The 72,089-nt window shown below is 33.6% G+C and overlaps 6 protein-coding genes across 7 annotated transcripts; 5 read left to right on the top strand and 1 right to left on the bottom strand.

Moving 5' to 3' along the window:
• Window positions 1-8,624: 8,624 nt before the first annotated feature.
• LOC111912888 (phosphomannomutase) lies at window positions 8,625-12,567 on the top strand. Its single transcript, XM_052765297.1, has 12 exons — window positions 8,625-8,907; window positions 9,847-9,938; window positions 10,106-10,150; window positions 10,249-10,315; window positions 10,632-10,708; window positions 10,866-10,901; window positions 11,317-11,372; window positions 11,456-11,555; window positions 11,647-11,742; window positions 11,849-11,938; window positions 12,045-12,096; window positions 12,335-12,567. Exons 2-12 carry the CDS (start codon window positions 9,864-9,866, stop codon window positions 12,388-12,390), a joined length of 750 nt encoding a protein of 249 aa, XP_052621257.1. The 5' UTR covers window positions 8,625-8,907; window positions 9,847-9,863; the 3' UTR covers window positions 12,391-12,567.
• Window positions 12,568-25,822: 13,255 nt separating this feature from the next.
• Window positions 25,823-30,917, top strand: LOC111912889 (uncharacterized). The gene is made up of 14 exons (XM_023908625.3): window positions 25,823-25,986; window positions 26,554-26,613; window positions 26,756-26,957; window positions 27,195-27,269; window positions 27,350-27,451; window positions 27,553-27,584; window positions 27,685-27,798; window positions 27,907-28,021; window positions 28,109-28,299; window positions 28,699-28,815; window positions 29,024-29,104; window positions 29,414-29,655; window positions 29,812-29,851; window positions 30,271-30,917. Exons 1-14 carry the CDS (start codon window positions 25,966-25,968, stop codon window positions 30,823-30,825), a joined length of 1,947 nt encoding a protein of 648 aa, XP_023764393.1. The 5' UTR covers window positions 25,823-25,965; the 3' UTR covers window positions 30,826-30,917.
• Window positions 30,918-31,626: 709 nt separating this feature from the next.
• On the top strand, window positions 31,627-34,285 carry LOC111912825 (LIM domain-containing protein PLIM2b). The gene is made up of 5 exons (XM_052765398.1): window positions 31,627-31,865; window positions 32,562-32,661; window positions 32,870-32,892; window positions 32,981-33,073; window positions 33,712-34,285. The coding sequence occupies exons 1-5, from the start codon at window positions 31,731-31,733 to the stop codon at window positions 34,036-34,038; spliced, it is 678 nt and encodes a 225-aa protein (XP_052621358.1). The 5' UTR covers window positions 31,627-31,730; the 3' UTR covers window positions 34,039-34,285.
• Window positions 34,286-36,988: 2,703 nt separating this feature from the next.
• LOC111912890 (K(+) efflux antiporter 2, chloroplastic) lies at window positions 36,989-46,300 on the top strand. 2 transcript variants are annotated; one of them, XM_023908627.2, is made up of 21 exons: window positions 36,990-37,246; window positions 38,632-40,164; window positions 40,326-40,530; window positions 40,606-40,696; window positions 41,028-41,164; window positions 41,263-41,322; window positions 41,457-41,576; window positions 41,670-41,738; window positions 42,043-42,108; window positions 42,202-42,291; window positions 42,355-42,459; window positions 43,485-43,613; window positions 43,712-43,921; window positions 44,252-44,401; window positions 44,499-44,552; window positions 44,632-44,690; window positions 45,227-45,293; window positions 45,382-45,558; window positions 45,663-45,719; window positions 45,804-45,878; window positions 45,963-46,300. In XM_023908627.2, exons 2-21 carry the CDS (start codon window positions 38,702-38,704, stop codon window positions 46,092-46,094), a joined length of 3,516 nt encoding a protein of 1,171 aa, XP_023764395.1. In that variant the 5' UTR covers window positions 36,990-37,246; window positions 38,632-38,701; the 3' UTR covers window positions 46,095-46,300. The 2 variants fall into 2 exon arrangements, with proteins under 2 accessions (XP_023764394.1, XP_023764395.1); XM_023908626.2 differs by having other exon boundaries at window positions 36,989-37,246; window positions 40,326-40,696.
• Window positions 46,301-47,869: 1,569 nt separating this feature from the next.
• Window positions 47,870-49,563, bottom strand: LOC111912891 (pentatricopeptide repeat-containing protein At5g43790). The gene has a single exon (XM_023908628.2). It carries the CDS (start codon window positions 49,431-49,433, stop codon window positions 48,015-48,017), a length of 1,419 nt encoding a protein of 472 aa, XP_023764396.1. The 5' UTR covers window positions 49,434-49,563; the 3' UTR covers window positions 47,870-48,014.
• Window positions 49,564-65,671: 16,108 nt separating this feature from the next.
• LOC111912892 (bifunctional protein FolD 4, chloroplastic) lies at window positions 65,672-68,216 on the top strand. Its single transcript, XM_023908629.3, has 5 exons — window positions 65,672-66,050; window positions 66,375-66,703; window positions 66,774-67,010; window positions 67,199-67,366; window positions 67,917-68,216. The coding sequence occupies exons 1-5, from the start codon at window positions 65,834-65,836 to the stop codon at window positions 68,085-68,087; spliced, it is 1,122 nt and encodes a 373-aa protein (XP_023764397.1). The 5' UTR covers window positions 65,672-65,833; the 3' UTR covers window positions 68,088-68,216.
• The last annotated feature ends 3,873 nt before the right edge of the window (window positions 68,217-72,089 follow it).

Genomic DNA, 72,089 nt, shown 5'->3' with positions numbered 1-72,089 from the left:
AATAGTCCCTGGTTACTGGTTGAAAGAGACCGAAGAGGTAGATAGTACCCATGTATGCCTAACATTATGATTATGATATGTTATTATGTGGTAGTGGTAGGGGGTGAAATAGTCCCCATAATCGGTTGAGATAAACCGAAGGGTAGGTCGTGCACCCAGATATGCCTGACAGGGGTAGGTCGGACACCCCGGTATGTCTGACAGGGGTAGGTTGGGCACCCCGGTATGCCTACAGGGGTAGGTTGAGCACCTTGATATGCTCAGCAGGGTAGGTCGGACACTCAGATATGTCTGGCAGTATGTTTATTGTATGGTATGTGGTATGATAGGGGAACTCACTAAGTTTTGTGCTTATGATTTTCAATTTTTGTTTCAGGTCCTTCTTCTTTGAAGGAAAATGAGCCGACATGATGGTAGCGCATCACACACACGATTTCCGCACATGAGATTCTTGGAATTTGTACTCTCACATTATTTTTCTATGATATGTTTTTGAGATAGTTAGCTTATGATTTTCCATGATATGAGATAACATTGATGACATTTTCAATAATCCGTTTTATAATTTTTTAATTTAAAATAAAATTTGTGATCATAAATTTTGAGATGTTGCATAAAATTTAAAAGTCATCTCGGATAGTATTGACAAAGAAATTGAAAATTTAACTAATGATAATAGTTATAGTTATATTATTATTGGGATAATTGTTTGATAAAATCGAATTTAAACAATAGTAAAGGAAATGTTTTGATCAACAACATGAATCTAAAGACAATTTTTTACTTTATCTTTTGTTACAACGAAAATGAAGAAATTGTTTACATGTTTTTATGAATGTATTTTAAGCAAATATTTTATTGCATGTTTTTCTTTAAAAAAAATCATATTATTATATAGTATATAGGTTTGATATGGACCTTAGTTGGGAAGAAATATAAGTTTGTGGTAATTACGAATTACAATACAAACACGAGGTATTATTGCGACTTTTAGTATTTGACATCAGGGGTGGAGCTACTATGTAGCCCGAACTACCCCTCAAAATTTCCCGTCAAATATAAATTTAGTGATTTTTTTAGACAATCCATCATAAAGTCTAATAATTGTAAATTTAGTGTAAACTCGTCGGTTTAGTGATAATTTTGTAACGGAAACTTCCTTTGGAAATGAATTTGTTTTCTAGTAGTGCAACCCCTACAAAATTTGGACAACCCCTGATTTTTCTTTCTGGATCCGCTACTGTTTGACATGAAAAATCTTTGGACCAGCACAAATTTTTACTATGTAGCCCAGACTATCCCTCAAATTTTCCCGTCAAATATAAATTTAGTGATTTTTTTCGACAATCCATCACAAAGTCTAATAATTGTAAATTTAGTGTAAACTCGTCGGTTTAGTGACGATTTTGTGACGGAAACTTCCTTTGGAAACAATTTTTTTTTCTAGTAGTGCAGCCCCTAAAAAATTTGGGCAACCCCTGATTTCTCTTTCTGGATCTGCTACTATTTAACATGAATTTTTTTTGAACCAGTGTTGATCCAAACAAGTGATATAGTTCGATAACAAGTTCCAACATCTTAGGAACCGTCGGTTCCAATTTCAACTGGATTATAGATAGAAAATAACCAAAAAATATAGGTAAAATAGTAAATTTCAAAATATTTAAACATATAATTATTTTCCTACGCAACAGACAAGTATTCGCCTAGTTTGATATAATGCGAGAACAACGGGGTTAGACTAAACTTGAAGTCTTAAATACTATTTTTTTGGCAATGACAAATTTAGACTATCTAGTCTAGTTCTAGACTTGTGGTATCTCGTTCTTTCCATGCTCTAAGCAATTAAATATTACAAAAATTTCAAGACATTTAGACTTACAAACCTATTTCTACTTGGTATAAATTTAAGGATTTTTATAAATACGTGGGATTTCATAAACCCTTCCACTAGGTGATGATTCATAATTATTTGAATCAAAGATTTCATTTTTGTTTGAAAAATACAAAAATACCATTCTTATAAGGAGATGTCAACATTTAAATAATTTATATAATTTATATGTAAACAAATAAATTCATGTCTATATGTTGCGGTTAAAAACAAGATAAATGGTACTCAATAGCTTGAAATTTACTTTTATAAGTGGAAAGACTTCCCTGGAACAAAAGAAGTAGAAAATAGTGTTGCGCGTCGTCGAACGCGACACATCCAGGAAGAACAAGCGATGCGTTGAAGAACAAGTGATGCGTTGAAGAGTTCTAACATGTAGATTGGTCTTTGAGAAAGCGACACCAGAAGCTATATGTGACACATTTTAGGTTGGTTATTGAAACTATAAACAGAGCCTTATTTTTTACCTAAAAAACGTCACTCGGGAGCAACCGCTCCTAGGCACTTTATAAGGGGGTTCGAAATCGTCTTCACCATTCACTTCCTCTAACAAACCCGACCCGAACTGCTAGTCCACCGTGACTACCGATGTTGCTTTATGTGTTTGAGATGAAAAGGAAGGGGAAACTAGTTTCAGCTGAAGGGAAGAGCGGGATCTAGCCCACAAGATCGCATTCATCAGAACCACTGGATCTAAAATCTTTCTTTGTATCGCTTTTCTTTACTATATAATGGTGTGTGGTGTTCGCCGACGTGGGTGATGATTTTCCGGCGACGGCCGGGGGGAGGATGGTTCTGATTTTGATGGGTTGTGGGTAACGACGGGGACATTTTTTGTTACGGATGGGAATATTGGGGATGAAGATGATATCTTGGGGTGATTATGTTAGGGGTGATGCGAAAAGTCTAGGCGTGGGGTTATTTGATTTTGGTTTGGGGTTAGGTTTTTAATAAATGGATTTAAAATTTTTATTTATGGACTAAACACGAATATTAACTCAAATTATAAGGACCATTTTATCCATTAATCAATAAAATGTCATGTGTCACTTGTTGATTGGATCCTGAATGTGTAAGCCTAATATGCATTTTCTAAAGTTTCTTGAGAACCAAACGAAGACCGTTAGATCAAAATAATTTAAGGTTAGGATGCTTTGTGGTATTTTTGTAAATACCTAGTTAAAAAAAAACACACGGGGGCATATTTTTGAAATTAGTTAGGGGCATTTTTTAGATAACATAATTGATGAGTTTTATAGGTTACAAATATTTTGTGGCGGAAAACTTAACTTTAAGTTCACATGCAACCTATTGGATCTAAGTTTTCTTTATTGATTGCAACAAACAATTGAACATCAAGAACCCTAAGAATACTCTACTATTTTCGAAATTCACAAATGGATTAGGGTTTACATATATTTTGATTATTGTTGTAAATAATCAATAAAATCCTTCTTGAACAAGCTCTAGAAAGCAAGCACTAGAAATCTCGTGCCTCTGATGGATCACACCCAAAACCCTAGAAACCTTAGAATGAAGAGGAGAGAGAGGTAGGAGAAGGAAATTTAATCCCTAATACTCTTAGGAATATCATGAACGAAAATTGATGGACTTGTGGTCCTATTTATAATTTATGTGTAACGCCCAGTTCTTGGTACGTATTTGTTTTGATTAAAGGTTCTTTTTGGAAGAGCTACTCGGCGAGTTGTAGCCCTAACTCGTTGAGTAGATGTCGAGATGGGTGCGGGCTTTAAGTGATCTACTCGGCGAGTCCACGCCTGGACTCGACGAGTAGGCCAATCAGGAGGAGACCCAAATCCTTAGGGTTTGCACCCTATTTAAATGTCCTTATAGCCCCATCTCAGCCTCTATCTTCCTCAGAGCGTTCCTTGTCGAAACCCTAGCCTCCATTTGTAAGTTTGAGTGATTTGTTGCCTTGTGAAGGATTTTTGGGGCACATTGGAGCTTAGAAGGAGAAAAGAAGAGTTTGAAGAGTGCAAGAGAGGGAGTAGATCCGAAATCTATTTTGGGAAAAGCTTCCATTTAGGTAGTAAAGTCTCTACCTTAATCTTTAGTTCATTAGATCCAATTTTGTCCCAATTTGGTGGTTTTCAAGCCCTAAAACACCAAAATCCGTGTGTTTGTGCTTAATAATCCGAAAGGACTTCAGATCTAGACTTTATGGACATGTTAGAAGCATAAAGTTGCTGTGGTTGAAGTGATTGAGGACCCCCATGGAGTGCATGACCTCTTAAAGAGCTTGGAATTGCATTTTGAGCTTATAGGGCCATGCATGCACGTAAAGTTTGCAACTTTACGTGTTAAACATGCCCTAGGATCTTAGATCTGTGGTTTTGAAGAGTTTCATGTCTCAGATTTGGCTCATATGGGAAATGGGTCAAGGGACTCGGCGAGTCCCAAGGTGGAACTCGGCGAGTTCTATGAATATGGCCTTAGACTTGACGAGTTGGATGAACAACTCGGCGAGTCCTATGAAGATTACCTGGTACTCGATGAGTTGTTCTTCAAACTCGGCGAGTTGTATGAACTGTATTGTGTACGAAGGTTTAAGTGTCAGAAGTCCAACCCTTCGTGTTTGCACGTTGGATTAGCAATCTAATGTGTTCCGATAGTCCCAGAAACCCCAGATCCTCATGAAGGATGTTCGGATAAGGATCTAGAAGCAAGTGGGAAGTCTGCTCGCATGGACTCGGCGAGTTGTTCATGGACTCGGCGAGTCGGATCACGAGTCGGTCCCATCGTCCCGAGTAGTGAGTTAAGGACGATTCAGTGAGTAGGAGGAAGGGGGCTTGTAGAGTGAAACCGGGTTAGTGGAGAAGGGCTCGGCGAGTCGGTGCCATGACTCGGCGAGTCCAGTCAACTGGAAGTTGACCTCGACTAAGGAGTTGACCTGGGTCGAAGGGAGGGTCAGTCATCTGACCTAAGGGTGTGAATGAGAGGCTAACCTATGTTTATGATTTATAGTCGGAGGATTTCTGATTCAGCAGTCAGGCGCTTAGCAAGCAGACTTCCGCAGTTACTTTTGAGGTGAGTTACCTTCCAGTAGCGGTGGGTGTACGGCCACAATGCCAGCCCACCAGTAGGAGTTGTATGTAGATAACTGTCTCTGTGATATTCATCTAGGGATTACTGCTACCTGTGTTATGTTTATGTGCTAGTATGATATGATGCTATGTGCTAGTGACAGTAGGGGGGAGATAGTCCCCCGTATCCGGTCGAGAGGACCGAAGGGGAGGCCAGCACCCAGGTATGCTAGGCAGTATCCGGTCGAGAGGACCGAAGGGGAGGCCAGCACCCAGATATACTAGGCAACATCCGGTCGAGAGGACCAAAGGGGTAGGTTGGGCACCCAGATATGCCTGACAATACATGTATGATATGTGGTTATATGGTATGTGGTACAATGGGGGAACTCACTAAGCTTTGTGCTTACATTTTTCAGTTGTTGTTTTAGGTACCTCTTCAGCTAGGGGAAAGGAGCCGGCGCGGTAGCAGCATATCACACACACTCTTGTTTTCCGCACTATGGATTTTCTGGGATGTACTCTAAAATATACTATGTTATTACCGGTTTTCAAACATGGAGTATTATTATGAAGGTTTTGTAATGATGTTTTTATGAATTAATCTAACTTAAAAATGAAATTTTCTGCCGGTATTTTTGGGATGTTACATTATGTAACTTGCAAGAAAAGCAGAATCTGAATTGATTAAATAATAGATTTAATCCTAATTCAAATCATTTCCTTTTATGCAACCAAGAGGCTTTCATAAACCCTAGAAAGACTCCCAGTTTCGTTCACCCCTTGGACGATTCTAGAATTGCTTATTTTGTTCAAATATTAAACCATTACAATTCACCTATTGCACTTTTAATTAATTCCAATTAATCCCAAATTAATTCCAGATTAAATTCTAATTGATTTCTTATTAATTTATTAACCATATAAATTAACAAATCAATTATTTAACTATGGATCCCATGTTAATTTATTGATCACATGACAAGTTAAGATATCAATTATCTATTCCCAATTAACATATTAACAAAACATTTCTCTCTTTCCAAATATCATTTCTAGATATTTCTGGTTATGAGGGCAACCCAAAAGAACTTTGCTTTTTAATTCAAGTATATACCAATTTAGTTATTGACTTGGACACCTAATCCAACAGTATTCCACTTAGATAAGTCTATAACTACAATTGCAAGTATAACTTCTAAATCAAACATCAAATGGTGCTTACCAAAGCAACTCCAGACTTTGATATGATCAAATATAGGTCCTAAGATAAGTGATCAAAGATTCCTTTGTTCTTCAATATATCGTATGTACATGAGACATGGACTAGAATCAATCTCATAGTCCAAGATTCTATTTCTCGATTTCTTGATTTATGACTACTGAATTCAGACTACTAACTGAACACATCAATTCAGTCTGGGCTCGGGCAAGCACTTCAGATGTTGACAACAAATCATATAGGGGCCCAAAGATATTGCTTTCCCGTTATGGCAAATGGAACAAATGAATTTCGACTCATATGTTTGTATCTTTTATTCACCAAATCATGCATGACACTACATTTTATAACATCACATTACTGATGCGTTTACATAACACTAATGCACAACCGACTTGTAAATTACAACTTATGTATCTCCATTTCAAGAATATAAGATATTATCGTTTCATAATTACTCATGATAAAATCCATGAAGTAATTCTCTGAGCGTGAGTTTATCCAGTACTCAAAATCTCCATTTTCTAAGTACTCATGAATATTGTAGCAACCATTGCAATGTCTAATCTTCATAGACAATCTACAGTTCAATTCATGACAACCTTAATTCACTACTTACTTCCAAAATCATAAGCGACTGTGGAATTTCGAATAATCAAATCATTTAGGAAGTAAAACATGCAAAGTGAAACACAATAATAAACTAATTGACTATGGTCTCAAACATATTGAACATAAATAAATCTATATTATTTAATCTCCATAATAATTACGACTTTCTTCATTGTATAATGTTTCGAGTAATCAACTAACCACTTGAATTAAACATCAGTCATGTCATGTTATGAACATTCATATTATGCCTCTCTATGGTCATTCTTTTGTGAGCATATCAATTCAATATTATTCCAATGATGCTCATTTCACAATTCTAAATTCTTATCATTATCCAAGATGTGATGGAATTTCAACTTAACATCCACTAATCTCGTGTGATATCAAGATTCCAAAGTCTCAAAGACTCGATCTTTACATAATACCCCATTGGAACTTTGCCCAACAAAGTCGCAACCACGCCCCACCATGCCCCCACCCCCAATGACACATGTCCTCTTGTTATTAGCTAGATTTTTTTCCACTATTTTTATTTTTTTAAAAAAAAAATCTGAAAAAATCAAAGTTTTTAAAATTTAATTCTCTACAAAATGAGCATAATCATAAAAATTTGAAAACAAATTATTTTTTATTTTTTTATGATTATAAAAAAACCTAGAAAAAAATTCTCAAAAAAATATAAAAAATTAAGGAATACTTCTACCCACTATACTAATGACTTTGTAATAATAAATTTTAAAAAATAAGGTGTCTTCGATACCAAAATCGATTTTAAAAAATTAAAAGTTTTTTAAAAAAATATTGAACATATTATGATTAAAATATAGATGATTCAAAATATTTATGATTCAAAAATATTATGATTTAGTATGTTTATGATCCTTAATTTGTTATGATCTAAAAATATTTTGATTCAAATATTTTATGATCCTTAATTATTAAATATTTTATGATTCAAAATTATATTATTAAAAAAAAATATAATTATCCAAATGTTGTATTGAAAAAAACTTTATTTAATTCAATATATAAAGATCCAAAATCTTATGATTCATAAATGATATGATCAAAATTACTATGATTCAAAATGATATTATGCAAAATTTTATGTTTCAGAATGATATAATCCAAATTAATATGATCCAAAAATATATGATATATAATATCGTTATGATTTGAAACTTTTTATAATGGTTAAACAATACAAACTCGAAGCGATATTTAATTCAAAAAATAAAAAGAATAAAATTGAAAAAAAGAAAAAGAGAAACGAAAAATTGAAAAACTAAGTATATATTGATAATTTTTTAAAAAAACAAAAAATAATTAAAAAATGAAAAAATAAAAATGAGAAAATAAAAAAAAAACTTAAAAACCGAATATACTATTACCTAAGAAACTTTAAAAAAAAATTCAAAAAAAAAAAAAGAAAAAGAAAAGAAAAATTAATTTAAATGACGTTCGTCGCACATGAATGTTCACTCGAGACCGTATTACGTTCCATGGATTGTGTCGTTTGCAAACGCGTCACGACGAAATAATTAGGTTTGACGTTTGTTACCTTGACGAAATGATTAATGATGAATAGTTCTTACGATTCCTACCAATTTTTAGGTTTACCGGATCTGGACCATAGGATAATAAATGTAAATATTATTATTTTTATTATTTTTCAGCAAACTGTTTACGTCATGATCTTTTATGTTTTATAAGAAATTGACATGTGAAATTAACAAAAAGCAATGTTGGGCTGATTTATCTGCAAATATTAAAAAACGATTTTTTTTTAAAAGCAAATGGGTTATTAATTATGGAGTAGAAGAATGGAAGAATTGGCAGGTGGTTAACTCACCCTCACCAAAAAAAGCGCGTCGCATACTTAAAAACAGCACCCTAATTCTTTTTAAAGTCAATAAACACAGACTCGCTTCAACAATCGAATAGAGATTAATCTGTGGATCACTCTACACCTTTGAGTGCTACTTCACCAATCTCTCCTAACTTTTCCCCTCTTCATATCCCCCAAACCCCCCACGCAGATTAATATCCAGCATTGCATTTGGGTTGGGAGATTTGAAGCACGACAGCAGGATACATATTCATCTTCAATTCAATTCAATTCAATTTGTGCGGTAAGCTTATGTTTTGAACTATTTTCTGGCATTGATCTAGTATTTGGTACACATGATTAGGGTTTTACCATTAATCTTATCAACTAAGTTCCGATCCTGTATATATGTATCTGTTTATGTTTGTGAAATCAGGGACAAGTTTCTAGCATTTTGAACAGATCATGGAAGTTGGAGTAAAATTTTGAATCGTTTGGGCTCTTGCGAACAATTTGATTGTGCTATAGATCTATTGATACCTAATGGTTTTGGGGGTTATGAATCGAAATGTGAGCTACCAAATTTGAATCACTAACTATGTTTCATAAGAAACTTATCTAATCCATATAAGTAGTAAAAGTGAGAGATCTCTATCATTAATTAGGTAAGGAATTTGAAAATTCTAGTAAAGTTATGTAGTTTAGGGCTTTTGTTCGTCTTCTCGATTGATTTGATTGTGGATTCATGGTGTAGATCTCTATAAAACACCTAAGCTCGGGCTAGTACGAATTGAAATGTCAAGATCTAGATGAGATTGGGCTTGCATTCATATGGGCTCATGAATGAAAATCAAATGTCCTATAGGCTATAGGGAAACTTGTATCATTTGGTTTGCTGATCCAAAGATAGATATAGAAGTATAGATAAGTTAACTTCTTTTTGTAGATACCATACCACTGGTATTAAATTTAAAACCATCAATGTTGACAGATGGCTTTCGGTGGTTTTGTATTCTTGTGTCACTTTTATCGGTTGTGCTTGTATTATATATATTGAATTGGATCTAAAAACATAGCACCATAGAGGCAAAATTCAGAAGGTTTGATACAACTCATGATTGTTGCATTGCATACTCTTTGATTTTATTGATATTACAGATCTTGATAATCTGTGTACATTACATTATATATGGTTGTTGTTGTCTTCATTTTATTGTATTTCTTTTATGATGTTTGGTGGCAGTAAGAGATAGACAGAGGATGGCTTTGACTTTGAGAAAACCTGGTTTGATTGCTTTGTTTGATGTTGATGGCACTCTTACTGCTGCACGCAAGGTACACCTTACTATTTCTTACTATCTTAACTGCATTTAAAGACTCTAATAAGTTTTCTTTTCCTTATGGAGATTGTTACTTTGTTGAAATTAGTTTAGATTATAGAATTGGTGTTTCATTTTGGTTTTACTTGCAATTAGTTTACAGTTTTTGCTTCAAAATTGCAGGGGATTACTCCAAATATGTTGAAATTCATGCAGGATTTGCGCAAGGTACAGGAGTTTTATTGTTTGATTGATATGTTCTTTCTCTTTCGGCACATTATTTCAATGTCTTGAGTTTTTTTTTTTTTTTTTTTTCCTGCGTACAGGTTGTTACTGTTGGGATTGTTGGAGGATCTGACCTCGTTAAGATATCAGAACAGCTAGGGTCAACAGGTCAACTACAATATCTTTCTGTGTATATATATATATATATATATATATATATATATATATATATATATATATATATATATATTCCCACATTCCATATAGGCAGCTTATAAAAATATGGGTATTTGGTGGATAGATTAAAGAGGCTCTTAGATTCGAGTTCTTTATAAAAATGTTTGATACGATGTTTATTCAACAATTCCTTCTTTATTATGAAAAAATCCGTTTACTCTTTTGATGGCTACTTTTAGTAACATATATTTTTTATAAATTTTTTTGTTACGTATGAATTAACAATGTAGCTCCAATGTGTATACAGTAATTAATGACTATGATTATGTGTTTGCTGAGAATGGGCTTGTGGCCTACAAGGAAGGAAAGCTACTTGGAAAACAGGTAGTATTATATTCAATCTTCAGAATTTCAGTTGAAATATTATACAAATTACATTATTTAGACACAAGCTGAGTAGCTTTGGTGCACCGAGGTTCTCCTTATGTGCCTTTTTGTAATTTAATTGATCAATTTTCCCTGATGTGTTATCTCTTTACAGAGCTTGAAGACTCATCTAGGGGATGACAATATCAAGGTAAAAAGATTTTTTTTTATGGATCCACGAAGTGTTTTTAGCAATTTAGGGGGTGTTTGGATTATTGCCTTTGAAAAATAAAAATTAGATAATTAGATGTTCAGTTAATCAGTTCATCAGTTGATTGAAGCTATAACATGAGGTGAATAATTTTACATTTTTTTCTTCATAATTTAGTGTTCTTATGAAAACTGCTTACTTACCTCTCCAAATACGATATTTTGACCTTAAATAATTAAAAAAAAAAAACACTTTTACCAGTGTAATCAGTATTTGGGATGATGGAACCGAGAAAGGAATGGAATTGTTCATTCCATTAGAATGAAAAAAAAACTGTTTGTTTTATTTACAATTCATATAGAGTTTTTATATAGTAATAACTAAGCATACATTACATGGTATGAATATGATGCAGGAGTTTGTCAATTTTACCCTTCATTACATTGCTGATTTAGATATCCCGATAAAGAGGTGAGAGTTAAAACCTAAATTCTTTCAACAATTTATCATTTTTTTAATAGCATCTTTATAGAATTAGAGCTTCTTAATTTTAGGGGAACTTTTATTGAGTTTCGAAGTGGGATGATCAATGTTTCACCAATCGGCCGAAACTGCAGTCAAGAAGAACGTGATGAATTTGAGAAGTATGATAAGGTACACAATCTTCTTGTTAGTTATTCCTTTCCAACAATAATCTATATTTCCCTAATAGGCTTTTGATAATAAATTAAATATTGTATTTTAGGTTCATAATATACGTGAAAAAATGGTGGAAATTCTTCGAGAGAAGTTTGCTCATCTTAACTTAACCTTTTCAATTGGTGGCCAAATTAGCTTTGATGTAAGTAGATTCTTACACATGAAAACATTATTTATTATTTCTTTATTTAATATTTTTGTTTGTTTGTTTGTTTTTTTTTTTTTTTCGGAAAATGCTTTTGATATAGGCTTTCCCTCAAGGTTGGGACAAAACTTATTGCTTGAAATACTTGGATGAATTTGAAGAGATTCACTTCTTTGGAGATAAGACTTACAAGGTACTTCTAAAATTAAAAAAAAAAAAAAAAAATCTCTGTTTTTTTTTTTTGGTGTTTTAGAATACTATATATTTCAAGTATAATCTTCATTAACTTTTTTGATTAGGGGGGAAATGATCATGAGATTTATGAATCTGCACGAACTCTTGGTCACACAGGTTAGCTTCATTTACAATTTTTAATATATCAAATAAAATATGATTTTCACACCATGAAAGTTGCATACAGTTTAAAGAAAGTGTTTAACTAGTGAAATATCTAAAACACCCCTTAGTTTTTCAAACTTAAAGATTCTTGTGAGGTGAACTCAAATGATACAATTAATTTATTTCTACTACCAATGATGGGCAAATAAGTAATTCAACTTATCAACCCTTTGTTCTTTGCTTTTTTCAGTTTCGAGCCCTGATGATACCGTGAAACAATGTACTAGCCTATTTCTCAACAACTAAGTTTGAGTGAAGGGGACAAACATGTAATTTTGGTTTTTGTGAAACTGTTTTAGGAAGCCAAGTCCTAATATGTTGTAATCTTTTTGCTTCATAGAGATCGTCTACATTTTATATATTTGGTTTTCGTAATTATATATGAAATTTAAAATATGATGAATGCATTTGGTATTAAAGAGATGTTTGGTTTGCATAATATTTTTGAATATTCACAAGTAAAACTCCAAATGTGTCGTCTCTTGTAGATTTTGAAGTTTAAAATTCAAGTGTCATTATTTAATGACGATATAAAATATGATTTTGATTAGGGATAATGTCACTGTAGCACATGGAACTTTTAACATTTGGCTAATTTGGCCCTTAAAGTTTTTTTTTGGTACATTAGACCATTAAACTCGTAACTGACCTTTTAATTACACCATTTTAGAAGGTTTCCCGGTTACAATGCTTATGTGGCATGCTAATGTGTCCAATAAGCTTACGTGGTCCAGTTGTCGATACAGGCTTATTAATTGAAACCCTCATTCGGACCTCCTTTCAATCTTTACTTACCCTTCTCTGAAAAGTCAAAGACTTCTCCCTCCCCGACTATTTCCATCCTGAAGAAGAATGTCTTCGAGCTCATCGACGTCAAGGAATCAGCTACAAGTCACTCATGTTCAGTCGCAAGAAGGGGTAAAGGTTTGTGATTGTGTCGTTCCAGCTAAAGAACGAACCTGTTGGAAAATAACAAACCCTGGGAGGCGATTCTGGAATTGTCAAAACAGTATTGTAGGTCCCGATTCTCTTGATTTTGATAAGTTAGTATTTTATGGTTTGATGTGTTGTTTCTATCTGTAAAAACGACAATGGTGTATTTGTATTTTGTTTCATCTGTTAAAAACCCTAATTTTATTTCCTTCTTGACGATCACTGTGAATAAAATCCATTTCGTTGGTACATTAAAGGTAGTTGATTTGTGATTGTCAGTCAAACCCTAATTTTATTGTCTTTTTATAGACTAGGTTGAGGAAATGTAGCTTCTTTGAATGGAAAGATGAAGAACAGGCAAACGGGTACTACAAAAACCTGCTATATTCTCTGAAGCAGAAACTGGATGCCAAAGATGAAATGTCTGAGATGAACAATTTGAGGAGAAAGATTGCTGAAGTGGAGTTTCTGCTGTCACAGGAGCAGTATAAGGTGGCAAAGAGTGAGAAAGAAGTTCATGATGCAATGAAGGCAATAGGCAGGTACAGGATGATAGTTGCCCTGTTGGTTGGTTGCTTGGCCCTATGTGTTTTGAAGTTAGGGGGTCAATGTAGTTAGTTTGGTTGGTTAGGTTAAGCTTTTGTTTTTTTGGGATCCCTTGTATTTTTTGTAAAGGCAGACTAGAAAGTCAGTTCCATAAGGGCATTTTGTATGTATTGAAGCTGGTTTTAGTTATAAGTTGGGGTTATCAACCTTAATGTGTTGATGTTGTAAGGTGGTAAGTCCCTAATGAAAGGGCATATGATAAGTAATGTAAAAAAAATATTCAAAGTCCCAATTGTAGGGCATTTTGTATAATCAGATGATGTTTATCAAACATATGCATGGTCTATATTCCTAACAAATATATTTAATTAGGAAGTGGTCCATGTGGAAGTACACTATGTGTATGGGGACCATTTTAATAATGAAAAAATGGGACCTGTGAAGCCATTAAAAAACCAAATCCGGGGCCATATAAAACATCCCCATGCATGCACATTATTCCAATTTTTTCCATGCATAAATATTCAAAGTCAAATGTTATGATTTTACTTAAAATGGTAACATACTTTCATACTTCATGTCATACATAAATAAATGACCAACATATCCTTTTCTTGCATACATAAATAAATGACCAACATACCCTTTTCTATCATACATAATTAAATGACCAAATTACCCTTTTCTTACATACATAAATGAATGACCAAATTACCCTTTTCTGTCATACATACTTAAATGACCAAATCACCCTTTTTCTTGCATACATAAATGAATTACCTACATACCCTTATCTGTCATCAATAAATAAATGACCAAATTACCCTTTTCTGTCATAAATACGGAATGACCAAATTACCCTTTTCTTGCATACATAAATGAATTACCTACATACCCTTATTTGTCATCAATAAATAAATGACCAAATTACCCTTTTCTGTCATAAATACTTAAATGACCAGATTACCCTTTTTCTTTCATACATACTTAAATGACCAAAATACCCTTTAATGTCACACATACTTAAATATAAATTACCAACATCCTATTACATAAACTTTAAATATAAATTAAAATCATCCTATTACATAAAATTAAAATCCAATTTATCATCATCCCATTACATAAACTTTAAACACAAATTACAATAAACACTAATCAATTACAAGAGCTTTTCCCTTCGAATTTCCTGGATCATCAACACCACCAATTGTTTTGCCTAATTTCAGCTTCAGTATTCTCTCTGACTTTCTTCTCCTTATCCTCTTCAAAATATCTGAAATTGGCCTAACACAAACCTGCTGAACTTGGTTAACAGGAGCAACCTCCTGAACATTACCATTATCCACTTGGGCATTAGGATTAACCTCATCAACCTCCTGAACATTTACATTATCAACTTGGATAACAGGATCAACCTCCTCAGCCTCCTCATCTTGAACAACTTGCTCAACCACAACAGCTTCCTCAACCACACCAGCTTCCTCACCCATAACACCCTCATCACCTTCATAACTTCTAGATGGAGTGAATTGCACATATTGAATAAAATCCCCTGCACTACTAGATTCAACATCAGTAGGAGCAACTTGCATATCATTTTGAGTAGTATCCATCTCAATTGGAGTCATTTCAACCTCTTCATGTTGCTGTGGTTCACTTGTACTACCCTACATGGCATGATATAATTATGTTAGTAACAAATTATATCTAATTAATCTTATATTTTAAATTGTTTTACGTGTCCTGCATTTTGGTTCACACATACTTTTTGTTTCTTTTGTTTCTTCACATTTAACTTTTGGGGCCTTCTCTGTGGACAAGTGGCCTTGTTGTGACCTATCTCCTTGCAAATACTACATCTGATTTTCTTTCCAGCCTTAGACACCCTGTGTGTTCCTGTATTCTCTATAGTGGATTTCTTCCTCTTAGTAGTTGGCCTACCAGACATCCTTCTATTAATAGGAGGCAATGGTGGAGTATAGTTTGTCTCTGGCCACATGTCACTGCTATTCATGGGAGCAATTCTGTAATTGTATGCCTTTCTAAATGTGGTTATGCTAAACATGTTGTCTACATAGGCTTCTACATCCCTATTAAGAAAGGATATGCTAGCTACAGAATGAGCACATCCATATCCATTCAATTGCCACAACCTACATGAGCATGTTTTTCTTTCTAAGTCCACCTCATATGCATCTATTGCTCCCCTTACCTCAAACTGGTTTAATCCACTTGGTAGTACCTGATAATGCCTTTGAGCTTTTTTAAGCAAATTCACCTTATCCCTTATCTCTGGACAAATATGATTTCCCCATTGTTGTCCCTTTAATTTCATGTTGTAGATTCTGTCCATCATGTATAATCTTATCTCCTCTAACATGGTTATTATGGGCTTCTTCATAGCATCTACTATTACAACATTAAAAATTTCTGAGAACCCATTTTCAACTGCATCACAACACCTTCCAGTTTGAAAAAAAGCTCTAGACCATGTTTTAGGATCTTTCTCCATGAGATATTGATGGGCTTCTGGGTTCAATGTCTCAATTTCTTTCATCACAACTTTAAAAGCATGCTCAGTTGTGGCTTTAGATGCTCTCCAAAACACGGTATGATATATGGCACCAGTAAATCTCTTCTGCAAATTCTGGCAAATATGTCTAGCACACTGCCTGTGCTCTACATATGGCAGCAACTCTTTAACAGCCTCTATCAAACCCTGTATTAGTAAAAAAGTTAAATTCAGATAGTCTAAAATTAACATAAATGCATTACTATGTAAAATACTAACCTTATGTTGGTCTGACATTAAACTTAAACCATTGCCTAAATTCAAGTGTAGATCATCAATGAGAAGCTCTAGAAACCACTTCCAATTCTGCTTGTTCTCCACATTAACCACTGCCCAAGCAATAGGATATATCTTGTCATTTGCATCCCTCCCAATAGCACAAAGCAATTCTCCCTTACAAACACCTTTAAGAAAACATCCATCTAGACCAATTACCCTTCTACACCCTTCAATCCAACCTTGTTTAACTCCTTGAAAACAACAATAGAACTTGCTAAAATATTTCTTTCCATCTGGCCCATCCTCCATATCTAGTTTCACAGTTGACCCAGGATTTGTCCTTAAAATCTCATGACCATATGACCATAGCTTACCATAATGTTCAACAAGGTTTCCTTCAACAAGTTTCAGTGCATACTTCTTTGCTCTTCTACATTGCCCCATACTAACTTGGATACCAAACTTGGCCATTACCTTTAACCTAAGCTTCCTTACACTTATTTTCTGACTTTCTACAATCTCTTTGGTATAGTGACTCCCAATCCATGCATATGTCACCAATGATCCAAACTTGAAGTTCCTAGCACAATTATGATCAGCTTTTAGTGACTTGATTTGGAAACTCTCTTCATCACTCATCCAGGAAGCCCATAATCTAAATGTGCAAGCACCTTTGCTACACCTCACCAAAAGTCTTGTCCTATCATTTTTTTCAAAACACAATTGATATCCATTAGCTACAGCATAGTTACACAACATTGATTTTACTTGCCCTGGACCCTTAAATCTCATCCCTAGAATTGGTTTTTGTTTTTTCCAGTGTAATAGCTCATTAAATATGGAATGAGCTTGTATGTTAACTTCAACTTCTCTCCCATTGTCATCATCTACAATGTTGTTTGCATCCTCATCATCAACACATAACTTACTTAAGAAAGGATCATTTGATGTCCTATTCATATGCACTACATCCTCATTAAATTCAAAGGCAACATTTCTAAGTTCATCTATGTTGTCTTCATTTTCACCATCAATACAAGACTCATGTTCATCATCATCATTATCTTCATCATCATGCCACCCATCAACACCAACCCCAATATGATCCACATAAACCGAAATTACACCATCTGTTCCATAAGCATCAAAAATAAAAGCAGAATATTCCACATCATCTGAAATGGGATTAAGCCCTTCCATGAAGGACATGTCTGGTTCACAGTAGTAAAACTTTTTACACTCTTCATGCATGAAACGTTCGCAGAAGGTCACAAACTCAGAATAATTCATAGAAGAAAAGTCAACATCATTGAAGATGGTTCTAACACCACCAGTGTAAGAGAAAGGATTTCGATTAAATACCCCTTGGTAGTTGAGTTCCACCATCGCAAACAATCCATTAGGTTCTGATTGTGCCATTGCTGCGAGTTCTTTGTTTCTTTCAGCTCGATCACAGGAATGCTTCACAAACCCTAAATCAGTTTCTTTTACAGCTCAATAATGAAGAAGAAGACTAGTGAAGTTCGATAGCTGAAGACGAAAGGCTTTAAGCGTCGTATTTCATTAATTGACGTGACATATCTCACGTGGCATCGGATGAGACAAAAAATATATATTAATTGACAAAATGGCATCGTATAACCGGGAAACCTTCTAAAAGCTGCTAAAATGGTGTAATTAAAAGGTCAGTTACGAGTTTAATGGTCTAATGTACCAAAAAAAGGACCAAATTAGCCAAATGTTAAAAGTTCCATGTGCTACAGTGACATTATCCCTTTTGATTATTCAATGTTTCAGATAATCGATATATGATATTGTAACAAAAGCACATAGTATTACATTTCATTTTCACTTGCTATTTAGGATTTAAGGTGACAAATATATCAAGTCCATCATGTTCATCTGTTATATGATCTTGTAAAAACACATAGTTTTTTGATCTATTGATTTTATATACCAATTTTGTTAAATCAAACTCTATATGCAAGAATAAATAATTTATCAAATCCATCATATTCGTTGGAAGTTTTTTTTACACATTTTGACATACTGTATTAAATTTGAGAGCGGGTTTTTGTTTCACTAATTAAATAAAAATTAATAATTAGAGTTGGAAAAAGATTTTTAGATTTGCAAAAATACATCATGAACATATTATGACCATTTGTTCATTAAGTGAAAAATATAGAAAATGAAATTTATTTTCGTAACACTGGGATTTACTTTTTTTTAACGACAATTATATTAAATGAAACGACAATGGGAAGCTTGCAAAGTATGTTAAACTGTATTTTTATTAAACAAGACGTAAACTCGTGTGTTGCGCAAGAATGCATTTAAGCGGTTTAAATAATTATGGGAAAAAATAAAAATATGTTGAAATTTATGTTTTTAGTCATGTTTTGGTCATTAACCGAATTATCAAATAACATAAAAATCTATCAATTTATATTTTGATACTATCTAATATAGTTCATATCTTATAAACTTTACTTTTACTTTTATAATATCCAATCTATATTATAAGATTTTGTATAACATTAATATAATCTACTTTTCTTACGTCCGATAATACTTTTTGGATAAAATAAGAAATAAGTTGTTTTGAATGAGCTATTAATAAACAATATTGAACAAATAAACTTTCTATTACACTATTTATATTACACCAAAACATCCAATGTTTCATATATGAACTTTCAAATATTAAACATTGAAATTAAGAATGAAGTCATACAAAATATATCATTATACATAAATGTCATCAAGTGTTTTAAAAAAATCCATTTAGTAAATATGATATTTAATTTTAATTACATATTTTGCAAGGCGTACATTTGACTTTATGTTGGTGCGCCGAGAATCCTCTTCCTTAATTTGTACCTAAAAAATTAAGATGGATGGTAATATAAAATAAATATTACTAAGCATTAATATAAATAACTAAAAAGGATATGTGGATCTCCTACCACCGGATAAAAACAATATACATCTCTAGTGGTATCGATTCCTATGTGAAATTGAAGTAGTCATTCTATGTACACCTTATTTTCTAACTACATAAACAAATATGAATAACCAAACATAAAAATGTTATGTAGGAAAAATATTTTAGTTAACTAAAAAATTAAATAGTATAAGTTTAAGAGTTAGGAGTTTCAAAACATTAATATTTTTATTAATCAATCAATTAAGTAAAACATGTTGAAATTTTTACAATTATTATTAAAAAGGCATTTGAAATATTAGATTATAAATGAATTTTGGTTGAAGTATTTTGACATCTATTATAATATATATATATATATATATATATATATATATATATATATATATATATATATATATATATATATATATATATATAGAGAGAGAGAGAGAGAGAGAGATGCAAAGTATAACACATGTATGAGTTTTTATTAATTATCTTTGTGAAACGGTACAATTACAATACAAAAAAAACATATTTAATATATTTAATTAAATATTTTCGACATCACCATATATAAGATATGATCAATATATTAACAATTAAACCACAATATACAACGTCTGTATTACAATAGTCCAAAAACAAAGAAAATATAAAAACGAATTAGTAGCAAACTTACAAATTAAAAGCTCTAATATAATAACATATATCTCCAGAAATGGTCATAAGACCTCAACCCAACACAAAAACCTTTAAGTTTGTTTTCTTTCTGAAATTTGTATATAATTTGTATGCATGTCTTCCCAAAAGATTGGTCTTTTTATAGTAAACTTTTCACTAAATGTTAATTAAACATAATATAAGTTATAAAGATTTTGATTGTTAAATTATAATTAAAAAAACTTTTGAGTTGCATTAGTTAAAAAAAAAAGGGGTTTCAAATGAATGTGGTTTGAGGAAGTTAAAAAAGGGGGTTTCAAATGCATGAGATTCAAGAAAAAATGCTAGCTTTATAAGTATGTATGATAAATGGCTAAACATATATTAGTTGATATTTAATATTATTACCTTTTTATTATTATATGTACAAAAATATTGTAATTCAACTTTTAAAAAGAGAAAAAACTATGTGAAATCGAAGTCTATTCTAACAAATAAATTTTTTTTTTGCCACATGTTATAATTTCATTTATTTTGTCACGTATCATTTTGTGATTATTTTAAATTAATTTTTTTACATGTTATTTTATTATTTTTTTTTCATTTTATTAAATTCTATATAACATTTAAATGTAATAAATATAATAATAAATGACTACCAATTTAATTAATGCAACATTCCTTTTATTTTTAAAATTTCTAAATTAAAGCCAATTATTTATTTTGTTTGTTTATTAAATTAAAAAAAAAATGAGCATTTCAATTTCAATAATTTAATATTTTTCCTACTTTTGTTATAAATTCAAATTTTCAAAATGTTTAGACCTTTATATTTAATTTTTTTAAATAAATCCGTATAATATATGGGTCTTACAGCTAGTTTATATATAAAAATAACATGTTTTTCTTATTATTTTTTACATGACCACTTTCATTTTTTCCTATTACAGAATACTGCACTTTAATGCAATATAGTTCAAATGCAAAGCAAGTTTAATTACTACAACTTGGTATACTTTTTAATTATGTCCAAATAACATAAAATTTTAAAAATATAATGTTATAATTGACTAGATGTTTTAGAAATATAATGTTTTAATAAAAAAAAGTAAAAGTGCAATATACAAATAAATGAAAGTAGATTGCTAATTTTTGCATTTAGCCAAAAAAAAAAAATTAAATATGATTAAATTCCATAAAAACTATTATAATTTGTTTTTTTAACCATCATTTTTTGTTTATGTATTAATCTCTAAGAATTTGCTTTTTTATTCACAGTAAAGTGTTTTTTAACAATGAATTGTAAAAAAAACCATTGAAAAACTGTTATTCTTATAGAAATTAAAGTTTTATACAGTAATTTTTAAAGAAAAAAAATCAATATGTAACTATTTAAATAAGAAAATATTTAATATTTAAGACTATCTGCATAGCATCTTGCAAATGCATTGCAAATAAAATTTTAAAGCCACCTCAATACTTATCTTTGGGTAAATTACACCAATCGTCCCTCGTGCATATGCCAGAAAGCATGTTTAGTCCCTATTTTCAAAAATTAACTCGGGCCGTCCCTAATGTCATAAAAAGTTGCATGTTTCGTCCCTAGTGTCATAAAAAGACTATTTTACCCTTATATTTTTCTTTTTTCATTTAGTTATTATGTATTTCTTATTAACCTATTAAAAATTATATAATAAATTGTTTTGGCCCACCCATTTTAGAATATCAGTGGACCATCTTTTTCGTATATTTAAAACCTACACCAAACCACCGCCCACCACTTATTACCGCCGCTCCACCGGAATACCAGTTGACCATCTTTTTCGTATATATAGACTCGAACAACCCTCTATCTCCACTTACCATCCTCACTTCACTGGAAACAACCAACATGTTAAATGACTTGACACGATCTACACAGTTGATGATGATGATGGTGTAGATCTAAAGCAACATCGTAGATTGAGATGGTGGCATGGATCTGAGACGATAAAGGTTTTCAAGTGAATAGGTGGCGATGAAGGCTCTAGGGTTTCACGATCCACACCCTTTAAAACCTTCCTCTGAGACACATATGCAAGAATATTGTATGAAGATCTTCTCTAGATGTTATTCTAGAAGTCATGTCAAGGGTTTTGTTAGTCGAGGCACCAAATTCGTTTTTCCAGCGGCAAGGATGTCACCAGATTTAATTTTCCAGCGACAAAGACTCACCGCATCTGTTTCTGTTCATCTGGGTTCCCACCACCACCACCATCATTTTCAATCACCATCGTCATCAAGGTACGTACCGCCACCACACCACCATCAGCAGTTTCACTGATGCCCTTCTTCTTTCTCCGCCTATCTTCTTCTTGTCCCACTCTCTGCGTATCGATGGTAGATTTGATTTCCAGGTAGGATTTATGGGTTTGATTTCGGATTAGATTATGGGTTTGGAAATCAGAACTATTTGGGTTTCAGGTTGAATCTTCGTTTGATTTTGATTTCTAATTGATTTCCAAATTCTAAAACCATTTGGTACATGTTTCAGATTTGGGAACTACTTGTGAAATGAAAATTGGGGTAGTCTGAGAAGAGCAGATCGGGAGAGGAGGATAACGGGTGTGTGGGGGGTGGGATGGGGTGGGGTGAGGGGTGTTGGGAGAGGGGTCCATTTACTTTTTAATTTTTAAATAAGAATAAAAATTATCATATTAATTGAAAAATAAATACATAAGGGCATTATGGTCATTTTAAATATGGAACGGACTAAAACTGCAACAAATTCTTCTTTGAGGGATGAACCGTGCAAATTTAAAACAAACATGGGAACACGCTTTCTAGCATGTGCACGAGGGACGATTGGTGTAATTTTTACCCCTTATCTTTCAATCGTTGAAAGCCTTTCAAACAAACCAAGTCGGACCAATTTTGTTTTCATGGCATGACTTTTCTTTATTTTCTTTTTATGTTTAGTATAATAATATACATTATATCATAATATTAAATTCATTAAATTTAATAAATTTTAAAACGATACACTTTTATGTTGAACTATTGGGTTTTTGTCATAAAAGCCCCCAATTTTACACAAAAAAATCGGTTATACCCAAAGTCGTTTTTTTTGCCACAGATGCCTCAAATACCGGATAATTGGTTCGATTTTTCCCTTTAACTTGATTTTACCTTCTATGGCCGGTAGCCCACCTGGTCTTTTTCTCAAACCCTCTCTGCCTCCACCACCATCTTCAATTTTCCCTTCACCACCATCAGCTTCTCCGATCGACGGGATCCAAAGTAACAAGAAAAAAATTGCAGCTCTCTCACTCTCCAAAATCGATTGAAGGTTCTTCTTCCTCTTCTGATTTCGCAGCTTTCTCACTCTCTTCTCTTGCTTTGTATTATCGATCCCCATTCACCTGGTAAGACCTCCGCCTCCAAGCATCGTATGCGATACAGAGGAACACACACATTGATTTGGACCTGCAAATTAATTCATCAATGAAGAAGAGAACCTGTGTTCTTAATTCATCAAGATTATCAAACACAATGGTGCTAGAATTGAGATTAGTCCCTATGATTCACAGGTCCCTTTTCTCTTGCTTTGTATTATCGATCCACACTCACCAAGATTCATAGCTTCCTTCTCCTTTTTTTCCCTCAAATTGCATATAAGAATTGAGTTTCACCCCTTAGGTCGATTAACAGGTTAAATGTTTCTTTATTGCTTTTTGTGTGTGCACTCTTCTCAGAAAGAAACTGACTTCAAAATTGAAGTATCAATCCCCTTCTTTTTCTCTTAATCGATGGCGGACTAAGGTGATGGTAATGTTGTTTATATGGGTTAATATTTTTTTAGATTTTTATGTTGCAATTTTTGTTTTTGGTGTTCAGATGTGCTCATCAGTGCTAAATGGTGTTTGTGTAGGTGTTATCTGTTGGTTCTGAAAAGGTGAAAAGGGATGATGGTCGATCCAGATGGGATTTCTCACATCTGGGTTCTTCATCACCAAACACCCACCTTCACCATCACCATTGTTGTTCTTTCTATTAATAACTTGCAACTAGTTAAAAAGAAAGGGATGGGCTGATTTTGTAATCCATCGTCTTTCATGACACCTGCTTAACTAGAAATCGGAAATTGGTATGTAGATCAATGATTTGTTTCCGATCAGAAGATGGGAGTGAGAGAGAGAGAAAGGATATCGATTTTGATGATCGATGTGGTGGGGATGGTGGATGATGGACGATAGTGGTGGTGGTTTGTGTGTGGCTGATGGTGGTGTTGGTAGCAAAGGGCGGTGGTGGTGGAAAAGTGTGGTGCTGGAGGTGATAAGTAAATATAAGGGCTTTTATGACAAATATGACTGGCCCCAGAATGTAAAATCAAGGTAAATGACAAAATCGAACCAATTATCCGGTATTTGAGGCATCTGTGGTAGGGGTGAGCAAAAACCAAACCGACTAAAAAAAACCGATGAAACCGCAATAAACCGCAACCGAAATACCGAAACCGATGCAAAAACCAATGGTGCTGATTTCGATTTTACAAAAACCGAAGGTCAACGGTGCGGTGCGGTTTTTATCCAAAAACCGGTCCACAAAAACCGAACCGAACCGTTGATATATATATATATATATATATATATATATATATATATATATATATATATATATATATATATATATATATATATATATATATATATATATATATTGACTTTGGGTCTTTGATTTTGACGTTACTTTGATACTTTCTTTAAACCCAAAATTTAATCCATAGACAATTAGGCATATTATTCCACATATTGAAAAAGGAAGACTCAAAAAGAAAATCATTTATTTCCAGGTTATATATACATGATAATTAAATAATATAAATTAACAACTAAAATCCATACCTCTAGCTTTGAAATGCAAAATTATGTATTCTTAATATTACTATACATTAACTTGCTTCACTTGATTTATATTCTTAATAAATTGTATTTTATAATCACCTTAAACACATAGGAACGCATGTTTCTTTGGCTTTGAGCATTTCTTTTTCATTTAAAAGAACGTATCGTGAGGTTATGTATGTTTGTATGTACTTTTGTTTTGGGCTAAAATGAACGGTTTCAAAAATGAAAAAAAAAAAACATCATACAAGCTTAAATGCACATGGTTTTTAGTTTTTAAGGTTTCAAAAATACTACACCATTAAACATAAAAAAACTGCACTAAAGGCTAGACACGGTTTAAAACCGAAACCGTACCGATACAAACCGAAACCGCATTTAAAAACCGCAAAACCGAACCATTGAAAAACCGCACCCAACGGTTTTAAGAATACAAAAACCGCACCATGTGGTTTGCGGTTCGGTTTTCCCCTAAAACCGCACCAAACCGCACCATGCTCACCCCTAATCTGTGGCAAAAAAAAACGACTTTGGTCATAACCGGTTTTTTTGTGTAAAATTGGGGGCTTTTATGACAAAAACCATTGAACTATTAGCTTATTTTAAATTTTTCATTAAAATATTTATAACTAATTTTTATATTATAAAATGAAATAAAACAAGTTAATGACATAGATGTGACGTATTAAAATGTATACAAAATATTTCATAATAAATTGACATTATTTGTTTGTGAAATAACACATTAATTTTTTTCTTTCTAAATTAATATATTTACAATATTTTGTTGAATATATATTAATTATAATTATATATTATATATAATTAATATATTGTTAAAATGTTAATATTTAAGATGTACGTAGAACGGGTTATTGGAATTTGGCCTAAAAATCGTTTTTTAGCAATAAATTTAGGGGGTGAAAATTTTCATGTAATTTTTGTTCATTTTCATTAAGAGACTATAAATAGTGTTCTTGTTAGAGTGTTGATGATAGTCTTGATTCTGCTTGATCATCGGTCGGAGACTGTGAAGTAGAAAGCAGAATCTCACTGCATACCAACCGAAATCTATGGGCGACGATTATAAACCAGTAACTATTCTCCTTGATTTTATTTTAATCAGCCTCCTTCTTCTCGAATCCCTCGGTTTTTCCATTTGTTCCACTTTTATCATGATTTATGCATTAATCAGTGATTACAGTTTCCAGAATGGATTCCAGTTCTTTATGTTTAGTACTATGTAGATTTCGGAAAATTTAGATGAATCCATGTATGTGTGTAGTTATCTATATATGTTTTGATTGTACAATCCTATATGCACGTCTCGGTTTAGATTGTAATTAACGAATGGAAGCTAGTTAGGGTTTGTGATTCTCTGTGGAAGCGTTTGTATGTATGTCATCTGAATTTTTGCAGAACTGAACAAAATCCGATCAACTAAGAGCAATTTTGTTTGTAAACAGTTGCTATAGATTCCATGACTTGCAATCTATGTAAATTTAGATATCATTACCTATAATACTCAATTGATTACTTCTTTAAATAATCAGTACCTCGTATACCATGATCTAATACAGCTGAAATATCTATAATCACTTTCAAAACGAATTTACCTCCTTTTAAGTAATACAAGTGACAAGTCCACTTGGATATTGCAGTTGTCTGAGGAATACATCAATATTGGTGAGCCAGAGACTCATAACTGTGTGATCAAGCTGGTTAGTAGACTTCATAAACCCTTTCCTTGTTCTTGTATTTATTTTTGTTGGTGATTTAGGTAAAATGTCATCTTAATTATAATTTGTTTGAATAAGCTCATATGAACCAGTGGATAAACTCTATGATATTATTGTACTGCAGAGAGTAAGCCCTAAGAAGCATAGGGACAAAGTTTTTGTTGGGTGTGGTGCTGGTTTTGGTGGTGATAGACCATTGGCAGCTCTTAAATTACTTCAAAAAGTTAAACATCTCAACTATCTTGTCCTTGAATGTTTAGCAGAACGGACCCTCGCTGACCGCTACCAAGCGGTGAAGTCAGGCGGTGATGGTTATGACCCTCACAGTAAGTTTTCACATAGAGGGGGGCATTTACGTCTTTTTCATAGAAGAAAGGTCAAGAGTGAGTCTGTGTCCCACCTTTTCGGGTGGGACAAAAGTCAAAAAGTTGAACTTGTGTCAGCTGACATCGGTCTGAGTCCCAGTCCAATGCATGTCAAACACAGTACAACCTGTTATGTTCTGTTTTGTTCTGTCTTGTATTGCATAACAAATGGGGACTTATTGATCTGTGTATATGCAGTTTCAGAGTGGATGGAGTTGCTTCTTCCATTGGCTGTTGAGAGAGGAGTCTGCATTATTACCAACATGGGTGCAAGTAAGCAACATATTCTTAACATCTTTTTATGCAGGGTCCTCACATTTTCGCTTGTTTAAATGTATTATTTTTTTTGGAAGCAAATGCATTGGGTGCTCAGGAAAAGGTTTTGGAAATTGCAAGCAGAATGGGAATCAGGGTTACTGTGGGTGTAGCTCACCAATTTGATGTTGCCAAAGCAGGTATCAATCATGTTATTCTGATAACTAAATTTGTGAAGTCGACCTCATTTTTAGCTGTGTCAAACTTTGACCTTGTGTTTTGGTTTTCCATACATATCCAGGTCTTGGTGCTAATCTGAGAAATTTGAATGATGTAAGCATGTGCTTTTCTGTATTTCCATAACTGTTTAGTAGCTAAATTGATAAAATGGTATCAGCATATTAAATTTTAGCAATGATTTCCTCATTTTTAGGGTGTAAGCATATATCTAGGAGCAGCTCCAATTGTGGAGTGTCTTGAGAAGTACAATCCCAATGTTGTCATCACTTCCCGTGTTGCTGATGCTGCCTTATTTCTAGCTCCAATGGTATAAAATCATCTTTTCTTCCATTTCTATATATAAAAATAAAATCCCTATCTAGAAACTTCCAACAAAGTGTAAAATCATTGATCTTTAATCTTTATTGGTTACAAGGTTTATGAACTAGGTTGGAACTGGGATGAATACATGTTATTAGCCCAGGGCTCTTTAGCTGGACACCTTCTAGAATGTGGGTGTCAACTCACTGGAGGATACTTTATGCACCCAGGTGATATAATTATTATAGTAATAAATACAAGTTTGACTTTTTTGGTCATGGTCAAACCTATTATATAATATTCCGATCCGAATGCAGGAGACAAATATAGAGACATGCCTCTTGAGAAGCTTCTAGATTTGTCCCTTCCTTTTGCTGAAATTAGTTATGAAGGTAAAGTGTGTGTAGCAAAGGCAGAAGGGAGTGGTGGGGTGTTAAATTTCAGTACTTGTGCTCAACAGCTTCTTTATGAGATTGGGGATCCAAGTGCTTATATTACCCCGGATGTGGTGAGTCACTCAGTGCTTAAAATTCATAATTACAATTTTGGTCCCTCAGTAGAGCAGTTGATTTTTGCAATTTTTGTCCCAAAAACTTATCTCTTGCAGCTTCGGTTTTTGTTCCTGTTCCAAGAAAATGACTGTATATTTCATATTTAGGACCAAATTTGTAAAAATCGGCTATACTCAGGGACCAGAAATAGTCATTTTACTCGGATCAATGATAAAAAAAAAAACGTTACAAGAGCTTCAAATAAGGAAAAAAGTTGCAAGTGAAAACTTTTTAGGATCAGAATTTCAAAAATAAAAAAACTATACTCAAGAGACCAAAAATGTGAATTAATCTATATTCAAAGATATTAAAATTGGTTTTACACTATTTTAAAGTATGATTTTTTTTTTAATCAGGTGATAGATTTTCGAGACGTTTCATTCCAGCCATTGTCAACCAATACAATTGGTTGTGATGGAGCAAAACCTGGTGCAATATCTGCACCTGATAATCTTTTAGCATTAGGTTCAAAGGTATTACTATTTATTTCACGATGTAAATTTAGTTTCATGTTGAAAATTTAGGTGCTGTTTGTTTTGGAAGTGGTTAAATGTCTTTTTCCAAGTTTGCGGAAGAAGACGTGCACTTGCAAAACGTCTACCCGCCAGAAGGGAAAAGTGCTCAAAAAGTACTTTTATAGAAAAACAAACGAGGCTTAATCTTTTATTTGTTCTAATGAAGGACTGTGGATGGAAAGGATGGGGAGAGATATCGTATGGTGGATATAAATGTATTGAACGAGCTAAGGCTGCTGAATTTTTGGTAACAATCCTGTATTTATTATTAGAGTAAATTACACTTTTGATCCTTGAGTATAGCTGCTCTTTGCAATTTTCGTCCCAACAAGTTTTCTCTTGCAAATTTGGTCCTCATTTGAGGTCTTGTAATGCATTTGGTCCCTCTTCCAAGTTAAATGACTATTTTTGGTCCTTGAGTATAGCTTATTTTTGTAATTTTGATCAACATAGCAAGAGAAAAAAAAATTGAGACCAAAATTGCAAAAATTCAGATATACTCAGGGACCAGAAATGTAATTTAATCTAAGCATGTGTTATCATTTTGATTTGATAGGTAAGATCATGGATGGAAGAAGTACATCCTGGTAGTAGTAAGTGTATAATGTCTTATATAATCGGAGTTGACAGCCTAAAGGCAAAGGCAATTAGGCTTGAAAATATTCCAAGGGCTCTTGATTGTGAAGACATACGATTGAGAATGGATGGGTTATTTGATGAAGAGAAACATGCCATTCAATTCACCAAAGACTTCATAGCTTTGTACACAAATGGGCCCGCAGGTGGCGGTGGAATTAGGTCTGTCTGGATAAAATAAATGATTTTTATATAAAAATAAAATATACACACTTGGGGAAATAAAAGGAAAGAAATAAACGAGGTCAAATTTATAAGAAGTTAGGACTTATTAATACCCTCTTTGCTTAGCTTACAATCTTGTATTTTGAAATGCAGCACCGGACACAAGAAAGAGATCATTCTTGAGAAAGGATTGGTATGTAACAGCTTGTTCATATCTAACAACAAGTTGTCACAATATTTTATTTGAAGTGATCTAAATTTTGGTTCCTGAGTATAGCTGATTTTTGCAAATTTTGGTCCTTGTTACAAGTAAAATGACTACATATTTGGGACAAAATTTGCAAAAATCAGTTAAACTCAGGTTCTACTTGGAATAGGGACTAAAAACGTAAAAGGAAACTCAAATGAGGACCAAAATCACAAAAAAAGGTTATACTTAGGGACCTAAAATGTAATTTTCTATTTATTCCAGAGTAAGTTATATTTTTGGTCCCGTTTTTTCATTTTTGATCCCAAAATTTTTTTTTCTTCCAATTTTGGTCTTTATTTGAGATATTTTTCATTTTTGTACTCATGGACCAAAAATGTAATTTACCCTTTATTTATTTTCAGGTTGGGCGAGAACATATCTATTGGAAAATCTCCGCAAAGCAAAACCAACCCACAAACTCAAAGAAACGAATCGCCATAATCTCTGAAGAAACGCCTTCGAATAATCTAAACAAGTTGGTATCAATATCATCTCCTTGGACCGGGACCCACCTCTCCCCGGCCCCGTCAAACCAAAAGGTCCGTTTGTATGACGTGGCACATAGTAGAGCCGGAGACAAAGGTAACGATATAAACTTTTCCATCATCCCACATTTCGCAGCGGATATTGAGCGTCTGAAAAACATCATAACGCCAGACTGGGTCAAAACAGTCATCTCACCTCTTACAAAGCAGACCACTGATTTGACCCGGTCAGATGATGACATGGAACTGAGAGACAAATGGGTGGATGAAAATGTTAAGGTGGAGGTCTATGAAGTACGAGGTGTGCATTCGTTGAATGTTGTTGTGAGGAATATTCTAGATGGTGGTGTTAATTGTTCAAGGAGAATTGATAGGCATGGTAAAACTATATCGGATCTTATATTGTGTCAAGAAGTTGTTGTGCCACCTTGATTCGACAATGATGTATGCATGTAACTGTAAAATTATCAACATTTATTTTTCATGAGTTTGAGAATATGTATGGAAGTACATTATTTTATATATATCTAAATATTTTATAAAACTCATCTTATATTAATCAAAATCAAAATCATGATACCCAAAACATAATACCAAAAATATAATTTATTTTGTGGCTTAGTTAAATAAAAAAATTGATATACAATAATACAAAACAAATATATACAATTTTAAATAATATTTAAATAAGAATGACATACTCAATTTGATTTAACAGCTGAGTGATCATTAAAAAACATCTTTTATTCAGCCTCAATGTGACGATGACTTTAAGTGAGAGGGGTAGGGATGTTAATTAGACGATTAGAACGAAGGGATTTGGTGGACAATCACTTTAACAAAATATAATTATGTTCAAGAATACAATTTTGTGATCATTTTGGTTTAATACGATAGATATTAGAAGGAAAAAAAAAACTCAAATTGTTAATTAGCATAAAGATATATCGCATATACCTTTTACTAATAATATTATTTAAAAACAATAAAAGCTAGCCATCCTTTCTTATTGCATCAAAATGGAATATTATCCGTGTTTTTCTCAAAATTATGAAAACGTCCAATCACGTGTTAGTGTTTTATGAATTCGATTAGAGTTTAACCCTTGTACCGTTGTAAAAAAATAAAAACAAAACGAATTTTGTGTGATTTATATTAGTTTTTTGTCTATTCAAAAGGAAAAGAGTATTCAATTATTTGACATGGATATTTAAGTGTTTGGTAACCCATTTTTGTTGGGTTGCTTTCTTCTTAATTGTTAAGGTTTTTGATCATTCATTTCGAAAGCAAACCGAAGAAGAAAACACAGAAAAGAGAGAGAGAGAGAAGAATCAAAAATGTCGTTCACAGGAACTTTAGACAAATGCAAAGCTTGTGACAAGACTGTCTATTTTGTTGATTTATTGAATGTAGATGGAATGACATATCATAAATCATGTTTCAAATGTACCCATTGCAAAGGAACGCTTGTGGTTTGTGTCTTTCCATCCTTTAATTTCTTCTTAATTTTGTTGTCGAATATTCGGATGACTAGTTTTATAATGATTTACAATGCATATGGCCCGTTTTAACCTTCATGGAGAATCAATGATTATATATCTCATTATGCTGACACGAGATTGATATAGCTCGTATATATTCATTGTCATTGAGTAACACGTTTTTATATTGATTTCACATGCGCAATTCATTTCCACTATCCCTTTAGGAATAACATTTTGTAATGTTAATACGTAATGCGGGTGTTCATATTTTATTAGTATCTAGCTAGTCTTTATGATGAAATTTATTGTCTTTCAAAAAATACAGATTGTGGATGCTTGTTTTTATCACTTTTTACCGTTATCATCGAAGAGTTATTATTAGTGCGCTTGTCTTGAAATCAGTAGAGTTTGAAATCTATGAAAAGACCAAGTTTATAAATTATTATAACTTATTGGAAGGATGAAGACTGTTTTTCATAAAAAAAGAAAAAAAAACATATCTTTGGTAGAGAGTTATTAGCTCGTTTATTTTCATTATTTGATTTGTGTACCCTATGTTGTATGCTTGCATGAAATGTGTTTTCATGCAAAAAAGGTCATGTATAGTAGAAAGTTATTATGAAATTATAATAAAAAACATTAATTTTGTATTAATTAATGAATTAATATAACTTGTTTTGGCAGATGAGCAACTACTCCTCCATGGACGGAGTCCTCTATTGCAGGACTCATTTTGAACAACTTTTCAAGGAATCGGGAAATTTTAGCAAGAATTTTCAAACGTGTAAGGTTTTTTCAATATATCTATTTACAAGAATTTTCAACGATCTAAGAAAATAGCATGATAAAACCATAAGACCGAACATCTCATAATATAAAATCCATAAAAGAGATTGTTTGTTCTATATTGTTATTAATTAGCGACACAAAAACATTTTAAAAAGTCACATTTAATTTAGTTTGAGTTTCTGATGTTGCTTCAATTTTTGCAGCAAAAGCGGAAAAAGATTCACAGGTATATATGTTTAAATATTTTATGGGTACATGAGTTTCTTGTCCTTTTATATATTGTTTTTCAAATAACATTTACTGTTGTGATGCAGCCAAAGGCACCACCAAGTAAAGTTTCATCTATGTTCTCTGGAACTATAGACAAATGTAGAGCTTGTAACAAAACCGTTTATCCTCTGGAAAAGGTTTGGACATTATTAGTTGTTACTATTAGTTATGAATTTAACATAAGGAATATATATAGTTACTTTTATTTATGCATTAAAAGTTGCATCAGAGATCAATATTGCTTTACATCATAGGAAAAAACAACCACTATATAACTTGAAAGCTGTATACAACTTTTATTTGCTAGGGATGATCGAACAATACCATCATATATACTATATTGATTTGTATCTTATGCATTAAAAGTTGTACATCCGACGACTTTTGTGTAAAGAATATTTACGTCGCATTGGATTTAACTATATTTTAATGTTGGATAAACTACGTACACAACATAGGCCATTTGTAAGAAAACATATACCTGTATATATATGTACGTATATAACATTGGAGTTTTAGAATTGAAGCATAGGAGAAGTATATATATATATATATATATATATATATATATATATATATATATATATATATATATATATATATATATATATATATATATATATATATATATATATATATATATATATATATATATCCAAGTTAAACATAATCATGTTATAATGACTTGTATTTTAAGCATGAAAAATTTGTGCCTTATTCATCACAAACATTTTAGTATATAATAACTTGTACATGTACTTCATGCATGCAAAAGGTGACCATGGAAGGAGAACCATACCACAAGTTATGCTTCAAATGTGCTCATGGAGGTTGTCCTCTTACACATGCATCATATGCTGCCCTTGATGGTGTCTTATATTGTAAGCACCATTTTGCTCAACTTTTCATGGAAAAGGGAAACTACTCTCATGTCCTTCAAGCCGCAAACCAAAAACATACTGCTTCCTCATCCGAAGAGCAACCACCAGTAGAAGAAGGTGAACACACCGATGATACCCAATCTGAACCACCACCGGAGGCTGAAGAAGAAAAAGAAGAAGAAAAAGAAAAAGAAAAAGAAAAGGAAGAAGAAGAATCCTAAACAATACATCAATCATACAACCATACACAACCACGTTTTTGGCTAATTTTTGTCATATTGATTGTATATTTAAGAAAAATGTTTCACATTAATTCCTATAGAGGAAATACCAAAAACCCAGAAATTATTTCTTATTTTGTGATTTATTTGATTGTCAAATCTATATTGAGTGTCAATGTATGTATGTTTATACAAACGAATGTGTAAATGTTTTGGAGTTCATGAATTTATGACTTATTTTTAAGAATTCACGTGAATTGGAGCAAAATGTGTAAATGTTTTTACAGTTCTTGATCTTACACATGCATATGAACGTTCTTAAGTGCCTTTAAACATTCAAATAAGTCCCTTTAATTTTTTCATACGAATTCTTTTAAATATGCAAACAAATTTCTCCAAACCTCTAGCTAATTGTTTTCAAACTTTGAAATGCATGTGAACTTATATGTCCATCTCTCCCTTTTTTTTTCGTACATGTTGGACAACCAACTGTAATTGTTGCCAAAACTTACTTCAAAATAATAAAAATGGGTATAATGGATTAATGGGCTAATTCGAAGCATACCCAAAATGGTATAACTATACATTAACACAAACCCCATATTTTTATGGAAAGGAATGGTTCGAACATTTAATCTGGACTTATACTCATGAAAACCCCCAATTTTTATCGGAAGGAATGATCTAACATTTAAAATTGACTTAAACTCATGAAACAGAGACGATGGGATCTATATGGTGATGATATTGATATACTGAGATCCATTATGTACATGAAGAACTAGAACCCTTCCCAAGGCATCATGATCACGAACAAGATGGATATCCATTTCTTTGCTACTTGTGAACTATCCAAGCTCAGATCGTTAAAAGATCGAAACGAGCCAAGCCCTCGAGCCTAGAATTAGTCCCATTTAATAAACAAGTCCGATATCGAGCCTACAGGTAAGGGCTCATTTAAGCTTGCAAGCTTAAACGAGCTTTCATTTAATATAATTTTATTTTATATATTATTATTTATAAATAAAATATAAAAAAATAATGAGTTGATCAGGATCTTTAACTAGATTAACGGATAAACTAGTCTTAACGAGCTTCTATAACTTTAAACAGATTTGCTCAATTAGTTTAAAGCTCAGCTCGGCTCATTTTCATTTCTAGTTGCAATCATGAATTGAATGATAGTTTTGTCGGTTTCACTTTTTTGAATCGCACAAAAAAAAAAAAAAAAATCAAAAGTAAATCGTTTTGATTCCTTTCATGGTTTTATTTGTTTTCTGAATAATGATAAATTAACTAAATTAGCAAGCGATATAATACTAGTATAAATCAATGAAAAAACATCACAAATCACATGATATGGAGATATGCCTTTTGGGGCTACTTACATACGTGAATGGTGAGACGTAAGGGACGTTTGGAGCGCTTGAAGGGTTGGGGCTATTTGCATAAGCGAATGGGGAGACTTACGTCAGTTTATCATTGTTTGTTTCATTATTTTGTCAAAGATAAACATATGACATTTATCAGTGACTTTTTTTTTTGTTAAATTTTATAAACAAATATTGGACTGGACAAGCAATTTTATATGACTATCCATTAAATTCATTAAGTCACAAACAAACACCACTTAAATATATCAATAAAATTATCACACATTAAAAACTAAATTAGTCGAAAGTAATATAAAACACAAAATCACGTCATATTACCAAACAACGAATCCGAATGTTTATACATTTTATCATACCTTTGATACATGTCGACTAAGTGAACTTTAGATATCTAAAAGCTAAACACTTACAGAATTTACCAAGTGTTTCTAAAATCATAGCATGATAGCATATGATGATTAACAGAACAATAAAACATAATTATAATATACTATATTATATTTGTCATAATAATAATAATAATAATAATAATAATAATAATAATAATAATAATAATAATAATAGTAATCCAATACTTAAATTTGCATATATTTTGGATATACCTGCATACTAGAAATTTGTATCAACTTCAGTGGTATAGTCAGAATTTTGTTTTAGGATGGGCTAAATAATTTATAAAATATGAACGATAGTAAAATACTTCAAATGATTAACAAAATATAACAATATATGAAGCAAAAAATTTTCTTATAATTTGAAAATTTTAATATATATATATATATATATATATATATATATATATATATATATATATATATATATATATATATATATATATATATATATATATATAAACTCAAATTTATTTGGGTGGGCCAAGGCCAAGCCTTGTATTAATGTGGCTAATAAACTTATAAATTGATATATATTATTTTCTTCTGAGATAAATGACATTATCAATATTTTAAAAACCGATTAAGACCGGCTGGACCGGAAATAGATCGGATCAACTAGCAACGATGTTATATTTATTTCTAGACTTAAAACAATTTTTTTAGATTTGTTGGTTTTTCATATCTATTTAGATTTTTGGATACATCTTTTGTTTGTAACTTTATTATTTGCAATTCCAAAAAATGACTTTGAGAATCTTTTGAATATGAGTTAATCTTATAATATTTGAATTGATTTAAAATATCCATATTGGCCGACCTTGTAGAAATTTAAAATGACAAAGAACTCCTTGTATCGGATCTTTAATAAGCTTTTCTCTAGCTTAAGTGGTTAGATGTTATGAAACTTTTTGGTACAAAGTTATGTAAATTGTGTTTGTTGTTGAAATTATGTAAATTCTAAAAATAGGATTCATCACCGTTATTTAGACACCATTTTTAGAGTAGAAACTAATAATGAAACCGCTTCAACTAAAAACCCGATATTTAAAAGATTGGTCTATTTTAGATTCGGGTTTTGATTCTATTTTGATTCTACCGTTATTTAGACTCCATTTCGTAGGGGCATTTTGGTACATACACTTCTCTTACTTCCTTCCCTACCACCCAAAGATTTTCCTTCCCATTTTCAACATCGTTTCATCAACCAATCAACGAAATTCGGTTTTCTATAAATATCAAAACAGTAGAAGAAGACGGGTTAAGATTTCTCTTTGTTGCAGACAAGCAACAAACTCCGCTAACTGACACTCTTTCGCTCTTACGTCATCAACCGCTCGTCTTTTTCCACTTCTAACCTAATTTCTCCTGGAATAATCCGCCATTGACTGTTCTTAAAGCTTCAGATTGTACTCCTCATCGGTAAGTTTCAATGTCCACCACTTCATCTGCACAAACTCCTAGACATGTAGTATCACATCGATGTGCATACAATTTACGATTGTATGTGGATACTGGATACGTGTGTATGTGTAGTTATTTGATGTTTCTGTTGAGGTATCATGTGTAATTTATGTTAAGTTCTGAGTAACTATTTGTTGTGATGCTTCAAGGGTACATAATGAAAGGTGCGTGATTAGGATTTGGATTTCACATAGTAGCTTGTATCAGGATATTTGCGGTAGATATAGAAATTGAGTTGTTAGAGTAAAATTGGGCTATGATTATGAGAGTGTTAGACTTTAGATGAGTCAAATGGTTCTATTTGACATGTATAGATATGATTAAGTTTGACTAATTGATTGTTGTAATGTTTTTTAGGGTACATTTTGACTAAAGACTAATCAGAAATAGGATTATCAGACTATTAAAGATTGATTGTACAATGTGTAGCTTTTTGAAATGGTGTGTGTCATTAATATTTGTTGTAGGTTTAGAGAATAATCTCTTATGTTATGGGAAACTTAATTGACTTTGATGGTACAATTAGTAAATCTTATGTCTAATCTCTAAGATGGTAGAACTCTTTTTGATAGGAAATGTATATATGTGGTTAAGTTTGAGTAATTGGATGTTATGTTTATAGGGCACATACTCACTAACATTAAAGTTCATTAATCAGAAAATTTGTTTCAAATGATTGAAGGTTGTTTATAGAAACATTAATCAGAAAATTTGTTTCAAATGATTGAAGGTTGATTATAGAACATACGTGTATCGATACTTTTCATGAGTTTCTGTCTAATTTTAATTGGCATGTATGATGGAAACTCATGTAGGTTCTAAAAGTTGAGTTCTTATTCTAAACTTCATTGACATGATTAATTTCCAGACACCCTAGAAAGAAACATTTCAACAATCAAGTACTCAAACTCTGCTTTGACTGCTTGATTATTATAATGTTTCTAAGTTGCATTTTGGCGCACATTGACATCAACTGATTACAAATTGATCCCAGATTTGATTTAGAACAGCAGACACGCTAATGCCTGCAGAATCATGTATGTAAGGCTAATTCGATGTGTATGTATGATAGATGCTTATGTAGGTTTTAGAAACTGATATCTTCTTGTCAACTACATTCAGGATACATATAGCATATTTAAGTCTAATTTCAATAATTTGATATGAGAATATTGAAAATTTGTTTATAAGACATGTATACTTGTGTTTATGTTTGACATATCGATTGTTGTAATGTTTATAGAGTACAGTTTGGCATATATTGAACTCAAGCAATGAAAGTCATTGATTTTAAATCACACTTTGAAACCTAGTGATTTTCTGATTATATACTTATATTGCAGGTGCTTGAGATTACAACCTAATGAGAGTTGCTTTTACTAGCACCTAGAAATCAAGTAAGCAAGGGAAGATATGAATATTTCATCCAGTTTCCAAATTCGTGGTTGTCAAGGTACCAGTCATGGAACATTAAAGCAAATGAACTTGCAATCAAGTTTTGGTTATAATTTTCTTGTCACATCAAGAGTTGTCTCCAAAAAGAAACTGATCACTTCCAGTAGTCATGGTTTTAGGCCAAACTATTCAATCAGTATACTTACGTCATCAAGAGGAAATTTAAAAACCGGTTGCCAGGGGAACGATTCACTTGCTTTTGTAAATGGGAATGGAAGGGATGTGGAATTTATTGAAGAGAATTCAAAAGAAGAAACTAGTCACAGTCAAGAGAAAAAGAAGGATTCAAAGGATAAAGATAAGGGAGAATCAGCAGAAGGGGAAGCCCCTACTTTGGATGAATTAAAGGAGTTGTTACAGAAAGCACTTAAAGAATTGGAAATAGCCCAACTCAACAGTACAATGTTTGAAGATAAAGCTCAAAGGATATCAGAAGCAGCAATAGCACTAAAAGATGAAGCTTTAAACGCATGGGATAATGTCAACTCAGTGTTACTTTCTATCGAAGAGATTGTGAAAGAAGAGGACCCCACTAAAGAAGCCATCCAAAGAGCCAAAATGGCCCTTTCTTTAGCTGAGGCTAGACATCAGGTAGCTCTTGAATCATTAGAACTTGCAAAAGAGAAAATTGAAAGTGAAGATGAAAATAAGAGTTTAATGAGAGAGGAGGAAACTCTATTGGCTGCTCAGAAGGACATGAAGGAGTGTCGTGTGAATTTGGAAAACTGTGAGAAGGCATTGCTTCGGTTACAGAATCGAAAGGATGAGTTGCAAAAAGAAGTTGTTATGTTGAATGGACTTGCGGAAAAAGCACAAAATGATGCGTTGAAAGCTGATGAAGATGTGGCGAATATAATGATTTTAGCAGAGCAAGCTGTTGCTTTTGAACTCGAGGCTCTGAAACGTGTTAATGATGCTGAAATTGCATTACAAAAGGCTGAGAAAATTCTTTCTGTATCAATTGCAGACAGTAGTTCGGAAAGTACATTGCTCTTTTCGGACACAGAGACGGACGAAAAGGAAGGAACTTCGGTTGAGATAATTGGTGACATGGACGGTGATGTGGCGATTGAGGGTGCTTTGGGCGAGCAGATACAAGATAGTGTAGGTCAAATGTCTGAAGAGTCTAGATTTTCTGATGAGAGTGACCAAGAGACCACTGAAAGTGATGCAGAAAAGACAAAAACTGGGGTTCAAGCAAAAAAGCCGGAAACACAGAAGGATTTGACTAAGGATAGCACACCGTTGCCTTCTCCAAAAGCGTTGTTGAACAAATCATCTCGTTTCTTTTCTGCTTCCTTTTTCTCGTTTGCAGGAGATGGCACTGAGTTTACACCAGCTGCAGTTTTTCAGGGCCTTGGTGAATCCGCAAAAGAGCTGTTACCTAAACTGGTAGTTGGATCTTTGCTTCTTGGTGCAAGGTATAAATTTCTTTTAAGTCTAAACAAACAATTGAAGTTTCTTGGCTTATCTAAAGAAGATTCTGGTTGTAGAAAACTTTTCACGTGCTGACTTGTAGAATATTGATGGCAAACGTTTGTTCCCTCTAATCAATAATGTTCACACGTAACGTAAATGACAGTTTTGCCCTATATGCTAAACAAGAAAAGCGGATTGGTAAACTATTTCAACAGCCAGACATTATCACCACTACTATCGATCAGCAGCCAGACTTTATCACCAGCACTATTGATGATGTCTCATCAAAAGCTCAGCCCTTGGTCAGACAGATAAGAAAATTACCTGAAAAAGTTAAAAAGCTAATTGAGTTGCTTCCACACCAAGAGGTATGTTGTTCCTTGCTCACCTTGTATTTTATAATTTATATTTCTTCTCTTTCTAATCATATATTCATATTGCAGATTAATGAGGAAGAAGCTTCCCTTTTTGATGTATTGTGGTTGTTGCTTGGCAGTGTAATATTTGTGCCTATTTTTCAAAAGCTTCCTGGAGGTATTTACAATTTTAGATTATGATTATCCCACTAATACTGGCTACAGAACAATACCATATTCATCTCTTTTGCTAGTATAATTGGGGCAGTTTTGCTGTTTAACAACTAAAGTTATTATATTTTTCAATCAAACCATAAAAGTTCTAGTCATTGTTCCAATTTAACATTTTTGACCCGATATAATAGGTAAAATGGTTAATTTGGCAAAAAAATGTCTGAAACTTTTATGGTTTGATTGGAAAAAATAAAGTATCGATGGTTAAAGATATAATAGTTTTTCTGTAATATTCCCTATTAGTATTACTAATGTGCTCTCTTCCATTTGGTTAGGAAGTCCTGTTCTTGGGTATCTGACAGCTGGCATCTTGATTGGACCTTATGGTCTCTCGATTATACGTAACGTCCATGCAACAAAAGCAATAGCTGAATTTGGAGTTGTTTTCCTGCTTTTCAATATCGGTCTTGAGGTTTGAATGAATGAATCCAAAGTCAACAGTTTCTTTATGGGGAAATATGTATTACAATTCATATCAAATCTAAACTTGAAACTGTATATCATTTGCAGCTGTCTGTTGAAAGACTGAGTTCCATGAAGAAATATGTTTTCGGATTGGGTTCGGCTCAGGTAACAATCCAGCATAAGTAGTTAATTACATTTTTGGTCCCCAAGTATAGTCTGATTTTTGCAATTTTGGTCCCTAACCGTTTTCTCTTGCAATTTTGGTCCTTATTTGAACCCAACCTTTGTTGGTGATACAGGTGTTGGTGACAGCTGTCGTGATAGGTTTAATTACACATTTTGTCTGTGGACAACTAGGACCTGCTGCAATTGTGATTGGTAATGGTTTGGCTTTATCATCTACAGCAGTTGTCCTACAGGTATTCATCAATAGCAAAAATGAAACCACATTTACATTATTTCTTTATTTTTGATTTACAAAACATGTTTAAACAAATTTAATTATTGTGTAGGTGTTGCAAGAGCGTGGGGAAAGCACATCACGCCATGGACGAGCCACATTTTCTGTTTTACTTTTCCAGGTATTGTTGAGTTTATGATTTTGAAAGACTTACTTCTTTCATGGCTTTAATTTTGAAACCAAGTAAATTACAAAAATGGCTCTTGTGTTCTCTGCTTTTTACCGCGTTTAGTCCAAAATTTAAACATTTTTTGAATTTTGGTCTTTATTTTATGGTTTCATATCAATTATGGCCCTGGAGCCTTGAAGTAAAGACCAAAATCGATATGAAACCTTGAAATAATGCTTTAACTTTGGACTAAACATGTAGAAATCAGAAGACCATTTTTTTCTATAATGTGCTGCTGATTGTCTCTTTCTGACAGGATCTAGCCGTTGTTGTTTTGTTGATTCTCATACCTCTTATTTCACCAAACTCGTCCAAAGGAGGGGTAAGTCTGTAAATCAAAACATTTCTCTTCATCTGATGTTTTTAACTTGATCACAAAGTTGAAGCTGTCTTTTTTTTTTTACGTTATTTACAGATAGGTTTCTTTGCAATTGCTGAAGCTCTTGGATTGGCTGCTGTAAAGGCACTTGTTGCTATCAGTGCCATTATTGCTGGAGGACGTTTGGTAAGTTTTGTATATTCATAAAATTACTATTTTGAGCTTCCGACACTTTTTTTTATTTTGCAGCTGCTTCGCCCAATTTACAAGCAAATTGCAGAAATGCAAAATGCAGAAATATTTTCTGCAAATACTCTTCTGGTTATTCTGGGTACTAGTCTACTTACTGCTCGTGTAAGTCTTACTTTTTTTGTCATTACATTTGTGATCACTACTGGGCTAATAATCACAAGAGTAACCATAAATGGGAAGGTATTATCATAAAATGACCACTTTTTCAACTTTTATCACAAAATGATCACCTATTTCATGAAATAACTTTTTTTTTTTCGTGCAATTGTTTTATCAGTAGTCTCCACTAGAAATATTTTTAGAATAAATTTGTGAATATATTTTTTATTCACGGAAATGACATCATTGTCGTGAAAAAAATAAAAGAAATCGTGAAATAAATAGTGTCGACCACTGAAAAAGCTATTTCGTAAAATAACTGGTCATTTTGTGATATTACCTTCTGGCTTCCGGTTTGGTTATTTTTGGAGTACATTACACTCTTGGTCCAAGAGAAGAGCAGAATTGCAAAAAGTTTTCTCTTGAAATTTTGGTCCTTATCTAAGGTTTTTGTTCCAAGTAAAAAGACTATATGTTAGGACCAAAAATAGCCATTTACTAGGAATATGATAAGCTCTCAAACAAAATAAACGATAAGTAACAGAACAATCACGTAAAAGGAAGAAAACTTCAAATTTCAAAGGTAACTCTCCATTCTTTCGAGAGGAAATGGAACTCTCCAAATGAGTGATAAACACAAAATTCTTCTCTACCTCACACAAAGACTGGACACGCTTAAATACTCATAGGCATGGAATGGTCCCCAAAAAGCCTGGCTAGACAACGTTAGTGCTAACGCCACGACGACACTACGACTAATAACAGCAAAAACAATAAAAGAATATTCCTGCAGAAGAAGGCACAAAGACTAAACTGCCCCTGCCACTTATTTGGGCTAAGTGTTGGTAACACGGGCTGATCCAGTACTTGCCTTGTGCCTCCAGACCTTCAACTGCTTGGGCTCATCAGAATAGAGACCAAAAATGTTTGTTAGCAGAACCTAAATTAGGAGCAAGAATGTAATTTAGTGTTACTTTTGTGATTAAAGGTTAATTATATCCATTTAAATGATTAAATGGTGTTAACAGGCTGGGCTTTCAATGGCACTGGGAGCTTTTCTTGCTGGTTTGTTACTCGCAGAAACTGAATTCTCTTTGCAAGTTGAATCAGATATTGCTCCATATCGTGGCCTTCTGTTGGGTCTCTTTTTCATGACGGTAGGCCGCATAATCTTTGTTTCACAATTCAAGATAATTTACCATAATTAACATCATTTTTAAGTAGTAATGACGAGATTTTTTTTATTGTTTTTCAGGTTGGAATGTCTATCGATCCAAAACTTCTTGTCTCAAACTTTCCTGTTATTATGGGGTCACTTGCACTTTTAATTGCTGGGAAAACCATTCTGGTGGCTGCAGTTGGTAAACTTTTTGGTGTCTCGTTAATATCTGCCATTAGAGTTGGTCTTTTACTCGCACCTGGTGGAGAATTTGCCTTTGTTGCGTTTGGTGAAGCCGTCAATCAGGTCACCAACTTCTTTTCTTATTTAATGTTACTTGGAAACATCTTTCTTTTATTTTTACTATCCAAGGGCCTGTTTCTTTTTTACTTAATGGGTCTGGACAACTATATATCAGTTCTTTCTTGTATAAACAATCATTTGTTATTTACCGTCGCTTCTATACACATCTACTCAGATTCAGACAGTTGTTCAGTCCAAAAAACAGTCTTTCCGTATACAACACTTTATCCAGACATATTATTAACCATTCACAACCTAATGAGAAAAAAAAAGACCCAAGTGAAGTCACATTCAACAGCAAAATTTTGATATTTGTATCTTTTTTCATTTCAGGGTATAATGAGTCCTCAGCTATCATCTTTGTTGTTTCTTGTGGTGGGGATTTCAATGGCCCTGACACCATGGTTAGCTGCTGGAGGCCAATTAATAGCATCTCGTTTTGAGCAGCATGATGTCCGCAGTTTATTACCTGACGAGAGTGAGGTAAATTAAATCTGGATTTCTCCTTCTCATACTTAATAAGGCTAATTAATCTCATCCATCTCATATTCTCTTCAACTTCAACTTCAACTTCTTTCAGACAGATGACTTGCAGGATCATATCATTATATGTGGGTTCGGACGCGTGGGCCAGGTCAGCATTACACCAGTTTTCTTCTTTATTTTATTTGCTGCTTTTCTAACTCCTATTTCCAACCTTTTTCTTCTTTCAGATCATTGCCCAGCTTCTTTCTGAAAGGCTAATTCCATTTGTTGCCCTTGATGTGAGGAGGTATCAAGTTGAACATTTATAAGACTGAATTTTAATTTTGGTACCTCAGCCTCAGTTTATCATATGTTTTCCGCTTTGGTCCCAAAAGGAATCTGTGTGCAATTTTGGTCCTTATTATTATGATGTTTTAAATATACAGCTGTTAGTTTTTTTTTTTTTTTTAATGGTCATTTTGCCATTGGACCAAACCTGGAAAAAAACAGTATACCACAGGAACCAAACAATTTTGTAATTTTTTTCTATATTTTATTATTAAACCTGGAAAATAATTTAATAATAAAATTAAGAGAACTTTAAATTTGGTCCTTGTGGTGTTTTTTTGTTTTTCAAGCTGGGTCCAAGGGGAAAATAGTAATTTCAAATAATTTAACAGCTGAGTAGTGTAGTTAGAAAATTGGTATGAAACATAAGGATCAAAATTGCAAACCAAGTCCTTTTGGGAGCAAAACTGAAAAAAAAAATATGGTGAAGTGAGGAAAATAGTGATTTATTGATTATTGATCTGAGGGTTGTGAATTTTGATGAATATGATGTAGTGACCGGGTAGCAGTGGGACGTGCACTTGACCTTCCTGTGTATTTTGGAGATGCGGGTAGTAGAGAGGTGAGTATTAGGAAAGTTAAATACATACTAGTATATACAATAACAATTACAAGCTTCCTAAACTACAAACTCATTTTTCCATAATCAGGTGTTGCATAAAATAGGGGCTGAAAGAGCATGTGCTGCAGCTATAACTTTAGACTCACCTGGTGCAAATTACAGAACCGTTTGGGCTCTCAGCAAGTATTTCCCCAATGTCAAGACTTTTGTACGCGCTCATGATGTTGACCATGGACTCAACTTGGAAAAGGCTGGGGCCACAGCCGTAATTTTACTATTTTCTCTCTTTCTCTCTCTTTTGTTTATTTATTTATCCTTTCCTTCACTTTCAGAGTGACTTAAACATATACTACATTGCTTTTGCTGCAGGTTGTCCCCGAGACCTTAGAACCAAGTTTACAGTTAGCATCTGCTGTTCTTGCACAGGTAAGTATAGTTTTTTTCACTTCATTTCTGTTTTACTCATTACTTGTTTATACTTTAAATGCTTGTGTTTTTATATTTTCTTAGGCTAAGTTGCCCATGTCAGAGATAGCAGCTACTATCAATGAGTTTAGATCGCGTCACTTATCAGAGCTTACTGAGGTAAACTAACTACCAAACCAATCATGCTCAAATAATATTGGAATTTTTCTTAATTTGAATTACATTGGCTTGGCTTGAGTACAGCTGTCAGAAACAAGTGGAAGTTCTCTTGGTTATGGGTTCTCAAGGATCATGTCAAAACCTTCTACTAAATCTTCTCCTTCCGATTCTTCCTCTTCTGACGATAACCTCAGTGAAGGAACACTCGCAATATAAATCAAGCAAAAAAAAAAAAAGTACAAGAATGAATAAAATGGAATTTAAAGGGGAGTGGGAAGCAAATTTATTGCTCCTCCAGTACAGATTGTACATAAAGATAATAGCTGACAGTTCAATTCGTTCCATTTTTTTGGTTTCCACATACATATACATGCTCTTTTTGTATCATTTCAACATACTTAGTTTAGTTTCTACAACTGTCAGTTTTGGTGTTAAACCATAAAAATTCTTAAAAAGAGTGCACGACCATGTCACTCATTCACACAGATATAAGTGACTTGATGCTTTTCTAGACATGTAAACATCATCATCTCATATAAGCAAAATTCATAAAAACATGCTCAACATGAATTATATTAGGCAAACACGTTCTACTATGTGGCTAACACCCAAATCAACAAGTGACTCCAGTTCTGTGCATGAATTTCTATTTGTTGAAACAGCAGTGGACAAACAAAGATTAAATAGAAAAGGACATGAATGAATTCGTTAAGACCCATGAACAAACTTCAAACTATTTGTGTGTTAGGAAACACAAATACAAAATTAACCTAAAGGAAAAACTGAAGACATACATACAACAGTTGCACACACAATTACAAAATTCCAGCAAGTGGCAATCTCTCCAAAAATTCAAGAAAATTTAGATTAGAAAACACTTTCATTTTCTATCCATACTCCTATGTGGGACAAGTGCGTCTTAGTGAGAAAAACTACTCCAACACCTATCCATATAGAAATGCAACTTATAACCATAACAAGCCAATGCCAATTTTTCTACTTTTATCAAGTGCTCATGCATTCTAAACAACTCTCTACATCTATGTACCAAAGCAAATATTCATCACAAATTCCTCAGCTATAATAACTTGTGTATCATGGGTTGGAAGATATTCTGTACATAGCTCGAAATTCAATCCATTTACTTGAGATATTGGACTAGTTCTTGTTTTATCTCACATTAACACTCAAGTGACTCAAAATTAAGAATGCATCAAGACGTTTTCAACATCTTAATCATTATAACAATTACTAGATTTTTATTTAAATAATTTTTTTAGATTATGTGTTGATGGGTCATCACAATTCACAACCACCTTTGACTCACACTAAAAACTTATCGGTTCTAACTCAAACACATTTTGACTTATTACCCAACTCGTTTAACTCACTTGTTTTGTCAAAGCGCTATAATATCACAAAGAGAAATTTTAGAATCAAACAAGATGAACTAGGTTTAATATAAGACAACTAAATTTTCAGAACTTCAATTTTCATTTTATCTATCACAATAAAATGAACCACGGGATTTTGGTAGATATAGGTTTTGTGAAAATAACATTAATTTCCAAAATTACCATTTTGGGTTTCACTGATATATTCTATGTATTTTATTTATTCTCATTTCCATCTAATACTTTTCAAAAACTTTATCTACCCGTCTTTGAAATATCTAATATCACCAATTTTTCATCCGAAATTCACATTTTACACCCTTGTATCTAATCCACTTCTCATTTGCTATGTTTCCTTATCTTTTTGTTATTTTTCAGTAAAAAACGATATATTTTCTCGAAATTTTGGATTTGTTCATTGGTCTTAAACATTTTCTTGAAATTTAAAAAAAATAAATAAATAAATAAATAAATAAATAAAAACTTGTCTAAAATGTATTTGTTTTGCTCGGAAAATGTGACAATAAGATAATCCGAAATAAGTCCAAAATGTCCATGTTTCCGAAATGATAGTTATTTTGGTAAAACTTGAAAAAATTAGGTCAATCACCCCATATATTCCCAAACTTCATGTTGTCATTTTTGTGAATATTCCTTTTAATGTTCTACCCATAATCTAAAAAGCAACAACTCATCTAAAAAACAATCAAATATGTTTCCATCTCTAACGATGATCTCTCTTTTATACATCAACAACGCTCATTCCTTGTGCTTTCTCAATGCCATTATCTTTCATTAGTCTCCTAACACGTTTAACACCTTCCCATTTGTTCATATCCGCATAAACATTGGATAAAAGGACATAATTCCCACTAGTTTCAGGCTCTAATTTAATCAAATGCTCAAGTGCCACCTCACCAATCTCTAAATTCCCATGGTTTCTCGTTGCACTTAGTAAAGATCTCCATAGAACCGCATTAGGCTCCATGGGCATGGCCCGGATCTTTTCCAAGGCCTCATTGACCCGCCCGGCTCGACCCAAAAGGTCAACCAAGCACCCATAATGTTCAAGCTTTGGCTCGACCCCATATCTCTCCCTCATCGAATAAAAAAGCTCACAACCTTCATCCACCAATCCCACATGTGAACAAGCAGAGATTATCAACACCATTGTAACATCATCAGGAGCTAACCCTTCCAACAACAATTTATTAAAGAGATCAATCGCTTCATGCCCATACCCATGAGTAGCGAATCCTCTAATCATTGCGTTATAACAAAATATGTCTTTCTTAGGCAATTCATCAAACACTTGGCATGCAAACTCCAAGAACCCACAGTTCACAAAAAGATCAATCAAAGATGTCACAACAAACCGATTAAGCTTCAGATTATTCTTTACCATATACAAATGTGCCCAAATTCCTTCACTAAAAGCACCCAAATCAGCGCAGGCATTGATCAGTGCTACAAAACTGATTTCATTAGGCTTGATTTTGGAACCTCTCTGCATATCACTAAACAAACATAGAACCTCCATTGACGAACCAGTATCATCAGCACTGGAATTATAAGCGGATAATATAGAATTCCATAAACCCAAATCAGGTTCACTAATTTGATCAAAAAGATACCTACAAACACCAAATTTCCCACATTTTGAATAAAAACTAACCAATGAAGCTTGAACAAACTGATCATACTCGGTGGGGTCAAGAAACTTCAATACATGTGTGTGTAGGGCTCGACCATGTTTGACCCAAATGGGGTTAGACCCACATGCCTTGAAAAGAGATGGGTATGAGTAAGAATTAGGTTTGATTGCTCGTATACATAGAATTTGATTGTAAAGCGAGAAAGCCAAGTGGGTACGTTGGCCATGGTGGTTATGATGGGTGAGGATTGACGAGATGAGGGTGTTGAAAATGTAAGTGGTCGGGTTAGGCACTCGATCGAAGATGGTTAGTGCGTAGGATAAGGAGGTGGGTAGGGTGGAGGATAAGATCGCTGAGAGGAGTTGGGTAAGGGGGTAAGTGTGAAGGATAAGACCAGTTGTGATGATTTGGGCATGAGCTTGTTGATATGTGTCTAGGGTTTTGCATTTACTTTGCAAAATTTGAAGAATTGGGTTTCTAATGAAAGGATTTGAAGATTTTTTCATGAAGGTAAGAGAGCAGTGAATTGGTTGCCAAATTGATGTCGATTTGGTGATGATGAACAACAGGTGCCTTCTCCATTACAAGGACTACAATGTTTGAAAATTCAGTTAACAAATGTCAAATTTCCTCGGACCAAAGAAGACAAAATTCATTAAGATAGATAACTACATGAAAGCCTTATATATATTTGATATTTTTCATATTAATTCATAATTTTATTTTATTTTTGACAAAAATACTTTATATTTTTTTGACAGATTGTTAATCTTTCTATTTTAAAAAAAAGTTTTTTTCGAAAGAAAAAGTAAGTTTAATTCCACACATTATATGGAAATTATATGTAATTATTTTTTTATTTAAATACTAAATGTGAGATCGCGTATTATACGACTTGATTTAAAAAAAGATTAAACATAAAATTAAAATGTAAACAAAAAATATTTTTTAATCTACAATTTTAATATATATATATATATATATATATATATATATATATATATATATATATATATGACTTTAATTTTAAAATTTGAAACAAACCAAAAATTGACAAGTGAATAATATTTATTTAAAAAACACATCAAAATGAAAAGTGTCAAAACTCATGAAAGATTGACATGTGACAAAAAAAACCTTCATTTATTAAGGAGTATTATTTTAAAAATACATCAAAATGACAAGTGTCAAAACTCATTGGAGAATGACACGTGGCAAAAAAAATTTCTTCATTTATTAAGGAGTATAAATATATTAAGGAGTATAAAGCTTTCATGTGAAATTTATTTATTTATGATCCTCTTAATTTAAAAAAATGCCACAAAAATCATGAAGCCTAAATCATGAGGATGTTTTTTGTTTATTTTCTATATCGAGTTTTCATCTTTTTAACTGACATAATTATCATGATTTTATCATCTTAACCTGTTATCATGTCATATTTATTCTCAGTCTTATGGGTGTTTGGAGTTACTTATAAAAACGATTTATTGTTTTATTAGCTTTTTAAAATAAATCAATAAATCAAAAAAATATTTCATAAATGAATAAGTGGTTTTAGAAATAACTTTTAAAAATCATAAAATGAAGTTTTAAAAAATGTTAAGAGCTCCTTATATTCCAAAAGTGTTAATAACTTATTCATCTAAAATAACTATAAGCTAATTCAAACATTAAAAAAAATTTACTAAATTATATTTGGGATTTAAATATAAAACCATCTAAATTATATATTTGAATTTGTACAAAGCATAATACAATAAAAAATTATGATATCAAATCAAATGATGCAACTTGAATTAGTTATAAAAGATATAAAATATATTCAAAAAATTAACAATGTTACTATTCAATCATACAAATTTATATTGTTATTTAGATTAAAATGACACCGTCTCAATGTGTAACACCCAAAATTTTCAAATAATTTTTTCACATTTTAAAAACACACTTTCATTCATAAATATTATAAAAATGTCATTGTATCACATATTAATCCATAGAAACACAACCCAAGATCATAATATATAAAAACTCCTCGTGTGTGTACTAATCATGTCGGCGCCTTCCCGCGGTCCTCACTGGTACCTAAAACACCTAACACAACATTGTAAGCATAAATGCTTAGTGAGTTCCCCAAAATACCGCATATAATACATAATAGCCACTCGAGGCTATAACACCGTGGACCCTCCGGTCCTAACTCTATGGACCCTCTGGTCCTAACTCTATGAACCATCCGGTTCTAACCTTGTGAACCTTCCTGTTCTAACTCTGGAACATACACTGCATGAATCACATAGAAATAATGCAGTGCATCACAATCACATAAATAACATACAAGATACTCTGCCATATAACTCTAATTACCACTCTAGGTAAAGTATAGTGAGAAGACTCACCTCGGGTAACTCGGTAATCTCGAACTCGGTAAAATTTGGTCTAGCTTCCGCCTAATCACATGGAATAAGCACTCTAATCAATACAACTCTCAAGGCTAGACTATTCCCTCTCTTAGCACTCTCAGAAGGGTAAAAGACCATGTTACCCCTCTCATGGCTCAAAGACCTCAATATTGACCAAACCCTAAAAGTCAACAAAAGTCAACTCTCCGGGTTACACTGCGCATACCAAACCTGTACGTTGGGCGTACCCGGCGACCTCACAGAAACGGGGAACGTGACCCCCTACGTCGCGCGTACTGGGATTACGTCCCGCGTAGCTCCTAATTTCAGACTCCTTAGCTTTTGGGGTCTTAAACAGTTAAGACACACGTCCAACTTTCAGATCTGACCATCTCTAAGCCTCTTAATCCATAAAGTTGGTGACTTAAAGCCTTTGCATGGCTGTAAAAGTCACCAAAACCCATAACATTCCATTTCCAACCCTAGATAAGCTCATAGCTCAAGCATAACCCCATAACAACGACCAAGTTGGGATTTTTATGGATCTACATCACTTATATCACTGAAATGGGACAGATCTAGGTCCATGGAGTCCCTTATGCTCATAAAGTCTCCACCTTTGGGACTTTAACCCTAGAAATTGTCCATGCAACACCAAACCAAAATAAAGATGAAAGTTTTGAGCTTTTTATCTCTAGATGAAGCTCCTCCCTCTGAAGAACTCAGATCTAAACTTGAACCTCAAACTCTAGCCTCCACAAGCTCCTCTCCTTCTTCTTTACTAACACACAAAGGCACTTTTAGCTCAAAACACTCACACACAAGCTTAAGGATGAAGGAAATGCTCTCTTAAGGTTTCACTCTCTGATATGGTGGCTGAGGATAAAGCCTTAGCATTCCTTATATAGTGCACAAGCCAAATATTAGGGTTTGCATCTGGGCCCACTACGCCCAGCGTACCTAGGCGAGTCCGCGTCCATATTAAGCGCATGAGTATGCACATCGTACTCTCCAGTACGCCTAGCGTACTCATTTGCTACAATTTTCACCTAAGGGCTAATCTTGACAACTTGACAAAAGATAAGGGTTAAATAGTTGTACCTGAATTTCGGGATGTTACAATTCTCCCCTACCAGAACCAAATTTCGCCCTCGAAGTCTTATGCTGAAAACAACTCCAGATGCTGCTCCCGCATCTCTGACTCCGACTCCCAATTCAGGTCGGACCCCCTCCGATGTTGCCACTGGACCTGAACCAGAGGCACCTCCTTGTTCCTCATAACCTTGATCTTCCGGTCCAAGATCGCGATCGGTCTCTTAACATAATTCAGACTCGCGTCCACCTGGATATCCTCCAACGGCACCACTGCCGACTCGTCGGCTATACACTTCCTTAGCTGAGACACGTGGAAGGTATCATGAATCTGGCTCAACTCTGCAGGTAGCTCCAAACGATATGCTACCTTACCCATCCTCGCGGTCACCTTGAATGGCCCAATATACTGGGGCCCCAACTTGCCCCTTTTCTTGAAACGAGTCACTCCTTTCCAAGGAGACACTTTTAGGAGTACGAGGTCTCCACCTAGAACTCAAGCTTGGATCATCGCCTATCCGCATAACTCTTCTGGCGACTCTGAGCCGTCAACAACCTATGTCTAACATGATGTATCTGCTATGTCGTTTGAAGCACTATCTCAGTGCTGCCTATCACTCGTTGCCCTACCTCTCTATAACGCCCGTAGATCCGGGCTAGTCAATTTAGAGGCAATAGGGGTATAAAATGACTTTTCGACAAAAGATTATTAAGAATAAATAATCTTAACCAAGTTTTAGAATATGTCACAAGGTTTTCGTGCATATAAAGAACGTCGGAATCCGAGTTATAACGAAGAAGTTATGACCCGTCGAAGTTTCGCGACAGAACCGGCACGATATCGCGGAGCGTAAATAGTGAATTTACGATAGAACGAGACTTAGCCTTAGCGATCTAAACGAAAGTCGTAGAATATGTTAAAATAAGAACATCGATAAAAAGAACGCCCAAATCTGACTTCGTATGAAGAAGTTATGATTTTTCGAAGTTTCAAATTAGTAGTGTAACAAGAAAAAGATGGGCGAAAACGGATATCGGATGAAGAAGTTATGAGAATTTAACAGACCAATCCTGTCCCGGCCTGTTAATAATATAACTTTTAAAATAGAGCCAAAATTAGCCGACAAAGTCTAAACAAAAATTGTAGAGTGCATTCCCGCCTTCGCGTGGATATAAAAAACGTAAAAAACGGAGCTCGTATGCGAAAGTTATGATTTTTAGAAGTCGAGAGTGAAATTTGCGAAGTCTGATGCAAAAATGATGACGTGGCATGATCTAGGTCGTTCCTTGTTGCCCACGACTCGCTTTGGGATGGATGACAGCTGGCTCGCTACGCAGCGCGTACAAGAAGAGAACGCCCCGCGTCCGAGGCTGGGTACGCCCAGCGTACTTCGGTTCTTATCTCTTCCGATGAAATGCGAGACAGCTGGGTCCAGGTGGCGCCTTATCCGAAGAACGCCCAGCGTAATCCGAGGCCTTGCTGGGTATAAAAAGGGACGAGGGTCTCCAGCATTTTCACACCAATTCTTCTTCTTTATGTCACTACTTTCGCTCTCTAGCTCCCCTAAACCCTAGGAAAACCCTTTAGCTCCCGAGGGAAGCCCCGAGGCTCCCGGAGTCCCGAGAAAAAGAGTCTTTCGGTTTCGAAACGCTGCTCCAATTAAGTTCCGGTTTTCGATAAAATTCGTTGTAAGTGTGCTACGCTCACGCAATTTTTAATATAGCTTTCAAATAATTATAGGAATGTTATTAGGTCCTTAAAATAATTATTTGGGCTATTATTATAAGTTATATTGAGTGTTATCAACGCTTATATAATAATAATAATAGTCAGACTAATTAATTTTTCGCGGTTATCGTTAGACTAAACCCTAGTGGTATTGGTACTAGGTTTTATTGAAGGAAAATCGTTTTGAGAGTATCGAAGCGCTGTCCGAGTGCTGAGTCACCACCTTTCAAGTGAGTGCATGGTCCCCTTCAACTTACACATAGATATGAAGTACTTACTACGTGCTATGTGTGCATATTGTCTGTTTACTTGCTGTCTATGCTCGGTAAACGATTTTATACATTTTTTAAATGATTTAAACTGTATATGTATTTTATATCTACAAATATGTTGGGATAAAACATGGGTAGATGAAATGGTTTCTGTGTGACAAAAATAAAATGAGGAAGAGGTAATATAGACCATGAGGTAAGGGTGAGAGGTGAACCATGAGAAAAGCCTTTTTCCCAATTGATGGCCCCGTCATCCAGCAGAGTATGGATGACAACCACATACTATTCTAGACAGTCCAGTGGACACTAGCAGGCTTGCAACCTGTAGGTGTTTTGAACTGTGTATTCACCAGGTGTACTCTAAAAACCCATCGACATGTATTGCGAATAGAGTCTCGGAAACGATACCGTCGATAAACGAGATAAAACCCATTGACCTGTATTGCGAGAGGAGTCTCGGAAACGATATTGTCAATAAACGAGATAAACCTTGGGAACTATGGATTTAGTACCCGTTGAGTAAACCTTGGCAACGATGGATTTCGTTCCTATTCCTTAGGATAACCCTTAGGAATAAATAAACAAGGAATAGCTGAATTCTTAGAGTAGAATAAGGAAGATAATGGGGATGGGTAATTGGGTTGATTGTTTAAATACTTAAACATAATAATTTATATTATTGTGGGTTGAAAACCCTATGTACTCACCAAGTTTCCCAACCTGACCCACTCAGTTTATTTACATCGCATGTGTTGTTATGAAGTCACATTACACTGAGAGATTAAAGAGATGTAGATCACTAGTGTAAATAAATGTAAGTTCCGTTTATGCTTATGTTTCTGTATTGACGATGACATCCCAAACGTTTTAACATAAATAAAATACGTTTCTTCGAAAATGTTTTGATAACGTATTTATCGTGTTTTTTTGGGAACAAATTCCGCAACATTTTTATGAAAAGAAGTACTCTGATTTTTATAAAGCATAAACAAAACCGGTCTTTTCTGGCCGTGATTTTGGGGATGTCACACTCTCCCCAACAGATGAGAGTAAGACACCTCCTCCTATACAACAACTCCAAGGGAGGATACAAATGCTCGAATGGTGACTGTTGTTATAGGAAAACTCAACCAATGGAAAATACGTGTCCCAACTCCCTCTGAAGTCCAACACACATGGCCAAAGCATGTCCTCGAGCGTCTGAATCGTCCGCTCACTATGTCCGTCCGTCTGTGGGTGGTAAGTGGTACTGAAATGCAGTCTTGTACCCAACTCCTCATGGAACTTCTTCCAGAACCTGGAAGTGAAACGCACATCTCGATCTGACACAATCGAGATCGGCACACCATGCCGCGATACCACCTCCCTCACATACACCTCCGCCAACCTCTCTGCGGAAGAGCTCTCACTGATAGCAAGAAAATGAGCGCTCTTTGTCAGCCGGTCAACGATCACCCAAATTGCATCGACACCTCTCGCAGTCCTCGGCAATTTGGTGATAAAGTCCATGGAAATCTGTTCTCACTTCCACTGGGGAATCTCAAGTGGCTGCAACTTGCCATGTGGAAACTGGTGCTCGACCTTAACCCTATGGCAGGTCAAGCACCTCTCTACAAACCACGCCACATGCCTCTTCATGCAGGGCCACCAATAGCTCTCTTCAGGTCCAAATACATCTTAGTGGCCCGGGGATGGATCGAAAACCTTGACTTGTGCGCCTCCTCCATCAAAATGGTACGTGCCCCGCCCTCAAATGGTACCCAAATCCGGCCCTGGAAGGTCATAAGCCCTCGGCTATCGGCAATGAACTCAGATACCTTCCCGATCACTCGTTCTCTCTTGCGGTTCTCCGGTCTCATAACCTCTACCTGGGCCTCTAGAATGGTGTCCAACACCGGAGTCATCACTGTCAACCTCATACAAACATCCCGTATCGGGGCACTCTCCGTCCTACGACTCAAGGCATCGGCTACAACATTAGCCTTGCCCGGGTGGTACAGGATCTCGCACTCATAATCCTTTACCACATTCAACCATCTCCTCTGGCGCATGTTCAGGTTGGGCTGATCCATCAGATATTTCAAGCTCTTGTGGTCTGTGTATATGGTACATCGAACCTCATACAAATAGTGACGCCAGATCTTGAGGGCGAACACCACAGCCCCCAACTCCAGATCATGTGTAGGATACCTCGTCTCATGAGGCTTCAGCTGCCTCGATGCGTATGCTATCACATGCCCTCTCTGCATCAGCACCGCACCCAATCCCGATATCGACGCGTCACAATATACTACAAAATCCTCCATTCCCTCCGGAAGGGCTAATAATGGGGCTTCGCACAATCTCTGGCGAAGTGTCTCGAATGAGGCCTGCTGTTCTGGGCCCCAACTGAGAGCCACGCCCTTCCGGATCAGTCTGGTGAGAGGAACAACAATCCTGGAGAAATCCTTGATAAATCTCCGATATTAACCGGCCAACCCCAGAAAACTCCTGATCTCTGAAGGGGATCTCGACACCTCCCAACTCTGACTTGATCGTACACACTGCTCTTTTCAAAAACTTTTTATGAGAAAAATTTGTGATTTTATTTTGAAAATCTCTCAAATCCTTAGTTTGAGTTCAGATACGCCCGAAGGTGCACCCGAATCCCTCAAACCAAGGCTCTGATACCAACTTGTAACACCCAAAATTTTCAAATAATTTTTTTCACATTTTAAAAACACACTTTCATTCATAAATATTATAAAAATGTCATTGTATCACATATCAATCCATAGAAACACAACCCAAGATCATAATGTATAAAAACTCCTCATGTGTGTACTGATCATGCCGACACCTTCCCACGATCCTCACTGGTACCTGAAACACATAACACAACACTGTAAGCATAAATGCTTAGTGAGTTCCCCAAAATACTGCATATAACACATAATAGGCACTCGAGGCTATAACACTGTGGACCCTCCGGTCCTAACTCTGTGGACCCTCTGGTCCTAACTTTATGAACCTTCCAGTTCTAACCCTGTGAAGCTCCCGGTTCTAACTCTGTAAACTTTGGAACATACACAACATGAATCACATAGAAATAATGCAGTGCATCACAATCACATAAATAACATACAAGATACTCTGCCATATAACTCTAATTACCACTCTAGGTAAAGTATAATGAGAAGACTCACCTCGGGTAACTCGGTAAAATCTGGTCTAGCCTCCGCCTAATCACATGGAATAAGCACTCTAATCAATACAACTCTCAAGGCTAGACTATTCCCTCTCTTAGCACTCTCATAAGGGTAAAATACCATTTTACCCCTCTCATGGCTCAAAGACCTCAATATTGACCAAACCCTAAAAGTCAACAAAAGTCAACTCTCCAGGTTACGCTGCACGTACCAAACCTGTACGCTGGGTGTAGTCGACGACCTCACAGAAACGGGGAACGCGACCCCCTACGCCGCGCGTACTGGGATTACGTCCCGCGTAACTCCCAGTTTCAGACTCCTTAGCTTTTGGGGTCTTAAACAGTTAATACGCACGTCTAACTTTCATATCTGACCATCTCTAAGCCTCTTAATCCATAAAGTTGGTGACTTTAAGCCTTTGCATGGCTGTAAAAGTCACCAAAACCCATAACATTCCATTTCCAACCCTAGAAAAGCTCATAGCTCAAGCATGACCCCATAACAACGACCAAGTTGGGATTTTTATGGATCTACATCACTTATATCACTGAAATGGGACATATCTAGGTCCATGGAGTCCCTTATGCTCATAAAGTCTCCACCTTTGGGACTTTAACCCTAGAAATGGTCCATGCAACACCAAACCAAAATAAAGAGGAAAGTTTTGAGCTTTTTACCTCTAGATGAAGCTGCTCCCTCTGAAGAACTCAGATCTAAACTTGAACCTCAAACTCTAGCCTCCACAAGCTCCTCTCCTTCTTCTTTACTAACACACAAAGGCACTTTTAGCTCAAAACACTCACACACAAGCTTAAGGACGAAGGAAATGCTCTCTTAGGGTTTCACTCTCTGATATAGTGGCTGAGGATAAAGCCTTAGCATTCCTTATATAGTGCACATGCCAAATATTAGGGTTTGCATCTGGGCCCGCTACGCCCAACATAACCCTGGGTACGCCTAGCGTGCCTAGGTGAGTCCGCGTCCATATTAAGCGCATGAGTACGCGCAACGTACTCTCCAGTACACCCAGCGTACTCATTTGCTACAATTTTCACCCAATGGCTAATCTTGACAACTTGACAAAAGATAAGGGTTAAATACCTGTATCTGAATTTCGGGATGTTACACAATGATATAATCCGATTTATATGAAAAAATACGTAACAAAAATCTTAATAAAAAATCATACTAAGCAAATTAAATTAATCGTGAACATATAAAAAAATATTAAAATGAATCAATAGAACCACTGTTCAAAATTAAATGGGTATGTTTGGTACACCGCTGGAAGTTCAAAACTAGAAGTTAGTAGTTTTAAATTTTATATATATAAAAGTATTCAACAAAAACAATGAGAAGCTTTTTGATATAAAATTAAATAAAAACGAAAAACTTTGTGTTGTGTTTGATGCATTAACTAAAAAACTAACTTATGGTTTATAAGTTTGTCTAACAATACATAATGTCAAATAAATTATAAAAAATTAGTTTACAAATTATTTTGTGTGATCTTGTCAAATACTAACTTATAATTAACTTAAAAGATAAGCTATTTTATTCTAGCTTTACTTTTTTTATCATTATCATATGAGAATCGTTTCACTAACCTAATCATTATTGAGTTTATTATTTAATAATCATATTTTTATTACTAACTTTAATAATATTGTAACATCTATGTTTACGGGCTTGCCATTTTTAGCAATGTAATAGTCTAGGTTAACCTTTGTAACCCATTTTGAAATAATAAGAAAGTATTATGTGTTTTGTGTTTAATTGTTTAATTATGTGGTCTGATTAATTAAGAATAAAAATAAGCGTCAAAATTTAAGTGTAAAATGAACGGAATATCTTTGGTTAATGTTGTAGTAGTTAAAACGAGGTTTTCGAATATATATAGAACGCCCAAATCTGACTTCGTATGAGGAAGTTATGATTTATCGAAGTTTCGACTTAGCGGTGTGCAGCCTGAAATACTCGATTTGAGATCGAGCAGTTTTTAGCCGAAGAAATCTAAATGAGAATCGAAGATCTCATTGTTGGTATCGAAGCGATAAAAAGTTAGGCGAGAACGGACGTCAAACGAAGAAGTTATGAATTTATAACGAAGTTTTTCTGTTGCGGCCTATTAAAAATAAATAATAAAAATAAAATCAAAATTAGCCGACGGAGTCTAAACGAAAGTTGTAGAGCATAGTCTCACCTTTCCGTGGATATAAAGAACGTCGAAAACGGAGTTCGTATGAAGAAGATATGAATTTCCGAAGTTTGATAAATAAATTGTAATTATTTTTAAATCAAAAATCCGGCATTATCCGAAGGCCGAGTCACCAGTCCGATCCGACGTACGCCCCGCGTACTTCGAGAGTGTCGACACTTCGGATGACGCATGCAGTGACGATTTCGGAAGCAGTACGCGTTGCGTACTGCAGTACGCGCTGCGTACTGCAGTACGCCCCGCGTACTCCGAGGCTCCAGCCTCTATAAAAGGGATCCGAAGGCAGCCGACTATTTTGCCAATTTCTTCTCTTCTCTCTCCCGTTTTGCATCGTTTTGCGTGCCAGAAATACCCCGAAGCCCCGGTATTATTCTCTAGCCCCGAGGCAAGTCCCGAGATCCCGAAGATCCCGAGAAGTGCGGTCCTCGAGCTGAAGCTCTGCCCGCGAGAAGTTTGATTTTTGTGGAGATCTTCCAGATCTGCTGTGGATTACTACTTCTGCAAGTCGTAGTGCTGTCCGATCATCTTCTGATCAAGTGAGTGTATACTACCTTTCATAAACACGATAATAATACAAGTGCGGTTTGAGTGTATTAAGTAAATTGTGGTTTACATGTGTGAGGGTGCAGTTACTTTCTTCTAACGAGTAACTATGAAGTATTTTATATGATATACTTGTTATGTGTATATTTTGTGATTGTATGTGTGAATGGATATTCACTTTATTCTATCTCATAGATCTGAATTGTTTTCTATGGAATACGTGTTATGTGGTATGCCTCATCTGTTATGTGGAATATATATTGAATGAAAATGATATACAGGTTTTAAACTATGTATGAAAATATATTCTTATCTACTAATATGTTGGGTAGAACATGGGTAGATAGTTGGTGTGTAATAAACAGATGAGAGGCCTCGATGTTGTTGTTGTTGTTGATCTAGTTATTCAGCGGAGTATGGATAACGACCACGGACTCTTTCTAGACAGTCCAGTGGAACGCTAGCAGGTTCATAACCTGTAGGTGTTGTGAACGATGTGTTCACCGGTGTACTCTATCCCCCTCATGGTTGCCTTTAGGATATCTATTGTTGAGGAAACCCCTTCGCAGTGATGTCCGTCTCGATGAAAATCCTAGATTAGGTTCCTTGAGATAGTTGTTGTTTTAGGGACGTAAAGTGAGGATAACGGGAATGGGTAATCGGGATAGTGATTGGTTGGTGAAATTAAATATAATTTAATTATTGTGGGTTGAAAACTCTATATGCTCATCAGGCTCCCAAGCTTGACCCACTCAGTTTTATTTGTATTACAGGAAGTGGCACAAGGGCGTAAGATGGATGGATCATCTTGTTGTTTTGTTTACAAGTCTGTATATGTATATATTTGTTGAATGACTTGTAATGTTTATCGTTTATGCTTCATGGTCTGTATCGGAACATGACATCCCGAGTTTTGATTATATAATGAAATGCATCTCTTGATGAAATGCTTTGATAAATATTATTTTATCATGTTTTGTTTTGGGAACAAATTCCGCAACTCTTTCAAATCAAAAGGATTTACTCTGAAATTATTTAAAAGCATAAATGAAAATCGGTCTTTTCTGGCCGTGATTTTGGGGATGTCACAAATATTAATAATTTTAAACTTATTTTTTTAATAAGATAAAAAAATATAACATTAATATAGTCATTATAATATAATAATATAAGTAATATTATAAAAAATAAAATTCCAAATAATTTTTCAGCAAATTTTTTATCTTTGTTTTTAGTCGTAAACCCACAAAATTAATATATTTTATTTTTTTCCGTTTCCATAAACCAAACATAATTGATTGTAAAAAAATTTATAATATATATATATATATATATATATATATATATATATATATATATATATATATATATATATATATATATATATATATATAGAGAGAGAGAGAGAGAGAGAGAGAGGGAGAGAGAGAAAATTTTATATTGTGTAAATTCTAAATTATATATATATATATATATATATATATATATATATATATATATATATATATATATATATATATATATGTTATAACATTGTGGGATTGAAATCCATATATACTCACCAGGTTTTCCAAACATAACCCACTCAATATTTTTGTATTACAGGTATCGATACAAAGACACATTACACTGAGAGATTAAAGAGATGTATATCAGTAGTGTAGATAAATGTAATCCAGTTTATGCTTATGTGTTTGTATTGACCAGGACATCCTAAATGTTTTAAAACGAATAAAATACATCTCTTCGGAGATGCTTGGATAAAGTATTTATCATGTTTTCTGGGAATAAATTCCGCAACAGTTTTCTTTAAATGATTACTCTGATTTTAAAACAAAGCATAAACAAATCGGTATTTTATGGCTGTGAAATTTGGGGATGTCACATATAAGTTATATAATTATGTGATCATTACATACTAAGCTTCTAATAACAATACTTACTTTACTGTATTTTTTTTATCGGTAGCACACTATCTCATCGTCGATCGAGCGTAGACGAGACGAGGCTTGGTGGACGATTGCGCCGTCAATATTCAACAATGATACATATGACTGAAGTGACATGACTGACGGATCCGTTTATCCAACTTGATCAGAGTGTGATACTGTATAATTATGGTTCGATTACATTACCTAAATAATAGTAATTTATAATATAATGTTATTTGATGATTAACTAGTTCCAACCTTTTGTGTAGTTTTACATCCCTATCAATATGTTGAGTGCTCATTGGTTTTTTAGGTGCTTTGGATTTGAAAATATTCAAAACTACTATACACGTTAGTCACTGGAAGAGCGGCTATTGTTCAAAAGTCGAGTCTTGGTTTATAGCTATCTGAGCTCGCATCCACAAACTCCTAATGAGTATCAAGTATTGGGGTACCAACTGGTGTAGTCCCCATTCATATGTTTAAAACGACGCTAGAAAAGGCCTAGACGCACAACAACATATTGACAGTAGAGGGGATTGTATGATTTTTTGTGTTGGTTCTTGGAGATGTTGATCGCGAGTAAATCGTATTTGATAGAGAGTGAAAACGATATATGGGTCATGTCATCTCGTAAACGATTGTCGAAAATATTTTGGGATATGAGAACAAAATCTATTTGAACATTGTACTATGATTTTAAAAGAAATCCCTTAAGTTTATGGTTTTTTTTTTTTTTTTTTTTTGTAGAGTTTAAGATTACATTGCAATTTACATTTTATAAAAACAAATACTATATAAAACAAAAAAAAAACACAAAACACACACATATATATATATATATATATATATATATATATATATATATATATATCTTAAATATTACTAAAAGAGAAACCTTATGATATCATCTTAAATAATCTGGACCATTGATTGTATTTCAATCTTATTTTTTCCACCCTTAGATCAAATTGCTGACATCATCTTCCCGATATGGAATGTATTTAATTCCAATAAATGCTTTCCAATCATCAATCAATAACTTACATTCGTTGAAATGGAATGTATTTAATTCCAATAAAAACTTTCCATATTTTACATCTTGAATTTTCAGTTATGAAGATTTTAATATGGTCAATTTTAAAATCATATTACTAACAAATCATTTCAATCAAGACCTTAATATCAACCATTAATATAAATCCGTTTATATTAGTAAGCCATTAATATAAAATCTTTTTTTATTAGGAAATTATTAATACCGAAAAATCATATTCAAATTATCACATACATATACGATTGATCATTGAATCCGCGGCTCACATTTATTTTCAATCGTTTCTTTTCTTCAAACATTCTTCTACAACATCGTTAATATAGCTTATAACTTTCATCATCATTCTCTGTTATAAACATTCGCTCTTGTGAGCTAGAAGGTCAGTATTTTCTTTCGCTTTTTATATTTTTTTCGATTATTTTTTGTTCCTATGTCAAATGTATGTATTCACATATTTCGATTTTCTTTGTCACAAATTACATGAAATCAGTTAACTATTTTTTTGAAACTTTTCAAATAAACATGAAAAGATATTAGGTACCTTTAACAAAACAAAAATTAACTATCTTGGGAACTGACATTAATTACAAAAATGTTACTTTTATATATTAGAGATGATTATGATTTTTTTTATTTTTATGTCATAAGAATCCGGTTAATTTTGGCATGATTTTAAAATATCATTGAAATTATTGTGTTTTTGTATATCATATCAACCTACTTTTTTATTTTTATATAGTAACAATAAAATTTATTAATTTACACAACAAATATAGATATTTCAAATTTTGTAATATTATTATACCTTACAAAATACAACTCCCTCCAAAATAAATTTTCGCCAGTAATTTCATCTATAATTTCAACAAATTTAAATTTGTATTTTCTTTATATAATTTTTTTTAATGATCCTGATTTTGTTTCTCCAAAAGTATATCAAACATTTACGTCTTAGATAATGCTGCCCTATTATAATTATTAATTTCCAAAAATATATCCGTTTAATGAGGAATTTGATATAATAAAGGAAGTGAATGTTAATTAAAATGAGATATATATTCCATAATTATTACATGAGTTTATTAAAAAAAATTATATCAAGGTGTAAACATTAAGCATTTTTAAAGTGAAATTTCAGAATACATACAAACGATGATGTTGTACAATGAAATATAAAATTAAATAGACTGAAAAAAAACACTATTAAAGCAGTCAATCTTGAAAATAACATAGTTATGAAAAATTATAAAGTAAGATAAAAATTATAAGATATTAGGAGATTTGTAAAAAGTACATTTAGTAAAAGCGTTACGGTTATTAGAAAAAATAAGACCGTTAAGATTAGTGAAAATACAATATATAAACTAAATTATCACAATAGTAATGAAATGTCATTATTTGATATTTCATATAATTGAAAGATATATCAAATTACATTGATGATATACTAAAAATATTCAAAGTTGCGCCAAAACGAATGCAAAGTTCTTGCGAGCACTAAATAAATAAGAACAAACATAAAAGCTAGCATTTATATTCATAATCAATTTTAAATAAACTAATCATGATTTAGAAAAGAATCTTCATTGATGATATACTAAAATTAAATCTATATAACATTTAACATTTTATAAATTATATTACATAACTTTATTTGAATAAATGAAATAGTTGTCAATATTTAATGCAATAGAAAAAACGGTATATTGGTTGTCAATATATGTTTAAATTAGGTAACATTATTATGCAATGAACGTCTAATTAAAATGCTTATAAATATATAAATATCATAACTATATGAGACGAGGAAAGTCGGTCAACTAATAAAACAAAAAATGATGTCTACAAAGAGATCTTTCAATGATTATATATATTTATCGTTTTCAATGTATTTTCTATACATTTCAATAATACCAATAATCATATATTTTTTTTATAATCATTATACAATATCTATAAACGATTATATGTTTTTTATGTGTTTCCCGCGTTTAACGCGGGCTATAATCTAGTATATATATATATATATATATATATATATATATATATATATATATATATATATATATATTTGGAAACGATTGTTCGAAATCCTACTTTGTTATTCCGGAAGTCTCTTCGGAACAAAATGATTATTTAAAAAAAAAGAAAAAAAAAGCTTAGGTTATTTTCTTTGAAAAAGACTTATAAGGTTTAAATTACTCAATTTAAAAAAAAAAAAAATACCATTTTGTAGTTTTATTTTATTAATGAATTTTTTTTACTTGTTAAATTATGAAATAGGAAAGTTTTGATTGTGATTTATCGTAGTATCTGATGCGTTTTAACTTTTGCGAACATAATGTCTTTATGACTGCAGTCTACCGCGTCTATGATAAAACCCTTATTCCCACCCAAAAAGCTTAAACCCTAACTCCAATTCCAGAGCAGTTATAGGTTTGAGTGTTCAATTAATCTGTAAATTACATAAAATGGCTTTAATGGAGACGGCGGCGAGTATGATTTTCACCGATTATTCATCATCTTCTTCTTCAACAGCTCGACTTCTTCACTTCACTAGCAGCAGAGTTCAGAAGTTCCCCAACACGATTTCTCATTTTCGCCGCTCAAATACCCTTAAGTTTGGCATATCAAACCCTAAATTTCCCAGAACCATTATCACTTACTGCTCATCTGCATCCCCCAGTGGTAACTTCCTCATATTATTGTCGATATTACTTCCCACACCCTAAATAAAAGCCGAGACATTTCGTATTCTGTTTGACATGGTTTGTTCTATAAATTCAGTCTTGGATTTAGTTCTTAAGTTTCTTTTTGATAATTTAATGCCCTTGTCAATTTTGAGGTTGAAAATAAGTTTCTTTTTCACTTGCATGCGTTTGATCTCACTATTATCCTCCATAACTGATATCAGTTCCTTTCCATTTGATTGATATCACACCGAATCCCTTGAATCTTTGATTGATTTGTGTTATAAAGAAGTAAAAACCTCACAAATTAGTTATCTTGCAGCTGTACAGGTAACTGAGGAGGCATCTGCAACGATCATTGATGGAAAGCGTGTTGCAAAAGACATAAGGGAAGAAGTTGCTGTTGAAATATCGAGAATGAAGGACAAGATTGGAATTGTCCCTGGGTTGGCAGTTATTCTTGTTGGAGATAGGAAGGATTCTGCAACTTATGTACGTAACAAAAAGAAAGCTTGCGACTCTGTGGGAATTAATTCCTATGAAGTCAGGTTGGCTGAGGATTCTACTGAAGAAGAAGTTGTCAACCACATCTCAAAGTTTAATGATGATCCCTCTGTACATGGAATACTTGTTCAACTACCTTTGCCTCGTGTAAGATTATTATTTCTTTGTGATTATAATCTATATGTATAGATAGATTCTAATTCATTTCTTGGATCAGCATATGGATGAAGAAAAAATCTTAGATGCTGTTTGCATTGAGAAAGATGTTGATGGATTCCACCCTGAGAATATGGGTCGTTTAGCCATGCGAGGGAGAGAACCGTCATTTGTTCCCTGCACACCTAAAGGATGCATAGAGTTGTTGCATAGATATGACATTCCCATCAAAGGAAAAAGGGCAGTGGTCATTGGCAGGAGCAACATTGTTGGAACGCCTGCTGCTTTCTTGCTTCAAGTATACAATTCTACTTTCATCTTTTTTCTTATTAATACACTCAACTTTGAAAAGCCTCCCCAATAAAATAATGGCATTGAGAATTACATTGCTATAATTGTTAGATTTTCCAAAGTACAATATGCTGTAATAGGAAGATATGAAACTATGTTGCTATTAATTATATATATATTGTTGTTTTGGTTTAGAGAGAAGATGCTACGGTGACTGTTGTCCACTCAAGAACAGAAAATGCGGAAGAGATCACTAGAGAAGCTGACATCATCATATCAGCAGTGGGCCAACCAAATATGGTGAGGGGTAGTTGGGTCAAACCTGGTGCAGTTATAATTGATGTTGGAATCAATCCAGTTGAGGTTAGTTTCTATTTCATCTCTTTTTTTGTCCAACTATTCACTGATCTGAAAAGGGAAAATTGCAGGAAATATCAACCTACTTTACTCGTATATTTTATTTTTACCCATAATAGCGATGTACTTAATTTTTTTTTTTTTACCAATAATAGCAACATTACTGTATTTTATACCAATAATAGCAAATGTACATACATTTTGGTACCAATATGGGTAATAATGTACTTTATTTGTTACATATTGCTACTATTGGTAAAGAATGTAAGTACATTGCTTATAAAGAAATGTAAGTGTGTTGCTATAAAGGTTTACATAATCATATTGTGTATTATAGCATCCTATTTTCATTTCGTTTGATTACGGTATTATACTTTTACTTTTTTTTTTTTTCTTATGAAGACATCATACTTTGAATAATCTACCCATTTAAAAGCTTTGTACTTCAAATTATATATATATATATATATATATATATATATATATATATATATATATATATATATATAATAAAAGCGTTTTTTTTTTTTTTTTTTTTGAAAAAAATGATGAACAGGATCCGGATTGCACGCGAGGATATCGGTTGGTGGGGGACATTTGTTACGAGGAGGCAAGGAAGGTTGCTTCAGCAATCACTCCGGTTCCTGGAGGAGTGGGCCCAATGACCATCGCTATGCTTCTCTCCAATACTCTTTTATCTGCCAAAAGAATTCATAACTTTAGTTGATTTTCTTTTTCTTTCAAATTATGTAATAAGTTATGAGTTGTATGGAATTTTATAGACATTTCCCCCTTCATGCCCCCCTTCGGATACAAAGAGAGATGGATGCAATCTCGTTTTATATTTTCCATCATATATTTCTTTGTAGTTGGTTTATTTATCATATTTATCTTTCCATTATTCCCAAATTATGGTTTTAATGAACATCAGCTGCCTATATCTCCACCAAATCTCCGATGCATCTTGATTCAAAAAATATAAAATCCTTAAAACAAAAAGATAACCATCGAAATTAAAAAAGGATTAGAATTTTATATGACAAAAGTTGTTAAACATACATCCAAAAAATATAAAATCCTTAAAGCAAAAAGATAACCATCGAAATTAAAAAAGGATTAGAATTTTATATGACAAAAGTTGTTAAACAATTGTCAAGAATATTGTAAAGTTTTACCAAAAATTGATAGCTTGTGGATTGTTGGACGTATGATATTATTTGGGATGAACTATAGTAATACGTTTAGATTGAGAGGGTTTTGGTCAGAACTGATGGTCATATGGAATATGAAAATGTTTCCATAATAAAGAGATGATTATAAAATCTAAATGTGAGCTGAAAACTTTAATGCAAGAGAAATGTGTAAGGAGTGTATCTTGAATTTGAGACTTTATAACCATTGAATTGTTCCGAGTAACAAGTTTAAGTGGAACATTATGTATTATCGAAGGATGTTAGAATCTTGACATCACCGAAGGTCAATGCATGTAAAGATGAAATTTCACTACATCTTAGATAACGATAAAAATGAAGAATTGTGAAATGAGCATCGTTGGAGTAATGTTCATTCGATCTGTTCATAAAGAAAAGGCCATAGAGAGACATAGTATTCATGTTTATAACATGGCATGACTGATGTTATTTAAATTCAAGTGATCAGTTGATTTCACGAAACAATCTACAACGAAAAAAATCGTAATTGTTATTGTAACACCTCAAATTTTAAACCAATTTTTATTTTTTTTTTATTTTTAAATTACCAAAATATTGTTCATAAACCAAGTCATCAAAATCATAAGTGTCAAATACACATCATCATCACTAAATATAAGAGTATCCCACAATCCCCTAATAACAAATCTCCCAACGAGTATATACAATCAGAAATACCTGAAACACATATAAACAACTGTAAGCACGAAGCTTAGTGAGTTCCTAAAGATACCACATACAACACATCATAAATAAACAACTATGGATTATCAACAACCCAAGGGACTATCAACAACCAGATAATTCTTCGAATGAGAGGTCCTACCCTACAACAGTTGGACTTAAACAAGAGCTGCGAAATAAGGCTAGACCTAACCTTCTGAAATTATTTAGTCCTCGTAATATGTAACTTAACGTATTCGTTTACTAGCTGATTAAAGATAACTAGGACTCATAAAAGCACAAAACAAGCAACATTCAGGCATTGAGTAACCAAAACCAAGCATATCCTAAACATGTTATTATATCACCGACTAGTCAATACTATCATGCAATTCAGTAAGCACATATAGAAGGCACATAAGGCATCTTTCTAGATCCTTAGCCCTAATCTAGCGTGCAGTTCTCATAATCATATCATATATTATAGAAAACATGTATGGGTATCTTGGGGAAAACTTACTTGAGCTCGACCGATTGCGCGCATCACACACCTTGTCCTTTCTCAAAACTCTTAATTTTAATTTTTGAAAAATTGTTTTCTTTCTAAGAATTTTCCAAACCCTCGATTTGAGTCCAGACACCCCCAAAGGTGTGTCCAAATCCCTCAAACCAAGGCTCTGATACCAACTTGTAACATCCCAAAATTTACGAAATTTTTTTTCATTTTTAATTTAATAATTATAAAACCATTTGTTTGAAAACATCATAGTACTAACTCATATCGAAACCAACGTATCCATAGTCAAAACATGTCATGACAAAATAATATCAGAGTATAAATCCCATAGATTTCATGTGCGGAAATCCTGGTGTGATGTGATGCAATCATACTGGCTCCTTTCCCTTCGAAGAGGAAGTACCTAAACCCAAAACTAAAAACCGTAAGCACAAAACTTAGTGAGTTCCCCCATCATACCACATACCATACAATAAACATATTGTCAGGCATATATGGGTGCCCGGCCTACCCTGTTGAGCATATCTAGGTGCTCAACCTACCCTTGTCAGGCATACCGGGGTGCCCGACCTATCCCTGTCAAGCATATATGGGTGTTCGACCTACCCTGTCAGGCATATTTGGGTGCCCGACCTACCCTTCGGTTTATTTCAATCGGTTACGGGGATTATTTCACCCATACCACTACCACATAATAACATAACATAATATACTGTCAGACATATCTGGGTGCCTGACCTACCCTCCGGTTTATCTCAACCGGCTACGGGGTCTAACCCACCCCTCCTACCATTATCACATAATATCATAGCATACTGGCACATAAAGCGTAACAGATAGTGACACACCAGGCAATTATCACAAAGACAATCATCTCAACTATAATCAACTACTAGTAGGCCGATATTAGTGCCTTTGACCCACTTCTACTGGAAGGTAACTCACCTCGATAACTGGGAATAGCTGCAAGAACTCCTGGTCTGAAATCAACCCTTCTCAGACTCCTACACACAAATATTTCCTTTAATTATCCTTTTTATACTCATAACCCCTTTAAGGATGTTAGAGTAGTGCTACTCACCTGGTTATTTAGTAGGCTATTTTATAGTTTCAGCTTCAATCCTTTGCTTCCTATCTTCTTGTCACATGGTAACACCTATTTATCAATTAACGAGTTCCTGAAAAACTATCACAACTCACTACTAACTATACTCTATGATCTCTTGTCACACCAATAATCAAATGTTATAATATAATCCGAATAGGCTTAATCCATTAGATAATTCTCTCATAATGGGTATTTCTCAAATATTAGGGTTTATAACCCTTACAATCTCGACTAAATCTTTAGTCGTAATATTTGCTAACAATCTCACCAACGGGTTCGTAATAACGCAATATCACGAACACCTATAACATATGCTCGAGTCTATCAAATCTCATTATCTATCACATATCATAATTACAAATTAACGGTGTAAAAGATTCCTCAACGAATCTTGTACTCGACCTCGTATCTCCCGTACAACGATATATCTCCTGTGGCATAATCTTTGGAGAACGATTCATGAGCAGCATCTCCGAGTACGCATGCCAAAACCTCTCAATGAAATGAAAACGCACATATTTATACTCTGTAGTGTGCCACGTCGTGAACATAAGCATGCCATGTTGTGGTGATCATGTAAACTCCGGTTTTGCCACATGTCATACTCTCTCGCCACGTGTCTCGGTGACTAGCCTCATACCAGGTCATGGTACATCTATTAACATGTCATAGTGATTGAAGAAACTTTATCACGCCATGTGTTGCTCTCCGGTAGACACTACTACAAAATTGATTAAAAAACCCGGTTAAAAGCATCATATAACCCGATTTTCAATCGGGTCTCATGTAGGGTGAGTCCTATGCAGAATTTTATAAAGAACCCGTTTTTAAACCGGGTCTTATAAGGAAAAATAAAACACGGTTTATATTACTAGAACCAGGTCTTTTTATATTTTATTTTTATTTTTTAATATCATTTTTTATCAAATAGCTTACAATTGTTACATTGATAATTTTGAATTTAAACCACATACAAAGATCCTCAATTCCTCATTTTAACATCTAACCTAGCATATGAAACTTCATGAGTATTTGTTGCAAGTAACCAAAACTACTGTTGAAAATAATGACCTCCTATTGCTGAACTATGATATAATGCTTCAGCTCATTGTCACTGCTAATTTTGATCTTTTTGGCTTAAGCTAGCCAAACTTTGTTCTATCCAAATTCTCCAAAAAAGGGCCTGAGAACAATTTGTTAATATTATGTAACGACCCAAAATACGACCCA

This window comes from Lactuca sativa, chromosome 7, assembly GCF_002870075.4.
Source record: "Lactuca sativa cultivar Salinas chromosome 7, Lsat_Salinas_v11, whole genome shotgun sequence".
NCBI classification, from domain to species: domain Eukaryota; kingdom Viridiplantae; phylum Streptophyta; class Magnoliopsida; order Asterales; family Asteraceae; genus Lactuca; species Lactuca sativa.
The sequence above is the reverse complement of the archived record's forward strand: the minus strand, read 5'-3'. Positions and strand labels throughout refer to the sequence as shown.

What these genes read in the sequence shown, in the direction of transcription:
- LOC111912890 (XM_023908626.2), top strand. Translation starts at nt 38,702, where the DNA reads ATGAATATTTCATCCAGTTTCCAAATTCGTGGTTGTCAAGGTACCAGT. An exon ending in TATTACCTGACGAGAGTGAG is followed by an intron (nt 44,402 to 44,498) that starts GTAAATTAAATC and finishes AACTTCTTTCAG; the next exon opens with ACAGATGACTTGCAGGATCA. An exon ending in AAAAGGCTGGGGCCACAGCC is followed by an intron (nt 45,559 to 45,662) that starts GTAATTTTACTA and finishes CTTTTGCTGCAG; the next exon opens with GTTGTCCCCGAGACCTTAGA.
- LOC111912892 (XM_023908629.3), top strand. Translation starts at nt 65,834, where the DNA reads ATGGCTTTAATGGAGACGGCGGCGAGTATGATTTTCACCGATTATTCA. An exon ending in CTCATCTGCATCCCCCAGTG is followed by an intron (nt 66,051 to 66,374) that starts GTAACTTCCTCA and finishes GTTATCTTGCAG; the next exon opens with CTGTACAGGTAACTGAGGAG. An exon ending in CTGCTGCTTTCTTGCTTCAA is followed by an intron (nt 67,011 to 67,198) that starts GTATACAATTCT and finishes GTTTTGGTTTAG; the next exon opens with AGAGAAGATGCTACGGTGAC.
- LOC111912891 (XM_023908628.2), bottom strand. Translation starts at nt 49,433, where the DNA reads ATGAAAAAATCTTCAAATCCTTTCATTAGAAACCCAATTCTTCAAATT.
- LOC111912888 (XM_052765297.1), top strand. Translation starts at nt 9,864, where the DNA reads ATGGCTTTGACTTTGAGAAAACCTGGTTTGATTGCTTTGTTTGATGTT. An exon ending in CTCTTACTGCTGCACGCAAG is followed by an intron (nt 9,939 to 10,105) that starts GTACACCTTACT and finishes TCAAAATTGCAG; the next exon opens with GGGATTACTCCAAATATGTT. An exon ending in ACGAACTCTTGGTCACACAG is followed by an intron (nt 12,097 to 12,334) that starts GTTAGCTTCATT and finishes TGCTTTTTTCAG; the next exon opens with TTTCGAGCCCTGATGATACC.
- LOC111912889 (XM_023908625.3), top strand. Translation starts at nt 25,966, where the DNA reads ATGGGCGACGATTATAAACCA. An exon ending in ATCTGAGAAATTTGAATGAT is followed by an intron (nt 27,585 to 27,684) that starts GTAAGCATGTGC and finishes CCTCATTTTTAG; the next exon opens with GGTGTAAGCATATATCTAGG. An exon ending in CCTTATTTCTAGCTCCAATG is followed by an intron (nt 27,799 to 27,906) that starts GTATAAAATCAT and finishes ATTGGTTACAAG; the next exon opens with GTTTATGAACTAGGTTGGAA.
- LOC111912825 (XM_052765398.1), top strand. Translation starts at nt 31,731, where the DNA reads ATGTCGTTCACAGGAACTTTAGACAAATGCAAAGCTTGTGACAAGACT. An exon ending in ATTGCAAAGGAACGCTTGTG is followed by an intron (nt 31,866 to 32,561) that starts GTTTGTGTCTTT and finishes TTGTTTTGGCAG; the next exon opens with ATGAGCAACTACTCCTCCAT. An exon ending in CCGTTTATCCTCTGGAAAAG is followed by an intron (nt 33,074 to 33,711) that starts GTTTGGACATTA and finishes TGCATGCAAAAG; the next exon opens with GTGACCATGGAAGGAGAACC.